The sequence below is a fragment of the Gymnodraco acuticeps genome, unplaced genomic scaffold (genome assembly GCF_902827175.1).
Source record: "Gymnodraco acuticeps unplaced genomic scaffold, fGymAcu1.1, whole genome shotgun sequence".
Classification (NCBI taxonomy): Eukaryota; Metazoa; Chordata; class Actinopteri; order Perciformes; family Bathydraconidae; genus Gymnodraco; species Gymnodraco acuticeps.
The window spans coordinates 365,612-437,700 of record NW_022991300.1 but is presented as its reverse complement, the minus strand read 5'-3'; the positions used below and the strand labels follow the sequence as shown (position 1 = coordinate 437,700).

Below are 72,089 nucleotides of genomic sequence, written 5' to 3'. Positions count from 1 at the left end.
ACATGTGTCCCCTCTTCTCCATGTCTCTTCTACATCAACATGTGTCCCCTCTTCTTCATGTCTCTTCTACATCAACATGTGTCCCCCTCTTCTTCATGTCTCTTCTACATCAACATGTGTCCCCTCTTCTCCATGTCTCTTCTACATCAACATGTGTCCCCTCTTCTTCATGTCTCTTCTACATCAACATGTGTCCCCTCTTCTTCATGTCTCTTCTACATCAACATGTGTCTCCTCTTCTTCATGTCTCTTCTCCATCAACATGTGTCCCCTCTTCTCCATGTCTCTTCTACATCAACATGTGTCCCCTCTTCTCCATGTCTCTTCTACATCAACATGTGTCCCCTCTTCTTCACGTCTCTTCTACATCAACATGTGTCCCCTCTTCTTCACGTCTCTTCTACATCAACATGTGTCCCCTCTTCTTCATGTCTCTTCTACATCAACATGTGTCCCCTCTTCTTCATGTCTCTTCTACATCAACATGTGTCCCCTCTTCTTCATGTCTCTTCTACATCAACATGTGTCCCCTCTTCTTCATGTCTCTTCTACATCAACATGTGTCCCCTCTTCTTCATGTCTCTCTACATCAACATGTGTCCCCTCTTCTCCATGTCTCTTCTACATCAACATGTGTCCCCTCTTCTCCATGTCTCTTTCTACATCAACATGTGTCCCCTCTTCTCCATGTCTCTTTTACATCAACATGTGTCCCCTCTTCTCCATGTCTCTTCTACATCAACATGTGTCCCTCTTCTCCATGTCTCATCAACATGTGTCCCCTCTTCTTCATGTCTCTTCTACATCAACATGTGTCCCCTCTTCTTCATGTCTCTTCTACATCAACATGTGTCCCCTCTTCTTCATGTCTCTTCTACATCAACATGTGTCCCCTCTTCTTCATGTCTCCTCTACATCAACATGTGTCCCCTCTTCTTCATGTCTCTTCTACATCAACATGTGTCCCCTCTTCTTCATGTCTCTTCTACATCAACACGTGTCCCCTCTTCTTCAGTGTCTCTTCTACATCAACATGTGTCCCCTCTTCTTCCATGTCTCTTCTACATCAACATGTGTCCCCCTCTTCTCTCCATGTCTCTTCTACATCAACATGTGTCCCCTCTTCTCCAGTGTCTCTTCTACATCAACACTGTGTCCCCTCTTCTTCGTGTCTCTTCTACATCAACATGTGTCCCCTCTTCTTCATGTCTCTTCTACATCAACATGTGTCCCCTCTTCTTCATGTCTCTTCTATATCAACATGTGTCCCCTCTTCTTCATGTCTCTTCTACATCAACATGTGTCCCCTCTTCTTCATGTCTCTTCTACATCAACATGTGTCCCCTCTTCCTTCATGTCTCTTCTACATCAACATGTGTCCCCTCTTCTTCATGTCTCTTCTACATCAACATGTGTCCCCTCTTCTTCATGTCTCTTCTACATCAACATGTGTCCCCTCTTCTTCATGTCTCTTCTACATCAACATGTGTCCCCTCTTCTTCATGTCTCTTCTACATCAACATGTGTCCCCTCTTCTTCATGTCTCTTCTACATCAACATGTGTCCCCTCTTCTTCATGTCTCTTCTACATCAACATGTGTCCCCTCTTCTTCATGTCTCTTCTACATCAACATGTGTCCCCTCTTCTTCATGTCTCTTCTACATCAACATGTGTCCCCTCTTCTTCATGTCTCTTCTACATCAACATGTGTCCCCTCTTCTTCATGTCTCTTCTACATCAACATGTGTCCCCTCTTCTTCATGTCTCTTCTACATCAACATGTGTCCCCTCTTCTTCATGTCTCTTCTACATCAACATGTGTCCCCTCTGTGGAAAGAGACTCTGAAAGTTTCAGGAACAAAGATTCTCTCTCTTTTTGATCCATTTCTATAAAAACCTGTCTGAAAATGAGCTGATCAGATTTTGGCCACTTGATGATGTCATAACGATGTTTTGTCTTGTGTCACCATTAGCCAATCAGCAACCAAGGTAACCCCCCCCCCCCATATCACCTGAATCTCCTCCTAGAGCACCATTGAGTTCTTTGTAACCAAATGTCTCTCAGAGGGGCGTGGGGAGGGGCTCCTTATTTTCATCTAAAGTAACAGACTTTCAGCACTTTGGAAACAGGGCTGAAACAGAGGGGATTATGGGTAATGCTGCAATGATCTGTTTGGTGTTTCAGCCAATCAGAGACAGGTTCTGGATATATCTGAGACCTGTGATATATTGATGAAGAACAGTATAATAGGGGACCTTCAATGCATAACACTTATTTACAAAACATGTCTCTATAAACACACCATCCCGAAAAGGAGCAGGGAGAAAGAATCTTATATTACCTGCCCCTTTCTCTGTCCCATCATAACAGTATCTAGGAAAATAAGAGAAGCGTAATTCCCACTTGACAGTTAACGGAAAGAAACAAAACAAAAAAAACAACACCAAAACATCACATGAACAAGATATAAAACTATCTTCCACTCAAAGCTGGTTATAGCATTTCTTAGAGGCCTGAAAGTAAACCTTGTGAATCGTAGAGTCTGGAGGAAGTGACCGCTGTGAGGCAGGATGGAGCAGCAGCATCAGAGGCACATCTTTCTTAGATCAGTCTAAATCAACAGGAAACCGGCAAAAAAAAGTAGGAATACAGGAAATAAATCAGGGTTCCTCACAGTCTGAGAGGAGGACAACATGTTCTTACCTGGAACACTTTGCACAGAACAGAAGGGTGTTGTGTTAGGTCAAAGCTATGGAGGGTAAAATCGTCCACTTTGTCCAAGTTGGACTTTTCTGCATAAAAAACTGCATGTTATAAACTTCGATTTAAAATACAATTATGTGTCACTATATATTTGGTATTGGCCATTAACATCAAGAGTTAAAAAATGCAGGGGTCCTCTTTCAAACTTTAATTAGGGTCTAATTAGTGTAAATGTAACAATTTTAAAGTTGTACTATAATTGTTCCATGTTTATTTGAAGCACCTTAAGATTTCCCTACAACTTTAAAGTGTGCTGCCTCAGTGATGAACCAGGCCATTGTGCAAGGCAAGTTTATTTATATAGCACTTTTCAACACAAGGCAATTCAAAGTGCTTTACAAAAAACGAAAGAGATTAAGAAAATGGCATTTAAAATCAGTCATTAAAAAGAAAAGCTAATAAAATAAACATTAAAAGAAAAAATACATGGATAAAAGTTACAGTGCAGTTTAAGATGTGAATAGTTCAATTAAAAGCAGCGGCAAAAAGAAAAGTCTTTAGTCTGGATTTAAAAGTAGTCAGAGTTGCAGCGGACCTGCAGGTTTCAACCCATAGATCCACTCTGTTGTGATGAGCCTCACATAAAGACTGTATTCATCCAGAGCTGAAAGAAGCTGTGTGTGAACATGACTCTGATGTTAAAAGCAGCTCAGAGTTTCTGGCCGGACGGACTCAGATCTTCTTCTCCTCCGGGGAGTCTTCGTCTGCCAGTAGCTTCAAACTGCAGCTCGTAAAGAAAGATATGTCTCATTTATCATCCACTCAAGATTCATACCCACAGCCTGACGCACAGGACACTGAAACACCTCTTTTGTTCCCATGAAAACTCACAAAGTCACCAAAGAACCTGTGAGAACAAGGAGGTTTTATATCGACATGGAGGACGTCTGAACTATGAAATATCACACGGCTGATTCTTTAAATCTGAGGCCGTTTGTCATGGCTGACGGTTATGGAAAAGCCTCAATATTTGTATAGCAACCGAAACAAAGTGTTTTATATGTATTGGCTCTTTGTCACTCGTTCCCTCAGCCTGCAAGTCTGCGAACATCGACCTGGTGCTTCTGATCGACGGCTCTAAAAGCGTCCGGCCACAAAACTTCGAGCTGGTCAAAAAGTTTGTTAACCAGGTGAGACATCTTCATACTTTCATACAAACAACGAACGTCTTTTCTTGTCAGTTTGTATACGGTGGTACGGGGATAATGTATTTGTGTAGGCCGACCAAGAAGTTAGCATCATAAGGGCTTCCTCCATAAAAGCCAGTGGGATTTATTCATGTGATTTTGGATTATTCGTCAAACAAACGTTTATGATACTTACACGTTTTGTTCAGCAGGACAATCTCCACGTATTAACACCACTTTATGATTTAAATGCAATCACTAGTCCGGCTAAAATGGAACTACCTATCAGGTCCCATGCCTTACACATCACAACCGCTAAGCTAAAGGTGGCTTAAAGGTGACCTATCATGCAAAATGCACTTTTGTACGTCTTGTATACATGAATATGTGTCCCCGGTGTTCCAGGGAACTCACCAAGTGTCAGAAAACACAACCCTCTCTATTTTCCTCCATACCCAAATCTCTTAAAAAGGGGCTGCAACGGATCTGATACAGACTGATACAGATTTTAACACTTCTATGACGTCACAGAAGTGGCGCTACGGCTATTGGGCCAACTCCACCAATCAGGAGGAGACAGCCACGGACATTGCCGTTCGAAAGCGCTGGAGACGCTGTAGTACATATGCCAGGCCTGTAGATGGTGCTGTTCTCACAGAATCAGCCCATGCAAAGACCGTTTTAAATTGAGCGAAATGAGGAATGGCTAAAATGCATGATCTGTTTGGTATTTAAAAAAAAAAAAAGTATAAATATGCCTTATATAGGTATGGTCCTACACTTTATTATTCAAATATAGCATGATAGGTCCACTTTAAATTACTATACTTCAAATATATCTTATATATCTATTGTATCATTTGTTCTGTATTTATCGGTTCGACTATTCATTATGGGAGGGGCATTTAAAGTAGTTTATGAGTTATCTGATATAATTGCAACAGAGTTTTCATGTACCCATAAGAAAAATAATCAGATCCGAAATGAAAGCTGAGGTTAATGATGAAACTATCTGTATGATAGGCAAGTTTAACGTTACAGATGTAACAATGGAGGATCAATAACAGAGTGTCTGTGCTGCAGGTGGTGGACTCTCTGGACGTCTCGGCTCACGGCACCAGAGTGGGTTTCGTCCAGTACTCCAGTCGGGTCCGGACTGAGTTCCCTCTCAACATGTACCACACCGCCGCCGAGATCAAAGCCGCCGTCATGAAGGTAGAGTTATTCAACTGTGTGTTTAAATAGTTTAAGACCAGATGCCAGAGAACATGCAGAACTCCATTCAGCCTTCAGTTAACGAGGAGAGGCTCAAAGAAACTCTGAGAGAAGTGTGTGTTGAGGACGTACCAAGTGTGTGTTGAGGACGTACCAAGTGTGTGTTGAGGACGTACACAGTGTGTGTTGCGGACGTACAAAGTGTGTGTTGAGGACGTACCAAGTGTGTGTTGAGGACGTACCAAGTGTGTGTTGCGGACGTACAAAGTGTGTGTTGAGGACGTACAAAGTGTGTGTTGAGGACGTACCAAGTGTGTGTTGCGGACGTACACAGTGTGTGTTGCGGACGTACCAAGTGTGTGTTGAGGACGTACAAAGTGTGTGTTGAGGACGTACCAAGTGTGTATTGTGGACGTACCAAGTGTGTGTTGCGGACATACAAAGTGTGTGTTGAGGACGTACCAAGTGTGTGTTGTGGATGTACAATGTGTGTGTTGCGGACGTACAAAGTGTGTGTTGAGGACGTACCAAGTGTGTGTTGCGGACGTACAAAGTGTGTGTTGAGGACGTACCAAGTGTGTGTTGTGGATGTACAATGTGTGTGTTGCGGACGTACAAAGTGTGTGTTGAGGACGTACCAAGTGTGTGTTGCGGACGTACCAAGTGTGTGTTGCGGACGTACAAAGTGTGTGTTGCGGACGTACACAGTGTGTGTTTGCGGATGTACAAAGTGTGTGTTGTGGACTTACAAAGTGTGTGTTGGGGACGTACAAAGTGTGTGTTGAGGACGTACCAAGTGTGTGTTGCGGACGTACAAAGTGTGTGTTGCGGACGTACAAAGTGTGTGTTGAGGACGTACAAAGTGTGTGTTGTGGACTTACAAAGTGTGTGTTGGGGACGTACAAAGTGTGTGTTGAGGACGTACCAAGTGTGTGTTGCGGACGTACAAAGTGTGTGTTGCGGACGTACAAAGTGTGTGTTGAGGACGTACCAAGTGTGTGTTGCGGACGTACCAAGTGTGTGTTGCGGACGTACCAAGTGTGTGTTGAGGACGTACCAAGTGTGTGTTGCAGACGTACAATGTGTGTGTTGCGGACGTGCATAGTGTATTAAATGTGAAAGCGCCCCCTACAGGAGGCACCGTCTTTGTGAAAATATAAGACAGTGTCATTTCAAGGAGTTTTACTGGTAAATACAATCTGGTAGAAATGTCTTAATCCCTACGACAAGTACATGAAGAAGTCATACACAGACTTTTAATGAAGGGGCGTCCAACAGGGACATGATCTCAGCCCATTTTCATTTTATAAATATAACACATTTAGACAAGAAGGCAATTCAAGTGCTTTACAAAAAGCATTACAAATATTAAGACATAAAAAGCTAATATAATAAAAGGCAAGGTAAGATAGAAAAAATGTTATTACTAGCTGCATAGAAGAAAATGTAAATAATAGGCATCAGTATGTATATCTAAATTAAAATGAAAGCTGTATAGAAGAACATGAGACAATATAAAATATAAGAGTAATATGTGTTAGATAGAATAAAAGCCAGCACTAAGGACTTGTTTACCTCCTTCAGGTGGACTACATGGAGAAAGGCACGATGACGGGCCTCGCTCTGAAACACATGCTAGAGAACAGTTTCTCTGAGTCTGAAGGAGCTCGTCCGTTAGACAGAAACATCCCGAGGATCGGACTCGTGTTCACGGACGGACGCTCGCAGGACGACATCACTGAGTTCGCCAAGAAGGCCAAAGAAGCCGGTGAGAGTTGGTTGTCATCCTAACCATTCGTTTATTGATTACTTAAAGGTCACCTATTGTGCAAAATCCACTTCCTCATGTCTCTTCTACATCAACATGTGTCCCCTCTTCTTCATGTCTCTTCTACATCAACATGTGTCTCCTCTTCTTCATGTCTCTTCTACATCAACATGTGTCCCCTCTTCTTCATGTCTCTTCTACATCAACATGTGTCCCCTCTTCTTCATGTCTCTTCTACATCAACATGTGTCCCCTCTTCTTCATGTCTCTTCTACATCAACATGCGTCCCCCTCTTCTTCATGTCTCTTCTACATCAACATGTGTCCCCTCTTCTTCATGTCTCTTCTACATCAACATGTGTCCCCTCTTCTTCATGTCTCTTCTACATCAACATGTGTCCCCTCTTCTTCATGTCTCTTCTACATCAACATGCGTCCCCTCTTCTTCATGTCTCTTCTACATCAACATGTGTCCCCCTCTTCTTCATGTCTCTTCTACATCAACATGCGTCCCCTCTTCTTCATGTCTCTTCTACATCAACATGTGTCCCCTCTTCTTCATGTCTCTTCTACAACAACATGTGTCCCCTCTTCTTCACGTCTCTTCTACATCAACATGTGTCCCCTCTTCTTCATGTCTCTTCTACATCAACATGTGTCCCCTCTTCTTCATGTCTCTTCTACATCAACATGTGTCCCCTCTTCTTCATGTCTCTTCTACATCAACATGTGTCCCCTCTTCTTCATGTCTCTTCTACATCAACATGTGTCCCCTCTTCTTCATGTCTCTTCTACATCAACATGTGTCCCCTTTTCTTCATCAACATGTGTCCCCTCTTCTTCATGTCTCTTCTACATCAACATGTGTCCCCTCTTCTTCATGTCTCTTCTACATCAACATGTGTCCCCTCTTCTTCATGTCTCTTCTACATCAACATGTGTCCCCTCTTCTTCACGTCTCTTCTACATCAACATGTGTCCCCTCTTCTTCATGTCTCTTCTACATCAACATGTGTCCCCTCTTCTTCATGTCTCTTCTACATCAACATGTGTCCCCTCTTCTTCATGTCTCTTCTACATCAACATGTGTCCCCTCTTCTTCATGTCTCTTCTACATCAACATGTGTCCCCTCTTCTTCACGTCTCTTCTACATCAACATGTGTCCCCTCTTCTTCATGTGTCTTCTACATCAACATGTGTCCCCTCTTCTTCATGTCTCTTCTACATCAACATGTGTCCCCTCTTCTTCATGTCTCTTCTTCATCAACATGTGTCCCCTCTTCTTCATGTCTCTTCTACATCAACATGTGTCCCCTCTTCTTCATGTCTCTTCTACATCAACATGTGTCCCCTCTTCCTCATGTCTCTTCTACATCAACATGTGTCCCCTCTTCTTCATGTGTCTTCTACATCAACATGTGTCCCCTCTTCTTCATGTCTCTTCTACATCAACATGTGTCCCCTCTTCTTCATGTCTCTTCTACATCAACATGTGTCCCCTCTGTGGAAAGAGACTCTGAAAGTTTCAGGAACAAAGATTCTCTCTCTTTTTGATCCATTTCTATAAAAACCTGTCTGAAAATGAGCTGATCAGATTTTGGCCACTTTATGATGTCATAACGATGTGTTGTCTTGTGTAACCATTAGCCAATCACCAACCAAGGTAACGCCCCCCCCCCCCCTCCCCCCCCCCCTCCCCCACCTGATCACCTGAATCTCCTCCTAGAGCACCATTGAGTTCTTTGTAACTAAATCTCTCTCAGAGGGGCGTGGGGAGGGGCTCCTTATTTTCATCTAAAGTAACAGACAGAGAATCAGCACTTTGGAAACAGGGCTGAAACAGAGGGGATTATGGGTAATGCTGCAATGATCTGGTGTTTGGAGCCAAACACTTCAAAGACAGGTTCTGTATATATCTGAGAGCTATAATATATTGATGAAAAACAGTATAATAGGGGACCTTTAAATACAAAAAGACTATACATTTGTGATTAAACTATAGACCAAAAATCAGAATCAGTTTGTGGTGTTTTTTATGTGCCGCAAATAAAGACACAGACAGAAGAATACATAGCAACAAAAAAACTATACATTTTTGTAATCTAATGCATTTTTACAATAAAAACTAACATTTCTGTGATTTTTATTTTGCCCTGACTGGAGTCCGGTTGGTTTTTATTTGCATCTGTTACTTTAAAACCTGTAACACTTAAAGTTATTGTTCAAAACGACTATTTTAGCTTTATTTAACTTTTTACAATATTACTGATTTGAGTGTTTTTAATCATTGTTGTCTCATGCAGATTGTTACTGATACTAGTGATACTGTTTATAAAACCATTTCCTAATCGAACAGACAAAACAATATATTTGTTCATGATATATAAACTCACCGTGATACAAAACGACATGTCCCCTAGTTTAACGATTCACTGCTAAAGTTTATTTCAAAGGTACAGTCCTATTCAAGGTCCTGCACATTAAATTACATTGTGTGTGTGTGTGTGTGTGTGTGTGTGTGTGTGTGTGTGTGTGTGTGTGTGTGTGTGTGTGTGTGTGTGTGTGTGTGTGTGTGTGTGTGTGTGGTGTGTGTGTGTGTGTGTGTGGTGTGTGTGTGTGTGTGTGTGTGTGTGTGTGTGTGTGTGTGTGTGTGTGTGTGTGTGTGTGTGTGTGTGTGTGTGTGTGTGTGTGTGTGTGTGTGTGTGTGTGTGTGCACAGGTATCACCATGTACGCGGTGGGCGTTGGTAAAGCGGTGGAAGACGAGCTGCGTGAAATCGCGTCTGAACCGACGGAGAAACATTTCTACTACACGACCGATTTCTCCGCCATCAGCACCATCGCAGAGAACCTCAAACTCAACATCTGCCCAGGTTAGAAGATCTGGGTGTTTCTGACACCTTGAGTACAACATGCAGGATAACAACAACTTAGAGGAGCTGAAACACACAATACTAGGGAGGAGTTTCCAGGGTTCATTTCCACTTTATTGCAGCTTCATGAGTTTTGTGTTAAACTAGAAAAAAAGCCCCCAAAAAGTTCTTTATTGTCCTAAAAAGATAATATTGTGGAATGGAAAATCACTAAATTCAAGTATAATAATTCACTTTTGTGCACGGCAAATAGATATCGTTTATTTTCCTTAAATATATTAAGGCTATTGAATTGAATAGATAAGGATATTTGTTATTGTGATACAAAAGTATTTCATTATTAGGATTTATTGAATTGCTTTGATGCGTAAAATAACAGAAATGTATTATTCTTAGTTTAATATGATCATTGAACTTTGTTTTTTTAACGTTAAATGATGTATAACATTATTTTACTTAATTAAAATGTCATAAATAAAGTAAAAGACACAAATGTTAAAATAGTTATATGATTTTGTCCATCATAAAGTACAAAGTAGAGGATGAGAGTCGCGTGTCGCTGTAATGATTTCCTGGTGTGTGGCTCCCTCTGCTGACTGAAATATGTAACTGCCGGAAACAATATATAAATACTGTTTATATGTATGAAATAAAATAATGCAATCATTCATTAAATAACAATGTGTCACGTATTAATAGCTAGAATAAATAACATGTGTAATATATATCTGATTTAAATCAAACCTCCATAAAATACATTAAAACTCAAATAAAAATATGTACAATATATAAGAATCAAATGACTAAGTGTGTGTGTGTGTGTGTGTGTATGTGTGTGTGTGTGTGTGTGTGTGTGTGTGTGTGGTGTGTGTGTGTGTGTGTGTGTGTGTGTGTGTGTGTGTGTGTGTGTGTGTGTGTGTGTGTGTGTGGTGTGTGTGTGTGTGTGTGTGTGTAGCGGAGAGTCAGGGGGAGATCGAGGTGAAGGACCCCTGTGCCTGTGAGAGTCTGGTGGAGTTCCAGCAGGCGACCATGAGCAGCCTGGAGCAGCTCACTCAGAAACATATCCTTTAAAACTACCGGATAAAACATCTCCATAGAAACACCTGGAGAACAAAACACAAGTGAATCTGATTAAAATTAACCCTGCATGGAAGTGATTTTTACAAAAAATATTTATTTCAGTTTTCACGCTGGCTTATATATATATTTTTAACACACACACACACACACACACACACACACACACACACACACACACACACACACACACACACACACACACACACACACACACACACACACACACACACACACACACACACACACACACACACACACACACACACACACACATAGTTATACACACAGTATACAGGAAGGTGCACACATGCATATCATTGTAATACCCACACACTTATACACACTATACAGAATACAGGTAGAATACACATGCATCTGGAGAGGGCCAGGGAGCAGTGAAGGGTTCGGTGCCTTGCTCAAGGGCTTTCTCCAGCTCTCAGTCAACACTGTATTTGTTTTGGTCCGATCGGGACTCAAACCGGCGACCCTTCAGTCCCAAGTCCAACAGACTGAGCCACTGCTGCGCCCCCTATATTTATATAAAATCTCGCATCCAGATTTTAGTCAAATTTGGTGAAAAAAACTCCCCTTATTTTTTCATCTGACAAAAGTCTAGTGAATTACTAAATGTTACCACAAAGTTATTGGATTATTTTATATTTGTTGCTGCTTAAGAATAATGCAAATATACCATATATATGGTGTTATACTTTATCGGCTTATTTCATTAAACAGATAGGCTTTGTTCAGAATATAAACTCATGTTTTTATATTCATTATAAACGAATCGCAACAGAAAACCAAGAAGAAGAAAAGAGACTTCTTGCATATTTTCCAGGATTGATCAGGTAAAGCCCTGTCACACCGTGCCGAAATGGACACCCGATGGACACACGATAAAGGAAATGTTCAAATTCGGCTGTGATCGTAGCAACATCGGGCCATTCGTGAGCGGCAACTTCGTAAGGCATCGTGAGGGCATCTTGTCAAATCGTGTCATCTTCGTGTTATCATCGGGCATTCACCCTCACTCTGATCGGGGCGAATGCCCGATGGCACCGATGATAACAAGATGCCCTCACGATGGCCTTACGAAGGGCAAAATTGACACACGAATTCAACACGAAAATGAACCTTCGCAAGGTCCTTCGGCAATTTTTTGGCATGTCAAAGATTTTGCCACTGCTCACAAAGTTGCTGCCGGAGCCTGAGAAACTCCACCGGCGGTCATACGATGGCTTAAGATGCCCTCACGAATGGCCCGATGTTGCTACGATCACAGCCGAATTTGAACATTTCCTTTATCGTGTGTCCATCTGGTTGTTTTATTGCACAACAAAATCATGCAAACATATTATGTAAATAACCCAATTTGTGTTCTATGAAACTAAAAAGGATATAATATATTGTTTTGAAGGCGAGTTGACAGGAAGTTGTTGTTGTTATGGAAACAACATTACGGAGAAAACGTAATATTTTCTACATATAAAGACGGATAAAGTAAAGAACAAAGTCTGAAGATATCAGTACAGTATCATAGTACTGTAACATAATTGTTTTTGGTACTTTCGTTGCAGTTGACAGGGCCTTTAATGATGCACATTGTGCTCCATGTGATTATGTTTCCCTAACCCTCTGTCCACTGTCCGCCATGACGGCCCGTCTGGAGCAGCTAGAGAACCAGCTGCTCTCCAAGAAGTGATCTCATCTTCATCACCCAGAGAGAACAGGAGAATAACAGCGTGAAGAGGAGGTAGAGGAGGAAGAGGAGGAAGAGGAGGAGCTCTTTACATCAATGGACAAAACCAAAGGGCCTTTTCTCTCAAAGCCTCTGTGGCCTTCAGCGCTCTTCACGAGGAAGACGTCTGTCTGAAAGCTTGTGATATAGAATCATATTTCTGTTATGTAAATGAACTCATTTGTACGTCTTAAAATACAACAACTCATCCACTCTAAAGCTACAGCTGTGAAACACAAGAGATTACACCTCCAAGGAATCCCGAGACATCTGTTCACCTGTGTGTGTGTTCCTACATTTAGGATAATAAAGTTCGATTTTTGTTCGATTTGGATACAGCACTAGTCCATTTTGAAATTTGCAATTTCCAAGAAAATGTTGATTAATTGTGCAGCCCTAATGGCCTCTAACACACACACACACACACACACACACACACACACACACACACACACACACACACACACACACACACACACACACACACACACACACACACACACACACACACACATACCATGTATACATCACTTCAGGGGACATTACATTGACTTACATGCATTTTCTGGAGACTTATCCTAACCTTAACCATAACCAACATATGCCTAACCCTAACCCTTAACCTAACCCTTAACCTTACCCTTAACCTAACCAAGTCTTCACCCTAAAATTAATGATTCCCCTCATGGGGACCTCCAATTTGTCCCCATAAGGGAGGCGAGTCCCCACACGTGACTGTGTAAACAGATTTAGGTCCCCACAAGTATAGTAATGCTAGTCCTCACACACACACACACACACACACACACCACACACACACACACACACACACACACACACACACACACAGGGATAGTAATGCTGGCTGTCTTTGTTACTCAATGTACTGTAGAGAGTAGAAATAAGCACAAAGTAATATCACACACACACACACAGACACACACACACACACACACACACACACACACACACACACACACACACACACACACACACTTCATCTGTTACTGTGTATACTTGATCTGTTTTGTACGCTTTGTTAAATATGTTGTATTTATAGCAGTTCTTCGACCACAGTATAGCAAATGTAGGTAAAAAAAGTTGTTACCACTCCCAATATTTAAATTGGCCACTTTTATACAAAATCACGACTTGTTTTCCCATATAACCTCACTTTGATCGCAGGTCTAAAGGGAAGAAATTAGAAGTATCACTAAAGCTGTTAAAATGTGATGAAATGGATATAACAGAAATCAGTGTTTACTCAAAATAAATACTGCTTTTATTTTTGAAAATCCACTTTTTTCTGCACTCTGCAATTTCTAGATGTTGTCTTCGAGTGCCCTAAACATATCTGAGTATTATCCATCATTACAAAAGTGGTTCTTGTACATTTTTCTATCTTCTCTTTGACCCTAATGTTCATTATATCTGTCTTCATCTCACCAAGGGGCCTCACAGGGTACTGTCTGTAAATGACTAACATAAATAAATACAAAAAAGACCACCATAAATGTATACCCCTATATATTTGAATGCTTGTATGTTTTTGTATATTTTCTTATAGCTTTACAATTTTTGTATTTTTCTGATGAATCTGTATTACGGCAATAAAAGAGTGAACCGTTTCCTTCGGAGTCATGTGTCGTTGTTTTGGGAAAAGGAGGTGTTCTTCATTTTGGATTTAAAGTTTTAGAAATTCATTTAAAGCTTCAGTCAGGACCCGAGTATAGAACAAGGTTTTATTTTCTGTTTTCAGGCAAAACAAGGCCAAAAAAATAGGATCTGAGAACAAGGTCCCCTATTATAATGTTTTTCATCAATATATTATAGCTCTCAGATACAGAACATGTCTCTGAAGTGTTTGGCTCCAAACACCAAAAAGATCATTGGAGCATTACCCATAATCCCCTCTGTTTCAGCCCTGTTTCCAAAGTGCTGATTCTCTGAGAGAGATTTGGTAAACAAGAACACAAGGGTAGTATTTTTTTTTGTTTATCTGCACCTAATCTTCAGTATTTCGTTCAAACTTGAGATGAAGGACTTACTGTATAGTAATAGAACAGACAATACAAAATAAAAGGAAACTGTCCAACATGCATGATTTATTTTCTTAAAGAGTCCTCTCCTGCTGATGTTCAGGTGTATATCAGTATGTAGTGTCTCTACTTTAAAGAGTCCTCTCCTGCTGATGTTCAGGTGTATATCAGTATGTAGTGTCTCTACTTTAAAGAGTCCTCTCCTGCTGATGTTCAGGTGTATATCAGTATGTAGTGTCTCTACTTTAAAGAGTCCTCTCCTGCTGATGTGCAGGTGTATATCAGTATGTAGTGTCTCTACTTTAAAGAGTCCTCTCCTGCTGATGTTTAGGTGTATATCAGTATTTAGTGTCTCTACTTTAAAGAGTCCTCTCCTGCTGATGTTCAGGTGTACATCAGTATGTAGTGTCTCTGCTTTAAAGAGTCCTCTCCTGCTGATGTTCAGGTGTATATCAGTATGTAGTGTCTCTACTTTAAAGAGTTCTCTCCTGCTGATGTTCAGGTGTATATCAATATGTAGTGTCTCTACTTTAAAGAGTCCTCTCCTGCTGATGTTTAGGTGTATATCAGTATGTAGTGTCTCTACTTTAAAGAGTCCTCTCCTGCTGGTGTTCAGGTGTATATCAGTATGTAGTGTCTCTACTTTAAAGAGTCCTCTCCTGCTGATGTTCAGGTGTATATCAGTATGTAGTGTTTCTACTTTAAAGAGTCCTCTCCTGCTGATGTTCAGGTGTATATCAGTATGTGGTGTCTCTACTTTAAAGAGTCCTCTCCTGCTGATGTTCAGGTGTATATCAGTATGTAGTGTCTCTACTTTAAAGAGTCCTCTCCTGCTGATGTTCAGGTGTATATCAGTATGTAGTGTCTCTACTTTAAAGAGTCCTCTCCTGCTGATGTTCAGGTGTATATCAGTATGTAGTGTCTCTACTTTAAAGAGTCCTCTCCTGCTGATGTTCAGGTGTATATCAGTATGTAGTGTCTCTACTTTAAAGAGTCCTCTCCTGCTGATGTTCAGGTGTATATCAGTATGTAGTGTCTCTACTTTAAAGAGTCCTCTCCTGCTGATGTTCAGGTGTATATCAGTATGTAGTGTCTCTACTTTAAAGAGTTCTCTCCTGCTGATGTTCAGGTGTATATCAGTATGTGGTGTCTCTACTTTAAAGAGTCCTCTCCTGCTGATGTTCAGGTGTATATCAGTATGTAGTGTCTCTACTTTAAAGAGTCCTCTCCTGCTGATGTTCAGGTGTATATCAGTATGTAGTGTCTCTACTTTAAAGAGTCCTCTCCTGCTGATGTTCAGGTGTATATCAGTATGTAGTGTCTCTACTTTAAAGAGTCCTCTCCTGCTGATGTTCAGGTGTATATCAGTATGTAGTGTCTCTACTTTAAAGAGTTCTCTCCTGCTGATGTTCAGGTTTATATCAGTATGTAGTGTCTCTACTTTAAAGAGTCCTCTCCTGCTGATGTTCAGGTTTATATCAGTATGTAGTGTCTCTACTTTAAAGAGTCCTCTCCTGCTGATGTTCAGGTGTATATCAGTATGTAGTGTCTCTACTTTAAAGAGTCCTCTCCTGCTGATGTTCAGGTGTATATCAGTATGTACTGTCTCTACTTTAAAGAGTCCTCTCCTGCTGATGTTCAGGTGTATATCAGTATGTAGTGTCTCTACTTTAAAGAGTCCTCTGCTGCTGATGTTCAGGTGTATATCAGTATGTACTGTCTCTACTTTAAAGAGTCCTCTCCTGCTGATGTTCAGGTGTATATCAGTATGTAGTGTCTCTACATGTCTCCATGCTTTAATGTTCAAAAAGCTCTTTATTGTTCTCATACTGTCTATGCTGCAGCACCTCTTTTCACCCTCTGTCTGAAACCAGAGTCCAGTCTGCTCTGATTGGTTAGCTGGCCGGCTCTGTTGTGATTGGTCAAACGCTTAGAGATGTCCCGCCCCTTAGCCTGTCATGTACAATGTGTTGGATTGCTAGCCAAACGAAGCGTGAGTGTTACAGAGTGATGTCACCATGTTCCTGAAGTAAACAAAGGAGTTCAATGGAGGTGTTTCAGCAAGGGGGGGAGAAACACCGTCTGGAGGGAACAAAGCCTTTTCAGACCATTTACATGCGCTAAAAGAAAACCTATATAACACTCTACACACCTACACCTTCTTTAATTCAAGACCAAATAACAACTCTTGTTGTTTTACTTATGTCATTAGCTATCTACGTTTCATTTTTCTGGTATTACCTCATTTTGTGTTTGAGGTAAAGAACATGACTAAATAAATGCAGCTGGCTTTTATTATTTGCTCTTTATCGTTGTCTTGTAATATATGCCAAACAAATCCTCAACACAACTGTGATGGAAGCTTCTGAAGCAATGGCGACTCAGAGAGACACGAGGAGAGCAGGAACTTTGATGGCAAACACTGATGGTTTATTTGGAGCTTGCTGCAGATCTCGACCCCAGACGCATGCGTTTAGCCAGTTCTGAGGGAATAATCAACATCGTGCATAAAAGGATAAAGCACTATAACATCTCTATCAGCTGACGCCAACAGGCAGGAATCGGTTTGAAACTTACAAATGATATTCCAATTACTTGTATAGACTCTCCTTGCACTATTTCTATTGTATTGTATTTGTATTTACTTGCACTATTGTATCTGTTTTATTGTCGGAGGAGCCTGTGACCTCAGATTTGTATATATATATATATATATATATATATATATCTACACTGTAGCTATGTACACATGACAATAAAAGCCTTGAAACTTGAATCTAGGGAGACAAACCACTGAGAGCACAGCCCAAGGTTGAGGCCTGTGACAATGAGGGGAGTACAAACTGATAAACTGGGTCAAAGTTATGGGCCTAGGAAAATATTTCCCCAACAACAACAACAACAACCACCACAAAACAAAGTATAATATGTAATACAGATAAGTTGTGTTGTGATCAACATTCTGCTGAGAAGCTAAAGGTCTCCGTCAGTAATGAAGCTGGTCCCTGAGGATCTGCTCTTTCAAAGAACGCCTCAGGGAATCAGCTGTTCCTCTCAGAGTTCACCTTCACACAAACAAGCCTGCCTGAAGCCCTCTGAGATCAGACTGCAGTCATCAGGGAACTCGTCTAATGCCACATGGAGCTGTGAGGAATTATCTACTTTAAAGTGTGACGTAAGAAAAGTTTAGTGGAAGTGTTTTGAGTCATCTGTTTTAATCGAGATCAAAGTTCCAGATGCTCTATTTTTAAATAAAACAACATGAAAACAATCCTAAATTAAGTTAATAAGTGTTGCCTACTACACAATAAAAAACTATGAAATGTGTAAAAATAGGTATATCGTTTATTAAAGTTAATTGTGATATTACAACTTCATTTTGTAAATACCCCCACACAACCTTGTCCTTTGACAGCGGTTGCGTAATTGCGATTATTGAGTACAAATGTGGAGTATTTCACAGTTTATACAGCGAAGTGTAGTACTATTATACATTATAGTTTAGTATATATTAACCTCTTTTTCAAACACGGACCTTCCAGTGACATAAAGTCATTATGAAAAGTAGAAGGAAATATTGTATCTCCTGTATTAGTGATGTTTGTTACTTAATGGAGAATATTAGACGAGATACTAAAAATACTTAATTGTGCTTACATCCCACTTATAAACCCATCTCAGTGAACCACTCAATTACTCTGGGATACTGTTTTGAAAAGATCCAACATTTAAAATAAAGAGCTTTTTGAAAATTAAAGCATGGAGACATGTCCCAGTAGAGACACTACATACTGATATACACCTGAACATCAGCAGGAGAGGACTCTTTAAAGTAGAGACACTACATACTGATATACACCTGAACATCAGCAGGAGAGGACTCTTTAAAGTAGAGACACTTCATACTGATATACACCTGAACATCAGCAGGAGAGGACTCTTTAAAGTAGAGACACTACATACTGATATACACCTGAACATCAGCAGGGGAGGACTCTTTAAAGTAGAGACACTACATACTGATATACACCTGAACATCAGCAGGAGAGGACTCTTTAAAGTAGAGACACTACATACTGATATACACCTGAAGATCAGCAGGAGAGGACTCTTTAAAGTAGAGACACTACATACTGATATACACCTGAAGATCAGCAGGAGAGAACTCTTTAAAGTAGAGACAATACATACTGATATACACCTGAAGATCAGCAGGAGAGGACTCTTTAAAGTAGAGACACTACATACTGATATACACCTGAACATCAGCAGGAGAGGACTCTTTAAAGTAGAGACACTACATACTGATATACACCTGAACATCAGCAGGAGAGGACTCTTTAAAGTAGAGACACTACATACTGATATACACCTGAAGATCAGCAGGAGAGAACTCTTTAAAGTAGAGACAATACATACTGATATACACCTGAAGATCAGCAGGAGAGGACTCTTTAAAGTAGAGACACTACATACTGATATACACCTGAACATCAGCAGGAGAGGACTCTTTAAAGTAGAGACACTACATACTGATATACACCTGAACATCAGCAGGAGAGGACTCTTTAAAGTAGAGACACTACATACTGATATACACCTGAACATCAGCAGGAGAAGACTCTTTAAAGTAGAGACACTACATACTGATATACACCTGAACATCAGCAGGAGAGGACTCTTTAAAGTAGACACACTACATACTGATATACACCTGAACATCAGCAGGAGAGGACTCTTTAAAGTAGAGACACTACATACTGATATACACCTGAACATCAGCAGGAGAAGACTCTTTAAAGTAGAGACACTACATACTGATATACACCTGGACATCAGCAGGAGAGGACTCTTTAAAGTAGAGACACTACATACTGATATACACCTGAACATCAGCAGGAGAGGACTCTTTAAAGTAGAGACACTACATACTGATATACACCTGAACATCAGCAGGAGAGGACTCTTTAAAGTAGAGACACTACATACTGATATACACCTGAACATCAGCAGCAGAGGACTCTTTAAAGTAGAGACACTGCATACTGATATACACCTGAACATCAGCAGGAGAGGACTCTTTAAAGTAGAGACACTACATACTGATATACACCTGAACATCAGCAGGAGAGGACTCTTTAAAGTAGAGACACTACATACTGATATACACCTGAACATCAGCAGGAGAGGACTCTTTAAAGTAGAGACACTACATACTGATATACACCTGAACATCAGCAGGAGAGGACTCTTTAAAGTAGAGACACTACATACTGATATACACCTGAACATCAGCAGCAGAGGACTCTTTAAAGTAGAGACACTGCATACTGATATACACCTGAACATCAGCAGGAGAGGACTCTTTAAAGTAGAGACACTACATACTGATATACACCTGAACATCAGCAGGAGAGGACTCTTTAAAGTAGAGACACTACATACTGATATACACCTGAACATCAGCAGGAGAGGACTCTTTAAAGTAGAGACACTACATACTGATATACACCTGAACATCAGCAGGAGAGGACTCTTTAAAGTAGAGACACAACATACTGATATACACCTGAACATCAGCAGGAGAGGACTCTTTAAAGTAGAGACACTACATACTGATATACACCTGAACATCAGCAGGAGAGGACTCTTTAAAGTAGAGACACTACATACTGATATACACCTGAACATCAGCAGGAGAGGACTCTTTAAAGTAGAGACACTACATACTGATATACACCTGAACATCAGCAGGAGAGGACTCTTTAAAGTAGAGACACTACATACTGATATACACCTGAACATCAGCAGGAGAGGACTCTTTAAAATAGAGACACTACATACTGATATACACCTGAACATCAGCAGGAGAGGACTCTTTAAAGTAGAGACACTACATACTGATATACACCTGAACATCAGCAGGAGAGGACTCTTTAAAGTAGAGACACTACATACTGATATACACCTGGAAATGTTCATTGTAGGGCCGCTTTAAAGCAAAAACTTTGAGCGATCTTAGACTTATAAAACTACCTTACCCCTGCTTTTTTCGACCCCTCCTCACCATGATGATGACCGAGGGGTTTCCCTCGTTAAGGAAATTAAGACATTTCCCATGAATTGTTGATAAATTATCAGATTATTTAGTTTTTGTTTGAGTCTTTCTGACCGTTTAAAAACATTTTTTGTATCTGTTTTCCTGTCGGGATGACACAAAGAGACCTTGGTGATTTCTGGAAAAAACAAGAAGTATTTTTTTTCCATGGAAACCAACAGACATTTCTGTATGAACCTGAAGATGCAGAATATTGCTCCTTTGGAAAATAAACTTTTCATGTGGTGTGATGAACACACTTTACAGGAAAGTTTAAATCATGACAAACAAACGTTCTGCTTCTGTTAATTAGCTTCGCAGTAAACAAGTCAGGCGTGGAAAACAAAAATATATCGTTGTTATGGATCACCGGTGGATAAAGGGCATGTTTGTCCACAGAGAATACCTTTTTTGTTTTTGACTATCCTTGTTAAGGTCAGAGAACTTAATCACTGCTTTCCATAGAGGATGCTGCAACTTGTTTTTAAGTTACTCAAAAGGCCAATCTTCTTTAGATCAGAAACACTCTCAGAAGACGTGGCTAATAGCTCCCTCTGATGCATAACGAGCTGTTTGACCTTTAAAGTTACACCCATTACACAGAGGAGCTGAGCAAATGTCAGCAGGACCCAGAAGTCTTCCTGTGGAGAAGTTCACAGGAAGTTTACTCACAGTTCTGCTCAACAGGAGAAGTGACAAAAGAAAGAAGAACAAAGTAAAAAGTTCAAGAAGACACTGAGGGATTTAGAAACTAAATATGTCAACGTAGGGTATTCTTTCCAGAAGCATAATCAGCATCTCTCTGTTGGACAACATGGCCGCATTTCTTTCATTTTGAGGAACAAGCTGAAGCTGTAATATATGTAAACACAGATAAAAGGAAAATATCAAATATGGAAGCACATTTCTGCCAAAGTGATGAAGAAATAATGTATACCAGAACAGATATACATTTTCTCAAAATACTAACTCAAATATCTTGGAGGAATTAGTTAGTATCTGAACATATTGAGAATCGTTCTCAAAACATTCATAAATCATGATTTTGTACGATTATATATTATATTACTGTCGATACGCTATCTGGCCTTACCCAGACGTATGATCTTAAACCTCCAAAATGAACCACGCAGCAAAACTACAAAACAATTACAAAAACACAAACCAACCTCAAATGAAATGACTCAGAGAAAATTACTAGTGATATTTTCTGCCATCACTTACACTGTGTACACTTAAGCAGGGTGTGAATAGCATTTTCTCACATTGCTGCTGTAAATGTACTCATATAGCGCTTTATCCAGTCTTTACAACCACTTAAAGTGCTTGACATACTACGAGTGATTCACCCATTCACACCTAACTCACACACACACACACACACACACACACACACACACACACACACACACACACACACCACACACACACACACACACACACACACACACACACACACACACACACACACACACACACACACACACACACACACACACACACACACACACACACACACACACACACACACACACACACACACACACACACACACACACAGTTGGCCATCAGGAGCAACTCCGGGTTCAGTGTTTTGCCCAAGGATAGAATGGACTAGATTCACTAGAATGACATTATTGTTATCGACACTGGGCTGATGTTCGGCCTGCAAACATTATCAAAGCTGTGTCAAAATGTTAAGCTAACATTAACTTACATTCCCAAAAGTCTGCGCTAAATTATATTAGTAATGATAAACATATTTGTTAGCTGTGTAAACATCCAACTTTAGCCAAATAAAATAATAGTGCGTTGGACTACGCACCTTAAGGATACAAAAAGTGTGTAATAATTAATATAATCGGCGCTATCTTTGCTGATAGAACATCTTTGACTGAAGTGATGGAGAACAAACTGTACCCAGAATGCAGTTTGATGGTGTTACACTTAATAGAGCCCCCTCCCCGGGAAGTGAGTCAGCATTTTAGCACTTCCTGCTCCCTCGTCTGGAACTCAATGTTTTTCTAACTTAGTTTTTGGTTAGGTGACCGTAAATAAGATCTGTGGTTAACACAAGCTGAAGAGATTTTCACATTTTGTTATACAACGTAAAATATGTCAGCAAATGTCAGCAATGGTGAATGTCTGAAGCCTCTATCTGCCATAAAAGCAGCACTTAAAGTGGACCTATTGCTATATTTGAAACATATATTGTAGGGCCATACCTATACCAAACAGATCACCCATTGTAGCCATGCCTCATACTACTCAGACCCCTCTGTTGCAGCCCTGTTAGAGAAACGCGGATCGTGGGTCCTTAGTTTGAAAAAGAAAGAAAGAAGAGGAGGCGGAGCTAATGCCTGATCAGAATTCTATCGGAGATAAAGCTAAATTCTGTTGTGATAAAACGTCATCCTGTTCTAAACCACATCAAGGATTATTTCTGAAACAGTATGGAGCTCAAATGCTTTTTCTCTCGCGGGTTTATCACAAGGTAAGTTCTTTTTTTTATTTTCTGCTTTTTAAACACATGTGCTCTCCAGTACAGGTTAGCTCTGAGTGTTAGCGAGGCTTGCTAATGTAAACAAAGACGTCCAAAACACGTCAGGCATTGTTTCTGATAGCAACTCTCTGTGGGTCCGCTGCCGATTTGACGTCAGTTCGGATGGAATCTGTATCCGCTCGTTGTACACCCGTTTTTAAAAGATTTGGGTACGGAGGAAAAGAGAGGGTTTTGTTTTCTGACGCTGCGTGAGTTCCCCGACACACCGGGGACACATATTGATGTATAAAAGACATCACAAAGTGCATTTTCTGTGGTAGGTCCCCTTTAAACAAGTGTGTAAAAGAGACGACTAAACGCCATCAGGCCGAACATTAGCCTTTAGCTTGGCGATGGTGACGGGAAGTCATGTGACTGGTTTGCAGTTCCTTTATAGCTTAACGTTAGCTTTTTACTTCTGGAGATTGCATTGACTCTTCCACTCAATCATTATAAACGTGGTGTTAATGTGTGGAGATTATCCTGCTCAACAAAACGTGTAAGTATCATAAAAGTTTGTTTACCACAGAGACTATTTTCTCAGATATTCTAAATCCAATGGAAAAATCCCATTGACTTTTTGTCCGGGGAGCTCTTAATAAGAAGAATCCATTTTATTTATAAGTGCACTTTTCATTTGAGTAAACACAACTCAAAGTGCTACAGAGTAAAATGGTTGAAACAAAACAACAAAAACTAATTAAACAACACAATAGCATGGCAACACGTGGGGTTTTAACGATCTAGTAAAAGGCTGATCTAAAAAAATATGCGTTCTTAGGCCTTTTTTAGAAGCACAGTTCTTGTGATGCTTACTTCCTGGTCTACAGAAATACGTCCTTACGGCGCCGCTCCATTTGAAGCACATCTAATAAATAAGACCTGCAGATCTCAAGAGCTTGCAGTCGAAGTCCAGACAGAGACTCTCTCCATTTTAGTAAGATATCAGGCTTTTTGTACAGAGATTCATACTTTTACGTTCATTTTTGAAAGTTTTTATATACTTTTATTGGATGCACTCAATATCCAAACATGCATTGACACTCTGTCCGTTGATGATTGCAAACCAAACTACATTTAAAGTCTTAAAGACAACAACGCTGGTGTCCCGAGGTAAGTCTTCTGCATGCATTACACATGTAGTAATGAAACAACAGAGATGTTAAGCTGTTTCAAAGTGAAGTATTGTTTCTCTGAACTGTGTAGTACTTATGTATCATTATGAAATACAAACTGTATGGTCATATGAAGGATGTGCATTGTTGTCCATGTCGACATACGGACAGAATACTTGTGAGTATTACTGCACAGGCGAGTTTGTGGTGCTTTGTACGGTATGTTTAATATCACTTTTTTCTATTGCAGGACATTTTACACTTTAATTTATGTTCTCAAAACTGCCTGAACACAAATCTAAGTCTGCTCGAAGAAGCAATAATAAGATAGATAAAACATTTGCAAAACATGACAATAGTTTTACCCGAATCATTGATAGCAAACAAATGCAACTATGATCAAATGCTGATTACAAATGCAGGTATCAACACGATGCTATACTTTTACGTTCTCAATCAGCTTGCTTTTTTGACACTTTTAAAAAGAAATAAGACCACATAATGAGTCAATGTATTTCTGGCCCTTCTTGTTAATTAAATGCATTCACTTTAAATGTATTAACCAATATATAGGTATGTTATCTTCCAGGTTTACACCCTGATCCTCAGCTGATACTGTTTGACGGAAATGAATGCTCTTCTCACGTTTTTGTAGCAAAAGTATTTTTTTTGAATATTTATAATTCATCCAGATATAGAAGAAGAATATAAAACACAACTGTGTGGGCAGTTCATATCAACCCACCTTTTATTGCCCCACATTGTATTGTTTGTATTTGAAGTGATGTTCGAATGGAGTATAATAGTGATGTATGTCTTAACTTAAAACAACAGTCTTAGGAATTATACTTTTTTGTTGGGAACTTCTGCTCTTTAATCTGAGGACTGGTAGATAGGTAGATAGGTAGGTAGGTAGGTAGATAGATAGATAGGTAGGTAGATAGATAGATAGGTAGGTAGGTAGGTAGATAGATAGATAGGTAGGTAGATAGATAGATAGATAGATAGATGGGTAGATAGATAGATAGATTGATAGGTAGATAGATAGATGGGTAGATTGATAGGTAGGTAGGTAGGTAGGTAGGTAGACAGATAGATGGATAGATAGATAGATAGATAGGTAGATAGATAGATAGATTGATAGGTAGATAGATAGATTGATAGGTAGATAGATAGATAGATAAATAGATAGATAGGTACTATATTGATCCCAATTTGGGAAATGTTTGCGTTGCAGAAGCATAAAGAGACAAGGCAATGTACATACAGTAAGAGATATGTAGAAATGTAGATTCACGAGAGTCGGTACAAGCTATTGATGCAATTTCTTGAATTTACTGTCAATATTTACAATGCCTTTCCTCTGTTAGAGCTTTATCTCTGTGGAGATGAGCGTGTCCTCTGCCAATGGGACCATGGTCATTCAGTATCGAGACTCCTTCTCTAAAGCTGTGGCCAAGAATGTGATCGTGGTGGTGATCGGGATCTCCATCAACTACATCAATGTGGGTCTCATTCACACCTTCTGCAAACACCAGGTGAGACTTTGACTACAGGAACACAGTATTATTATTTGTTGTATTGTCTTTATTTATTGTTTGTTCCCACACATAACACAATAATAGGAGAACATACAGAGTACAAATGCAGGTGCTATATAACAGATACATACAAAAAAGATGAAAACACAATTATGACAAAACAACAATGATAATAACATAAAAAGACCATTACAGTAACAGCAATGACAAGAATACACCAACATACACACTGACATAAGACAGAAACAGAACATCCCTAAGACCAGTCAGGAAAACAGTATTAATGGAAGAGGAGGGAGAAGTACTCAGGTCTTGTACTTGAGTAAAAGTACAAGTACTCAGGTCTTGCACTTTAGTAAAAGTAGAAGTACTCAGGTCTTGTGCTTGAGTTAAAGTAGAAGTACTCAGATCTTGTACTTGAGTAAAAGTACAAGTACTCAGGTCTTGCACTTTAGTAAAAGTAGAAGTACTCAGGTCTTGTGCTTGAGTAAAAGTAGAAGTACTCAGATCTTGTACTTGAGTAAAAGTAGAAGTACTCAGATCTTGTTCTTGAGTAGAAGTAGAAGTACTCAGATCTTGTCCTTGAGTAAAAGTAGAAGTACTCAGATCTGTTACTTGAGTAAAAGTAGAAGTACTCAGATCTTGTGCTTGAGTAAAAGTAGAAGTACTCAGATCTTGTACTTGAGTAAAAGTAGAAGTACTCAGGTCTTGTACTTGAGTAAAAGTAGAAGTACTCAGGTCTTGTACTTGAGTAAAAGTAGAAGTACTCAGGTCTTGTACTTGAGTAAAAGTAGAAGTACTCAGGTCTTGTACTTGAGTAAAAGTAGAAGTACTCAGATCTTGTACTTAGTAAAAGTAGAAGTACTCAGATCTTGTACTTGAGTAAAAGTAGAAGTACTCAGATATTGTACTTGAGTAAAAGTAGAAGTACTCAGATCTTGTACTTGAGTAAAAGTAGAAGTACTCAGATCTGAGTACTTCTACTTTTACTCAAGTACAAGATCTGAGTCAGATCTTGTACTTGAGTAAAAGTAGAAGTACCAGAGTGTAGGAATACTCTGTTACAGTAAAAGTCCTGTATTCAAAATGTTCCTCAAGTGAAAGTAGAAAAGTATTATCTTCAAAATATAGTGAAAGTAGCGACAGTAAAAGTAGTCGTTGTGCAGATTGGTCCATTTCAGAATAATATATATGATATGTTTTATAATGATTGATCATGAAAGTGTTCTCAAAGCTGGTGAAGGTGCAGCTAGTTTGAATGACTTTGTATACTGCAGGGTAGCTTGTGAATTTACTCCAGGTGGAAATAAAGTCTGATTTAACACTTGATTATATTTCACATCATTCATCCACATCTGCAATCTTAGTTACTTCCGACATCTCGCCACATGTAACATTTTATTTTTAGATCTAACCAAAAGTGATGTTGGTATTCATGTTAATTGAATTATGGGCCCAATGCATAAACTGTGTATTGATTGGCACGGTGGATGAAGATCGTTTTTTTAGCTAGCACAATTCATCGTAGGAATACACTGATTAACACATTCAAAAACAGGCTAAATGTGATCCAAGGTTGAACTTTCCTTACTGTAAAGTCCTTGAAACCTCAATGTCAAATTGATGCTTCTGTACTAACATTTTAATTGTAGAAACAGATTAGCCTTCCTTAGGGGAATACATGACTACATAGTTAGTGTTCGGGGCAATATCAGCAGAGGGGCGTACTAAAGTATATTTAGAAGAAAGATTTAATTCAAATTTAAAGTCACCTATTATGCAAAATCCTCTTCTTCATGTCTCTTCTACATCAACATGTGTCCCCTCTTCTTCATGTCTCTTCTACATCAACATGTGTCCCCTCTTCTTCATGTCTCTTCTACATCAACATGTGTCCCCTCTTCTTCATGTCTCTTCTACATCAACATGTGTCCCCTCTTCTTCATGTCTCTTCTACATCAACATGTGTCCCCTCTTCTTCATGTCTCTTCTACATCAACATGTGTCCCCTCTTCTCCATGTCTCTTCTATATCAACATGTGTCCCCTCTTCTCCATGTCTCTTCTACATCAACATGTGTCCCCTCTTCTTCATGTCTCTTCTACATCAACATGTGTCCCCTCTTCTTCATGTCTCTTCTACATCAACATGTGTCCCCTCTTCTTCATGTCTCTTCTACATCAACATGTGTCCCCTCTTCTTCATGTCTCTTCTACATCAACATGTGTCCCCTCTTCTCCATGTCTCTTCTACATCAACATGTGTCCCCTCTTCTTCATGTCTCTTCTACATCAACATGTGTCCCCTCTTCTTCATGTCTCTTCTACATCAACATGTGTCCCCTCTTCTTCATGTCTCTTCTACATCAACATGTGTCCCCTCTGTGGAAAGAGACTCTGAAAGTCTCAGGAAAAAAGATTCTCTCTCTTTTTGATCCATTTCTATAAAAACCTGTCTGAAAATGAGCTGATCAGATTTTGGCCACTTTATGATGTCATAACGATGTTTTGTCTTGTGTAACCATTAGCCAATCAGCAACCAAGGTAACCCCCCCCCCCCCCCCCCCCCCTTATCACCTGAATCTCCTCCTAGAGCACCATTGTGTTCTTTGTAACCAAATGTCTCTCAGAGGGGCGTGGGGAGGGGCTCCTTATTTTCATCTAAAGTAACAGACAGAGAATCAGCACTTTTGAAACAGGGCTGAAACAGAGGGGATTATGGGTAATGCTGCAATGATCTGTTTGGTGTTTCAGCCAATCAGAGACAGGCTCTGTATTTATCTGAGACCTATAACATATTGATGAAAAACAGTATAATAGGGGACCTTTGAAATAAATAGTACTCAGCCGACCTATAACTATTAACCAACCGTCTTTGCTCTTATTCCCCACCTGTCAGATCTTCTACACGAATCCTCGGTACGTCCTCTTCATTCACCTGGTGATCAACGACATGATCCAAGTGACTCTTTCCCTTTGCATGTTCATCATCAGCTACACCATCTACAAAATAAACGCCTCTGTCTGCTGCACCTTCATCCTGATGGCTCTCATCATGACTGAAAACACGCCTCTGAATCTGGCCTGCATGGCAATTGAATGTTACATCGCCATTTGTTTCCCTCTACGCCACGCACATATCTGTACCATCAAGAGAACGCTGATCCTGATTGGTCTGATCTGGACGACCACCATGTTGTCTTGTCTCCCTGACCTCTTCATCACTTTGGCCACAGTGCCACTGGACTTCTTTCAGTCAAAGATCTTCTGCCTCAGAAAAACTACCTTCCCAAATCCCATCATCTTGGAGAAGAGAAATATAACCTATATTGTGTATCTGATTGTGGTTTGGTTTGTTATCTTTTTCACCTATTTTAAAATCCTGTCCACTGCTAAAACAGCTAGCAGTAATGCTAAAAAGGCCAAAAACACAATCATTCTGCATGGGTTTCAGGTGCTGCTTTGTATAACAAACTATATATCCCCCCAGTTTCAAGATTCCCTGATACAAAGGTTCCCTGAAAATATTACAGACAGCCTTTTTGCTTTCTATATTGTTCTTATGATCATGCCAAGAGCAATTAGTCCAATAGTCTATGGCATACGAGACACGTCCTTTAGGAAGTACCTGAAAACGTATCTGCTGTGTAAGAGCCCACAGTAAGCATTGGGATTTCCAACCTGAATGCTTTACATGGAAATCCTAAATCCTAAGTCTTTACACGTGAAAGATGTCCCCATTGAGGCTAATCAAGATGCATTAAAACACGAGTTACAGTCTGGTAATAAGTCCCACTGTTTGTAAAGACTTTCTTAGCGATGGCAGCAGGGGCAGATCTAGACAAATATTCATGGGGTGGCAAGAGGGTGGTAGGAGATTTTGAGGGGTGGCATCCCCTGGCAGAAGTATATGCTGATTCAATCGCAGTCAAATCAATCAATGTTAACTTGGAAAGCCACAATATTGATATTTTAACTCAATAACATTAGGTGACATTATTGTGGCACATCAGTAAAGCCTTTAATATAAATATATAAGGTGGCAGACATCATTTAATGCATTTTAACTGAACAATAACAAATAAAAGACCAGCAGGGGTACCAAATATATGCAGACTGCTGCAATAAGTACATTAATTAACTGTCTCATTGATGTTTGTCTGAATTAATATGATAATATTAACAATCATATTATTCCTATCAGCTGTCAATCACTGAGTTAATGATGAATGTTCCTCAAGATGCTTGCTCACCCTCCTTCAAATTTGAATGACTATCATATATCAAAATACATAATAATCAAAAGAACAGTTCAGCGCCCCACGACTACTGCAAACAGTTACAACCTTGACTTTACATCAGAAAGAACAAACATTAAAGAAGTGACTAACTGCATCAGTTAGGGTTAAACAACGTGTATTCAGCTAAAACATCGCTGCAGTTATGATCCAGTGGAAAGCCCTTACCTACTGGCCTAGTTACATCCTTTGTGCCTGTAGCCATCAGGCTGCACAACAAGGGGTCAACAATGTTACTGGACATCAATACACACTGTTTCCATACATCCATGCAAATATTTGTAATACGTATGATCCAATATGTATATATGTTCATTTTCATTCATTTCTTACTTCATAGTTTATATGACCCAATGTGTAGCTATATATGCTCTTTTGTATTCATTTCTTATTTCATAGTTTTTCATCATTTTTATCTTTGATTTTATTAATCTGTGTGAATCTGTTGCTGTTTGAACTACTGAATTTCCCCACAGGGATTAATAAAGCTCCATCTTATCTTAAATCAAAGTGGTTACTTTCTGTTGGCTGGGCAGTGTCGTTTTACACCGTCTTATTTGACTTTCTCAGGACTTAAAACTGTTTTTTGGGGGCAGACCCCCTCAAAGAAAATAAATATATACACACATACTGGTCATCATCTTAACTGTGTGTTATGGTCATCTGTGAGCAGAGCATCAAGTTGACATGTCTATTACAGCTGAATGCGGCGATTACCTTGTTGTTCAGCAAAACGCCTCACAAACTGATCAAGATCCAAAGCTTTAGTGCGTTTTGATTCAATGCTGAGTACATCCACACTTGACAGTCTCTTCTCTGTCATAGTAGGCCGCAAATACCTCATTCCTTCCATCTACTTGGGTCCGAATCGGTCCGAATGCTTCTCGTTTTGCGCCGTCCCCCGTTCAAATGAAATCGCCGCCAATCATATTTTTCCACGCTCGCGCAAGGGCCGGGGGAGGGGTCACAAGACTCGAGTCTTGTGCTGCATTCACTTGCACTCGGACATTAGAGATTTTCTCTCGTCATAGATGTCCGATGAGCCACAACTTTTATTTCAAAACAAAGCTGCCAACTGGGGTGGCAAGGCTATTTTTTAGGGTGGCAGCTGCTACCCCATGCCACCCCGGTAGATCCGCCCCTGGATGGCAGCCATGTTATTTGTTCATTCTTGCTCATATATTCTCACCATAACGTTGTCAAATATGATCATATTTCTTGGGAGCACAATGCATATCTTTTGCAGTTGTTGGGCTCCCAGGATTTAACAAATAATATTGAGAACAAAAATAGTGTTCTCAACGCTTCCTGGTTTGAAAGTCTTAGAAAAAAGCACATTTCTTAAGATGTGACAATGACAACGCTGGTAGCATGTCTGTTAAGGCTAAGTTCCTTACTTGTCCTTGCTGTCTACCTTCAGCTGTACTAAATAATAAAGGTAAAACATTTAAATCAATCATTCGAATATTGTCTCCTAAACAGTAGGTCCAAACTGCTTTGTTCTTTACTTCGGAAGCTTAAGTGAAAATAGAAGCTGGATTAGAGTCATTACACTTTTTCTTAAATACCACCAGAGATGACAAAAGTACACACATCCTGTACTCAAGTAGAAGTACAGATACTCGTGTTTAAAAATACTCTGGTAAAAGTAGAAGTACTGACTAAACGTCTTTACTCAAGTCAAAGTAAAGAGGGCTTTGAAATGTACTTCAGTAGAAAGTACCCATAGCTAGCAGCTGCTTTAAAGAGTACCTGACCTCCCTTTATATAATAGAACAATAATGTCATTGTTAGCTAATGAATGTTTCCATGCTGAACAACGGCAACATGACAACGTTTCCATTGGTCCCTCTTCTTTAGAGAAGACCAGGAAATGATGGATACACGGATCGTGTTCAAATCAATAGGCACGCAATGACTCTAAAGAATAATGATCACGCATCAAACACACATTCAGACTAAAGCAACCAGCTGTTTGGAAAATGAGAGAAGTAGAAAGTACAAGTATTTGAGTTCAACATGTAAGAAGTAGAAAGTACAGGTATTTGAGTTCAACATGTGAGAAGTAGAAAGTACAGGTATTTGAGTTCAACATGTGAGAAGTAGAAAGTACAGGTATTTGAGTTCAACATGTGAGAAGTAGAAAGTACAGGTATTAGTGTTCAACATGTAAGAAGTAGAAAGTACAGGTATTTGTGTTCAACATGTAAGAAGTAGAAAGTACAGGTATTTGAGTTCAACATGTGAGAAGTAGAAAGTACAGGTATTTGAGTTCAACATGTGAGAAGTAGAAAGTACAGGTATTTGTGTTCAACATGTAAGAAGTAGAAAGTACAGGTATTTGAGTTCAACATGTAAGAAGTAGAAAGTACAGGTATTTGAGTTCAACATGTGAGAAGTAGAAAGTACAGGTATTTGGGTTCAACATGTGAGAAGTAGAAAGTACAGGTATTTGAGTTCAACATGTAAGAAGTAGAAAGTACAGGTATTTGTGTTCAACATGTAAGAAGTAGAAAGTACAGGTATTTGTGTTCAACATGTAAGAAGTAGAAAGTACAGGTATTTTGAGTTCAACATGTAAGAAGTAGAAAGTACAGGTATTTGTGTTCAACATGTAAGAAGTAGAAAGTACAGGTATTTGAGTTCAACATGTAAGAAGTAGAAAGTACAGGTATTTGTGTTCAACATGTAAGAAGTAGAAAGTACAGGTATGTGTGTTCAAAATGTAAGAAGTAGAAAGTACAGGTATTTGTGTTCTAAATGTAAGAAGTAGAAAGTACAGGTATTTGTGTTCAACATGTAAGAAGTAGAAAGTACAGGTATTTGAGTTCAACATGTAAGAAGTAGAAAGTACAGGTATTTGTGTTCAACATGTAAGAAGTAGAAAGTACAGGTATGTGTGTTCAAAATGTAAGAAGTAGAAAGTACAGGTATTTGGGTTCAACATGTAAGAAGTAGAAAGTACAGGTATTAGTGTTCAACATGTAAGAAGTAGAAAGTACAGGTATTTGTGTTAGAAATGTAAGAAGTAGAAAGTACAGGTATTTGGGTTCAACATGTAAGAAGTAGAAAGTACAGGTATTTGTGTTCAAACAGTGTAAGAAGTAGAAAAGTATCAGGTTGTGTGTTCAACATGTAAGAAGTAGAAAGTACAGGTAGTTGAGTTCAACATGTAGAAAAGTAGATTACAGGTATTTGTAGTTCAACATGTAAGAAGTAGAAAGTACAGGTATTGTGGTTAGACATGTAAGAAGTAGAAAGTACAGGTATTTGGGTTCAACATGTAAGAAGTAGAAAGTACAGGTATTTGAGTTTCAGACATGGTATGTAAGAAGTAGAAAGTAAGGTATTTGGAGTTCAACATGTAGAAGTAGAAAGTACAGGTATTTGGTTCAACATGTAAGAAGTAGAAAGTACAGGTATTTGTAGGTTCAACATGTAAGAAGTAGAAAGTACAGGTATTTGGAGTTTCAACATGTAAGAAGTAGAAAGTACAGGTATTTGTATTCAACATGTAAGATAAGAGTAGGAAAAGTACAGGTATTGGGTTCACATGTGAGAAGTAGAAAGTACAGGTATTTGTGTTAGAAATGTAAGAAGTAGAAAGTACAGGTATTTGAGTTCAACATGTGAGAAGTAGAAAGTACAGGTATTTGGGTTCAACATGTAAGAAGTAGAAAGTACAGGTATGTGTGTTCAACATGTGAGAAGTAGAAAGTACAGGTATTGTGTTTCAACATGTAAGAAGTAGAAAGTACAGGTATTTGGGTTTCAAACATGTGAGAAGTAGAAAGTACAGGTATTTGGGTTCAACATGTGAGAAGTAGAAAGTACAGGTATTTGGGTTCAACATGTGAGAAGTAGAAAGTACAGGTATTTGGGTTCAACATGTGAGAAGTAGAAAGTACAGGTATTTGAGTTCAACATGTAAGAAGTAGAAATAGGTATTTGGGTTCAACATGTAAGAAGTAGAAAGTACAGGTATTTGGGTTCAACATGTAAGAAGTAGAAAGTACAGGTATTTGAGTTCAACATGTGAGAAGTAGAAAGTACAGGTATTTGGGTTCAACATGTAAGAAGTAGAAAGTACAGGTATTTGAGTTCAACATGTAAGAAGTAGAAAGTACAGGTATTTGAGTTCAACATGTAAGAAGTAGAAAGTACAGGTATTTGTATTCAACATGTAAGAAGTAGAAAGTACAGGTATTTGTGTTCAACATGTAAGAAGTAGAAAGTACAGGTATTAGTATTCAACATGTAAGAAGTAGAAAGTACAGGTATTTGTATTCAACATGTAAGAAGTAGAAATTACAGGTATTTGTAAAAAGTCGTCAGAAAAATAAGTAGTGGAGTAAAGTACTGATACCAGAAAAATGTACTTAAGTACAGTACCAAAGTATTTGTACTCCACTACTTCCCAACTCTGAATACCACATACACATTTGGATAGTAAAGTGATTGTGAAGTCCAATTTAGACCTACAGACTACACCGTAGCTGGCAGTGAAATCGTAGCAGTTTGTTTAATTAGCAGTTTAACAAAAAATTACGTCATCTCCAAAATACGCCCCAAATACAAGGCAACATATAAAGTTTGAGATTTCCAGTTGCCATATTGTTGGTGTCCAGCTCTACAAGCATCACCTCAGGTTAGTGCCAGCTGCCTTTCATTCTCTTTTCACAGCTGTATTCAGAATACAAACGTGTAGCTTCACTTAAACAAACATGATTTTAACGTCTTTATCACTTGTTTAGGGTTGTTCATTGTGAAGCTTATACAAACTGAATCATTGATGGTTTGAAAGACATCATATTTCAGCTTATCCTAGAAACATTCATTATAAATAATAGGTAATGTAATAGAGCAGTGATACTAAACGTTTTATGATTCAATGAAAACAAATTAATGGGACTTTTTGTGGCACATCTCATGTCGATGAGGCGACAGAATGCATGTTTTCATGATTGAAAGAGAGAAGAAGGGGTTTATGTTTATGAATCTTTCCAATTAATGCTTGATTGTATGATTTTAGAGGTTTCAGCTATGGCTATTAATGTTGTATCAACTCATTCACATTTAAATGAAGCATTTATAAGTGAAATGTACAATTAGTTGCAGTAAATAAATGTTTTGTCCTGTCATATAGTATCAGTCTTTGTGCCAAGTTATTTGAGTTAATAAGTAAATCAATCAGATGATTGGAAAGGAACTGGTCCTTTTATTGATAATTAATGTACTGGTCATAGCCTCTTGGATTTTATACTCATCTTTAACATAATAATTGTATATAGTTTTTAAAGTGTACAGACTGTGAACAATTCCTCATCATTATAATTTACTGTGTATACATTTCATTGCTTGCAATTACAAGAGTTATATTTGATTTTTGATGTTGACGTTGATAAATTAGAACCTTTTTCTCCCTGTCGTTGTTATTGAGTGGCTTTATTCAGGGTTATTTGTGAGAAAAAAACATAATTTCTGAATGTCCATTCGTGTCTGGTTGCTTCATACATGGTTAAATAAATAATAAATGCATATCTGTCATGACTTTAGTGTTCACACCAGATTAAAGTATGTTTTCCAAGTTTCTGACGTAGAAGTATAAATGAATAATGACTGAAAAACTACATTTTCATGGGCTTCAAGAACTAGACATACATATTATAAATGTATTTATAATGCATTGTATTAATAACAATTTATAATAAGAGTAACATTGGAACCCTAAGGGCTTAAAAGTAGGTTAGGAAGTGTATATTTGGTATTACTGTTGTGCCTTTTTACGTATACCTCTTATTAACAATGTGTACATACTGTATAGTATGCTGTATAGTTTTATTTGTATTCTTTGGGACCATGATAAACATAATTTCAGTCTCCCTCTCTGTGTCACACACGCAGAGGATTAACAATAATGATGACTGACTTTCATACAAATGCTTTTCATTTACCATTTTTGATAGGATTTGTGTTTTTGATTTCCTGCTTTTCAATCTTAAAATGTTCATATTTACTATAACATGCTTTGGTGTTGCAAATATCAGTAATCGGCCTCCTTGACTGAGAGCTGTTATCAGTTCAGGCTATAAGAAAACAATAGCAGCCAATCCTTACTATAAATCTCTCCTTATTTTTTATTTACTAAATGTGTTCTTTTCTTTTCAGTTTCAAGAAATGAACGCGTCATCTGCCAACGTCACGGTGGTTCTTCAGTATCGAGATCCGTTCTCTAAAGCTGTGGCCAAGAATTTGATTGTTGTGGTGATCGGGATCTCCATCAACTACATCAATGCCAGCCTCATTCACACCTTCTGCAAACACCAGGTGGAGTTTCCTTTGACATTTAGCCATTAATAATGAATTTAAAAGAAGTTATTAGCAACTCTATAGGAAGCTGTCGACTAATGCATTCATTTTAAGCACACGTTGGGTGATCAAGAGATATTTCGGTAAAACTTTAGATTAAGGTACACATATTCACCATCAACTAGTTGTTCATTAACATAGAGTCAAACTACCAGCTTATTGGTTATGAACTAGACTTCACTTTAAAGGGGACCTATCATGCAAAATGCACTTTGTGATGTCTTTTATACATACATATGTGTCCCTGGTGTGTCGGGGAACTCACGCAGCGTCAGAAAATAAAACCCTCTCTCTTTTCCTCCGTACCCAAATCTTTCAAAAATGGGGTTACAACGAGCGGATACAGATTTTCTGCAGATATAACGTCAAATCGGCAGCGGACCCACAGAGAGTTGCTGTCAGAAACAATGACTGACGTGTTTTGGACGTAATCTCGTCTTTGTTTATATTAGCAAGCCTCGCTAATACTCAGAGCTAAGCTTTACTGTAGAGCACGTGGTTAAAAAGCAGGACATAAAAAAGGAACTCACCTTGTGATAAACCTGCAAGAGAAAAAGCATTTGAGCTCCATGCTGTTTCAGAAATAATCCTTGATGTGGTTTAAACAGGATGGCGTTTTATCACAGCAGAATGTAACTTTATCTCCGGTAGAATTCTGATCAGGCATTAGCTCCGCCTCCTCTTCTTTAATTTTTTCAAGCTAAGGACCAAATATCCGCGTTTCTCTAACAGGGCTGCAATAGAGGGGTATGAGCAGTATGAGGCATGGCTACAATGGGTGATCTGTTTGGTATTTTAAGCAAAAAAACCTCACAGACATGTTTTGCATAGTTATGGCCCGACAATATATTTTTCCAATATAGCATAATAGGTCCACATTAAAATAGGGAACATATTCTGAGTTAGAAATACCACATTTTGAGTTATTTTGACACAATTAACACTTATAGTTTCATGTCTTGTTACATAAGAATAGACCATATTTGTTAGGTGTTATTATGAGAAAATGCCTTATTAGGCCCATATTGAGCATATTAAGACTCAAACACAACAACGTCCTTACTTACAACAAATAAGCACTAATTAGAGGGTTATTAAGGACACACTCTTAACTAATGGCCTAGTACTTGTAGAATATGGTCATGTAGAATAAGGCATTAATACATGTTTTATAATGACTAAACCATGGAAAAGGACTTTCGGGCAGCACCAAAGTTGTTCTGGAAAACTGTCCGACACCTCAGGAGGGGGAAGCAGGGAGCCATCCAAGCTGTGTACGTTAAGGATGGGACGCTGTTGACCTCAACTTATGGAGTGTTAGGGCGTTGGAAGGAACACTTTGAGGAACTCCTGAACCCGACAACTCCGCCCTCTATGGTAGAGGCAGAGCTGGAGTATGACGGGGGATCAACACCAATCTCCCGGGGGGAGGTCACTGAGGTCGTCAAACAACTCCACAGTGGCAAAGCCCCGGGGGTGGATGAGATCCGCCCAGAAATGCTGAAAGCTGCATTAAATATTACATATCTGCCGTAGTTCTCTATTTATAGAGCCCTGATGAGAAGACTTCTAGACACACAGGAAGAACTGCCGCCAAAACTGAAAACGTGACGTGGATCATAAATATATCAGCAATTAAACAACATCTTACATTTCTTTTCACACAATACGTCTCCTTGCAGTATCAACACTAATTCTGCTGACTTTTATATTTGATCCAATTGGTAGATAGTCTGTATTTACGCCATAACGGTGCACAGCTGGTATAAAGGAACACCTAGTGGTTAAAGCATGTTATTGAATTTCATTATTTGTATTATTAGATATTAATAGGATCCCTATAAAGTATATTCATTACTCGTTATTTTCTACTAATAGTTCATTAAAGACTGTATATAATGACTATTTTGCACATCCCTTTCAAGATTTTCTAAGGTTTATTGACATATCATATTATACACAACTACAGTGTAGTTATGCAATGAATAAAAAACTTGGGTCGCAGGTTCCTCAACAGTGCATTACAAGACATCCATCAATAAGACAAGATATGTAATATTTAATGCAGCCGCACCGTGTATTACAATGCCGTTATGTGATGACTTTCAAAGAGAAAAGCAAGCACACTCGGAATAAAGTATTATTTTATTTTTAAAATTTCACATCACATAAACACAATTTCCCAAGGTGCATTGCAGCTAAACCATCCAATCACAGACCTGAGGACCTTGCCTACGTCTGTTTCCGGTATTTGTTTATGACGATGTGAGATGTGAGACTGGGTTGGAGGGGGAAAATAACGTATATGCCACAATTTTAGATGCAGATTTTGTTAAACTAATATGTTTTCGCTGTGGACCAACACTATACATTGACGGGGAATGGGGTAGCAATAAAGATAACACCATTAAACAGTTACACAACATAACAGAAATAATATCGATAGCGGCGTCCCTAGCAACCACCTTGGTAACAATGAAAACGTTGTGTGGACACATTACATTACATTACATTGCATTTAGCTGACGCTTTTATCCAAAGCGACTTACAATAAGTGCGTTCGACCAACAAAATACAACTACACAATTTCCTGAAGTAATCTTCGTAATAACTAGAAAACCAAAGATCATGTACTGCACACATAATCTGAAATAACAACTCATATTTCTCGCATCAAATGACATCAAAACGCATTTTAATGGCCAAACTAACCTTAAAATAGGCATTTTCCACCCAGAATAAAACGAAGGTCGGCCATGTTTTTTATTTCTGCAGGGAGAAATTTGAAGATCACGTGACATAGACGCCAGCCATTGGAAATGAATGGTGAAAAAAAACGTAGGGATCCTACAATTTCAGAGGCGTTTTTGTAGAAATACTACGTCCCAAGTTGTGGACCAACATAGTTATTACACGTTTAGATGTGAGACTGGGTTGGATATGGAGGGGCAGGGATGAAGAAATGTATGGATTAAGAAAGGGAAAGAGGGATGAGTGTAAAAGGAATGTAACATCCACAGAAGATGAAATCCTCAAAAGAGATTTTTACGCCAACTAGCTGTCAGGGTATGCCGAATATATAGTGTTTAGAATCCCCCGTTTCACTTTAAAGGATATTTACCTGCTTTAATTGTAAAGCTGACCCTCAGACTTCCATGTTTTCAAACCTTGTCTTCCATTTTGCTTTTCTTCCCACCCTCCAGATCTTCTACACGAATCCACGCTATATCCTTTTCATTCAACTGGTGGTTAACGACATGATCCATATGACATTGGCCCTTTGCATGTTCATCGTCAGCTACACCATCTACAGGATCAATGTCTCCATCTGCTGTATGTGTGTCCTGATTCTTGTCATCACGACTGAAAACACGCCTCTGAATCTGGCCTGCATGGCGATTGAATGCTTCATCGCCATTTGTTTCCCACTACGCCACGTTCAGATCTGTACCATCAAGAGAACTCTGATTCTGATTGGTTTGATCTGGACGACCACCATGTTGTCTTCTCTCCCTGATCTCTTCATCACTTTGGCCACAGTGCCACTGGACTTCTTTCATTCAAAGGTTTTCTGCCTCAGGAAAATTGTTTTCGCAAATCCCATCATCTTGGAGAAGAGAGATATCACATATATATTGTTGCTTGTTATAGTTTGGACTACTGTCTTTTACGCTTACTTCCGAATTCTCTCCACTGCTCAAACAGCTAGCGAAGATGCTAAAAAAGCCAGAAACACAGTCCTGCTTCATGGGTTTCAGCTGCTTCTCTGCATGTTGGCATATGTAGCCCCGCAGCTTCTAGATGTTCTGATGCAAAGGTTTCCTCAGAACTCTACGGACATCCTCTTTGCTTATTATATTGTTGTTCAGGTCCTGCCACGATCGATCAGTCCGATTATCTACGGTATACGAGACAGGACTTTCAGGGGGTACCTGAAAAAGCACCTGTGTTGGACAGTTAGCAATAAGTAGCCCCTTTTTAGACTTCATTTATACACTAAAGGTCAAGTAGAAGTAGTGACTAAACTTCTTTACTCAAGTAAAAGTAAAGAAGTATGGGCTTCGAAATGTACTTAAAGGGGACCTATCATGCTATATTTGAAAAATATATTGTAGGGCCATTTTTTTACAAAACATGTCGGTGAAGTTTTGTTTTCAAAATACCAAACAGATCACCCATTGTAGCCATGCCTCATACTGCTCAAACCCCTCTTTTGCAGCCCTGTTAGAGAAACGCGGATCTTGGGTCCTTAGCTTGAAAAAAAAAGAGAAGAGGAGGCGGAGCTAATGCCTGATCAGAATTCTACCGGAGATAAAGCTAAATTCTGTTGTGTTAAAACGCCATCCTGTTTAAACCACGTCAAGGATTATTTCTGAAATAGTATGGAGCTCAAAAGCTTTTTCTCTTGCAGGTTTATCACATTTGTATTTCCTGCTTTTTAAACACATGTGCTCTCCAGCACAGGTTAGCTCTGAGTGTTAGCGAGGCTTGCTAATGTAAACAAAGACAAGATTACGTCCAAAACACGTCAGGCATTGTTTCTGATAGCAACTTTCTGTGGGTCCGCCCCCGCTATGACGTCACAGCAGATGGAAATCTGTATCAGCTCCGTTGTATCCCCGTTTTTAGAGATTTGGGTACGGAGGAAAAGAGAGAGGGTTGTATTTTCTGACACTGTGTGAGTTCCCTGACACACCAGGGACACATATTCATGTATAAAAGACGTACACAAGTGCATTTTGCATGATAGGTCCCCTTTAAGTAAAAAGTACCCATAACTACCAGCTGTTTTAAAGAGTACCTGACCTCCCTTTATATTAATAGAACAATAATGTCATTGTTAGCTAATGAATGTTTCCATGCTGAACAACGGCAACATGACAACGTTTCCATTGGTCCCTCTTCTTTAGAGAAGACCAGGAAATGATGGATACACGGATCGTGTTCAAATCAATAGGCACGCAATAACTCTAAAGAATAATGATCACGCATCAAACACACATTCAGACTAAAGGAACCAGCTGTTTGGAAAATGTAGTAGAAAGTAGAAAGTACAAGTATTTGAGTTCAACATGTGAGAAGTAGAAAGTACAGGTATTTGAGTACAAGTATTTGAGTTCAACATGTGAGAAGTAGAAAGTACAGGTATTTGAGTTCAACATGTAAGAAGTAAAAGTAACAAGTCGTCAGAAAAATAAGTAGTGGAGTAAAGTACTGATACCAGACAAATTTACTTAAGTACAGTACCAAAGTATTTGTACTCCACTACTTCCCACATCTGAATACCACATACACATTTGGATAGTAAAGTGATTGTGAAGTCCAATTTAGACCAACAGACTACACCGTAGCTGGCAGTGAAATCGTAGCAGTTTGTTTAATTAGCAGTTTAACAAAAAATACGTCATCTCCAAAATACGCCCCAAATACAAGGCAACATATAAAGTTTGAGATTTCCAGTTGCCATATTGTTGGTGTCCAGCTCTACAAGCATCACCTCAGGTTAGTGCCAGCTGCCTTTCATTCTCTTTTCACAGCTGTATTCAGAATACAAACGTGTAGCTTCACTTAAACAAACATGATTTTAACGTCTTTTTCACTTGTTTAGGGTTGTTCATTGTGAAGCTTATACAAACTGAATCATTGATGGTTTGAAAGACATCATATTTCAGCTTATCCTAGAAACATTCATTATAAATAATAGGTAATGTAATAGAGCAGTGATACTAAACGTTTTATGATTCAATGAAAACAAATTAATGGGACTTTTTGTGGCACATCTCATGTCGACGAGGCGACAGAATGCATGTTTTCATGATTGAAAGAGAGAAGAAGGGGTTTATGTTTATGAATCTTTCCAATTAATGCTTGATTGTATGATTTTAGAGGTTTCAGCTATGGCTATTAATGTTGTATCAACTCATTCACATTTAAATGAAGCAATTATAAGTGAAATGTACAATTAGTTGCAGTAAATACATGTTTTGTCCTGTCATATAGTATCAGTCTTTGTGCCAAGTTATTTTAGTTAATAAGTAAATCAATCAGAAGATTGGAAAGGAACTGGTCCTTTTATTGATAATTAATGTACTGCTCCTAGCCTATTGGATTTTGTACTCATCTTCAACATTTGTAAAGGTTTTTAAAGTGTACATACTGTGACAAATTCCTCATTATTATACTTTCATGTTTATACATTTCAATGCTTGCAACAAGAGTTATATTTAATGTTTGTATATTTATTTTTTGACGTTGATAAATTAGAATCTTTTTCTCCCTGTCGTTATTATTGACTGGCTTTATTCAGGATTATTTGTGAGAAAAAGTAGCTCCCAACAACATCAGTTCTGAATGTCCATTATTGTCTGGTTGCTTCATACATACATTAAATACATTCTAAATAACTATCTGTCATCACTTTAGTGTTCACACCAGATTCAAGTATTTTATCCAAGCTTCTGGCGTAGAAGTATAAATGAATAATGATTAGAAAACGACATTATGATTTGCTTCGAGAACTAGACATAAATAGTATAAATGTATTTATATTGCACTATATTATAACAAAGAGAACCTTGGAACCCTCTAAGGGCTTAAAACTAGGTTTAGAAGTTTATATTTTGTATTACTGTTGTGCATTTTTATGTATCCCTCTTAATAAGTGTTTATTTTATATACGTGTATATACAGTATATACACATACTGTATATTTTTATTTTTAATATTTGGGACGGTGAGCAACAGCATTTCGATCTCCCTGTCTGTATCACTCACGTAGAGGATAGACAATAAAAGTGACTTTGATACAAATGCTAACCATTTACAATATTTTGTATGGTTTGTGTTTATTTTTATTGTATTTTTCAAATTTTTCACTCTTAAAAGTAAATCTTTACTATAACATGCTTAGGTGTTCCAAATATCAGTAATCTGCCTCCTTGACTGAGAGGTGTTATCAGTACAGGCAATATGTTGAGATGGCAAAAGTACACACATCCTTTACTCAAGTAGAAGTACAGATATGCTTAAAAATACTCTGGTAAAAGTAGAAGTACTGACTAAACTTCTTTACTCAAGTAAAAGTAAAGAAGTTTGGGCTTTGAAATGTACTTCAGTAAAAAGTACCCATAACTAGCAGCTGTTTTAAAGAGTACCTGACCTCCCTTTATATTAATAGATCAATAATGTCATTATTACGCATCCGACCTGGAAAACTTTGCAGCAAATCTTATTTGTTACAGTGTACCGTGCACCAGGTCCTTATTCAGAATTATTATCAGAATTCTCTGAGTTTTTATCAACTTTGGTTCTTAAAACAGATAAAGTAATTATCGTAGGTGACTTTAATATTCATGTTGACGATGATAAAAAATAGCCTTACTGTTGCATTTAACTCTATATTAGATTCTGTTGGTTTCTGTCAGAGTGTAAATAAACCAACCCACTGCTATAATCACACTCTCGACCTTGCTATAGCCAAATGTAAGGAAGAGATTCCACCAATACTTAACTCGATAGCATGTCTGCATGTAGGGGAGGAAACTTATACAAAATGTACACCACCCCAAATTGATCATGTTGTTGATAGTGCTACAGATGCGCTGCGAATAAAATTAGACTCTGTTGCTCCTTTGAAAAAGAAGAAAATAAAACAACATAGATTAGCTCCATGGCATAATGCCGAAACCCGCAAAATAAAGCAAAAGTCGAGACAACTTGAAAGGATATGGCGTTCTAATAAACTTGAAGAATCTCGTTTAATTTGGCATATTACTCTCAATGAATATAAGAAAGCACTGCGTAAAGCGAGAGCAGCCTACTACTCTTCATTAATAGATGAGAATAAGAATAATGCAAGATTTCTTTTCAGCACTGTAGCCAGGCTGACAGAGAGCCACAGCTCGATTGAGCCTTCTATTCCCATAGCACTCAGTAGTAATGATTTTATGTGCTTTTTTAACGATAAAATTGTTACTCTTAGAAACAAAATTAATGACCTCTTGCCTTTGACCAGTATAGTGTTATCAACAGCTCCCGGAAACGTAAGTTCTAATATTGCACTAGATAGTAAACTAGAATGCTTCTCAGCCATAAACCTTGAACAATTAAATTAAATGATTCTCTCTTCTAAACCATCAACGTGTATGTTAGACCCGATTCCAACTAAGCTGTTGAAGGAAGTTTTTCCATTAATTAGCACTTCTTTATTAAATATTATGAATATGTCTTTATTATCAGGCTATGTTCCACAATCATTCAAAGTAGCAGTGATAAAACCGCTTCTTAAAAAGCACAACCTCGATCCAGAGGTTTTAGCCAACTATAGACCTATTTCCAATCTTCCGTTCCTCTCAAAAATTCTTGAGAAAGCGGTCGCAAAACAGTTGTGTGATTACTTAAAAAACAATGATTTATTTGAAGATTTTCAGTCTGGCTTTAGAACACATCATAGCACAGAGACAGCTCTGGTTAAAGTCACAAATTACATTCTAATAGCCTCAGACAAGGGACTTGTCTCTATTCTTGTCTTGCTCGATCTCAGTGCTGCATTTGATACTATCGACCATGATATCCTATTGCAAAGACTAGAGCACTTAGTTGGCATACAGGGAACTGCTTTAGGCTGGTTTAGGTCCTATCTATCTGAACGCTCTCAGTTTGTACGTGGTAACGATTAATCTTCCACGCAAACCAAAGTTAGCCATGGAGTGCCACAGGGCTCAGTGCTCGGACCTATTTTGTTCACATTATATATGCTTCCGTTAGGCAATATTATAAGGAATCATTCTGTAAACTTTCATTGTTATACGGATGATACTCAACTATATTTATCAATCAAGCCTGATGAAATTAATCATCTAAATAAAATTCAAGACTGCCTTAAGGACTTAAAAACGTGGATGACCTTAAACTTTTTGATGTTAAACACGACCAAAAGTTATTGTACTTGGCCCGACTAATCTACGAAACAAATTATCTAAAGATATACTAACTATGGATGGCATTAATTTGGCCTCCAGTGAGACTGTAAGGAATCTTGGTGTTATATTTGATCAGGATTTATCCTTTAACGCCCACATAAAATCAATTTCAAGGACCGCCTACTTCCATCTACGTAACATTGCAAAAATCAGGCATATCTTGCCTCAAAACGATGCAGAGAAACTAGTCCATGCATTTGTTACTTCAAGGCTGGATTATTGTAACTCTTTATTATCAGGGTGTACCAAGAAGTCAGTCAAGTCGCTTCAGCTGATTCAAAATGCTGCAGCTCGTGTACTAACCAGAGTTAGGAAAAGGGACCACATTACTCCTGTTCTGGCTGCCTTACACTGGCTCCCTATAGAACACAGGATATAATTTAAAATTCTTCTTCTCGCCTACAAAGCCCTTAATGGGCAGGCGCCATCTTAACTTAAAGAACTCATTATACCCTACTGTCCTACTAGGGCTTTGCGTTCCAAGAATGCAGGGTTGTTGGTTGTTCCTAGAGTCTCTAAAAGTACAATGGGAGCCAGAGCCTTTTCTTATCAAGCTCCACATTTGTGGAATCAGCTTCCAGTTTGTGTTCGGGCGGCAGACACCCTATCCGTTTTTAAGAGTGCGCTTAAGACCTTCCTTTTTGATAAAGCTTATAGTTAGGGCTGATTAGATTCAGCCCCTAGTTTTGCTGATATAGGCTTAGTTTGTCGGGGGACATCTTACTTCTTCCTTCTCTCTGTCTCTACCTGTGTACTCTCATGTTCCGATTAACCCAGCTTCCCCAAATGTCTTTGTTTTTGGTGTCTATATACGCCGGGATCCGGAGACATGGATGATCCTGCGGTCCTGTGTCCTGGATCGCAAGCCCTGGATCTTGAGTCGTGGCAGTGGTCCTGGATCATAGGCCCTGGATGGATATCCTCGTGGATTCATCTTCCTATTATACACACATGCATTTCCAAACATTTGGACTACCTATGTTGCAAATGTATTATCTTTTCAATTTACACACGGCATCTATTGCACGTCTGTCCGTCCTGGGAGAGGGATCCCTCCTCTGTTGCTCTCCCTGAGGTTTCTCCCATGTTCCCTTTAAACTATGGGTTTTCTTCGGAAGTTTTTCCTTGTACGATGTGAGGGTCTAAGGACAGAGGGTATCGTATTGTCATACTGATATTCTGTACACACTGTGAAGACCACTGAGACAAATGTAACATTTGTGATATTGGGCTATATAAATAAACATTGATTGATTGATTGATTAGCTAATGAATGTTTCCATGCTGAACAACGGCAACATGACAACTTTTACATTGGTCGCTCTTCTTTAGAGAAGACCAGGAAATGATGGATACACGGATCGTGTTCAAATCAATAGGCACGCAATGACTCTAAAGAATAATGATCACGCCATCAGACACACATTCAGACTAAAGGAACCAGCTGTTTGGAAAATGTGAGAAGTAGAAAGTACAGGTATTTGAGTTCAACATGTAAGAAGTAGAAAGTACAGGTATTTGAGTTCAACATGTAAGAAGTAGAAAGTACAGGTATTTGAGTTCAACATGTAAGAAGTAGAAAGTACAGGTATTTGTGTTCAACATGTAAGAAGTAGAAAGTACAGGTATTTGAGTTCAACATGTAAGAAGTAGAAAGTACAGGTATTTGAGTTCAACATGTAAGAAGTAGAAAGTACAGGTATTTGAGTTCAACATGTAAGAAGTAGAAAGTACAGGTATTTGAGTTCAACATGTAAGAAGTAGAAAGTACAGGTATTTGTGTTCAACATGTAAGAAGTAAAAGTAAAAAGTCGTCAGAAAAATAGGAGGGGAGTAAAGTACTGATACCAGAAAAATGTACTTAAGTACAGTAACAAATTATTTGTACTCCACTACTTCCCACTTCTGGCTATAAGAAAACCACAGCAGCCTATCCTTACTGTAAATCTCTCCTTATTTTTTATTTACCAAATGTGTTCTTTTCTTTTCAGTTTCAAGAAATGAACGCGTCATCTGCCAACGTCACGGTGGTTCTTCAGTATCGAGATCCCTTCTCTAAAGCTGTGGCCAAGAATTTGATTGTTGTGATGATCGGGATCTCCATCAACTACATCAATGCCAGCCTCATTCACACCTTCTGCAAACACCAGGTGGAGTTTCCTTTGACATTTAGCCATTAATAATAAATTTAAAGGAAGTTATTAGCAACTCTATAGGAAGCTGTCGACTAATGCATTCATTTTAAGCACACGTTGGTTGATCAAGAGATATTTCGGTAACACTTTAGATTAAGGTACACATATTCACCATCAACTAGTTGTTCATTAACATAGAGTCAAACTACTAGCTTATTGGTTATGAACTAGACTTCACTTTAAAATAGGGAACATATTCTGAGTTAGAAATACCTAATTTTTTGTTGTTTTGACACAATCAACACTTATAGTTTCATGTCTTGCTACATAAGAATAGACCATATTTGTTAGGTGTTATTATGAGAGAATGCCTTATTAAGCCCATGTTGAGCATATTAAGACCCAAACTCAAACACAACAACGTCCTTACTTACAATAAATAAGCACCCATTAGAGGGTTATTAAGGACAAAAACTCTTATCTAATGGCCTAATACTGGTAGAATATGGTCATGTAGAATAAGGCATTAATACGTGTTTTATAATGACTAATAAAGAGCCAATATACTGCTAATATTCATGTAAATTAACAACTAGTTGATGGTGAATATGTGTACCTTAAAATCAAGTGTTACCGATATTTCGTACTGTAGGCACGTTCTTTTTGTATCGTAATATTTTAGGTGACCATTGCACAATTTGTAGTTTACATGCAGCATGCAACCTGAATCAGTTGCTAAGACAAGTTAATTCATTTTAAGCACACATTGGTTTGATCAAGAGATATGTTCTTACTGTAGCTCTACTGTTTGCAGCAGCCTTAAAATAATAAACTGGCATTCCTTTTTTCTTAATTCATTTGGCTTAACGTCACTTTTAATTAAGCAGGTTTCTTTTTGTATCGTAAAGTGACCATTGCACAATTTGTACTTTACATGCAACCTGTATCAGTATGTACAGTATAATCTCTTGGCCATTTTATTGTCTATTTTTCCATTGATGTATCTAGCTAGCTAGCAAGTGACATCCCCACAAGATGTCATCCTCAAAAGAGACTTTTATGCCAACTAGCTGTCAGGGGTATGCCAAATATTTCTAAATGACATACAGTGGTCTGATTGCAGTATTTGATATGCAATGCAGGTAGTTTTCAAATGAAAATGAAGAACTGGAAAATGATGTGTTTGGAATTCCCCATTTCACTTTTAAGTATATTTACCTGCATTCATTGTAAATGACTTCCATGTTTTTCAAACCTTGTCTTCCATTTTGCTTTTCTTCCCACCCTACAGATCTTCTACATGAATCCACGCTATATCCTCTTCATTCACCTGGTGGTCAACGACATGATCCAAGTGACTCTTTCCCTTTGCATGTTCATCATCAGCTACACCATCTACAAAATAAACGCCTCTGTCTGCTGCACCTTCATCCTGATGGCTCTCATCATGACTGAAAACACGCCTCTGAATCTGGCCTGCATGGCAATTGAATGTTACGTCGCCATTTGTTTCCCTCTACGCCACGCACATATCTGTACCATCAAGAGAACGCTGATCCTGATTGGTCTGATCTGGACGACCACCATGTTGTCTTGTCTCCCTGACCTCTTCATCACTTTGGCCACAGTGCCACTGGACTTCTTTCATTCAAAGATCTTCTGCCTCAGAAAAACTGCCTTCCCAAATCCCATCATCTTGGAGAAGAGAGATATCACATATATATTGTTGCTTGTTATAGTTTGGACTACTGTCTTTTACGCTTACTTCCGAATTCTCTCCACTGCTCAAACAGCTAGCGAACATGCTAAAAAAGCCAGGAACACAGTCCTGCTTCATGGGTTTCAGCTGCTTCTCTGCATGTTGGCATATGTAGCCCCGCAGCTTCGAGATGTTCTGATGCAAAGGTTTCCTCAGAACTCTACGGACATCCTCTTTGCTTATTATATTGTTATCCAGGTCCTGCCACGATCGATCAGTCCGATTATCTACGGTATACGAGACAAGGCTTTCAGGGGGTACCTGAAAAAGCACCTGTGTTGGACAGTTAGCAATAAGTAGCCCCTTTTGTAGACTTAAAGGTCACCTATTATGCAAAATCCACTTCTTCATGTCTCTTCTTCATCACCATGTGTCCCCTCTTCTTCATGTCTCTTCTACATCAACATGTGTCCCCTCTTCTTCATGTCTCTTCTACATCAACATGTGTCCCCTCTTCTTCATATCTCTTCTACATCAACATGTGTCCCCTCTTCTTCATGTCTCTTCTACATCAACATGTGTCCCCTCTTCTTCATGTCTCTTCTACATCAACATGTGTCCCCTCTTCTTCATGTCTCTTCTCCATCAACATGTGTCCCCTCTTCTTCATGTCTCTTCTCCATCAACATGTGTCCCCTCTTCTTCATGTCTCTTCTACATCAACATGTGTCCCCTCTTCTTCATGTCTCTTCTCCATCAACATGTGTCCCCTCTTCTTCATGTCTCTTCTCCATCAACATGTGTCCCCTCTTCTTCATGTCTCTTCTACATCAACATGTGTCCCCTCTTCTTCATGTCTCTTCTCCATCAACATGTGTCCCCTCTTCTTCATGTCTCTTCTACATCAACATGTGTCCCCTCTTCTCATGTCTCTTCTACATCAACACGTGTCCCCTCTTCTTCATGTCTCTTCTCCATCAACATGTGTCCCCTCTTCTTCATGTCTCTTCTACATCAACATGTGTCCCCTCTTCTTCATGTCTCTTCTACATCAACATGTGTCCCCTCTTCTTCATGTCTCTTCTCCATCAACATGTGTCCCCTCTTCTTCATGTCTCTTCTACATCAACATGTGTCCCCTCTTCTTCATGTCTCTTCTACATCAACACGTGTCCCCTCTTCTTCATGTCTCTTCTCCATCAACATGTGTCCCCTCTTCTTCATGTCTCTTCTCCATCAACATGTGTCCCCTCTTCTTCATGTCTCTTCTCCATCAACATGTGTCCCCTCTTCTTCATGTCTCTTCTCCATCAACATGTGTCCCCATCTTCTTCATGTCCTCTTCTACATCAACATGTGTCCCCTCTTCTTCATGTCTCTTCTACATCAACACGTGTCCCCTCTTCTTCATGTCTCTTCTCCATCCAAATGTGTCCCCTCGTCTTCATGTTCTCTCTACATCAACATGTGTCCCCTCTTCTTCATGTCTCTTTCTCCATCAACATGTGTCCCCTCTTCTCATGTCTCTTCTCCATCAACATGTGTCCCCTCTTCTTCATGTCTCTTCTACATCAACATGTGTCCCCTCTTCTTCATGTCTCTTCTCCATCAACATGTGTCCCGTCTGTTCTTCAATGTCCTCTTCTCATCAACATGTGTCCCCTCTTCTTCATGTCTCTTCTCCATCAACATGTGTCCCCTCTCTCATGTCTCTTCTCATCACAGTGTCCCTCTTCTTCATGTCTCTTCTACATCAACATGTGTCCCCTCTTCTTCATGTCTCTTCTCCATCAACATGTGTCCCCTCTTCTCCATGTCTCTTCTACATCAACATGTGTCCCCTCTTCCTCATGTCTCTTCTACATCAACATGTGTCCCCTCTGTGTAAAGAGACTGAACGTTTCAGGAACAAAGATTCTCTCTCTTTTTGATCCATTTCTATAAAAACCTGTCTGAAAATGAGCTGATCAGATTTTGGCCACTTTATGATGTCACAATGATTTTTTGGCTTGTGTAACCATTAGCCAATCACCAACCAAGGTAACTGTCACAATCTTATGAAGGACTCAAATGCAGCACTCGAGAAACCCAGGAGTATTGGTAATGTACTTTATTGGTAATAATACCAGAGCAGAGGGATACCAGCAGAACAGTGTGATGTACAAATACTTAGTTTCTGTACTTAAATAAATGTTTCTGGTATCTCCACTACTTATTCTTCTGACGACCCTCTTTTACTTTGACTTCTTACATTTTGAACACAAATACCTATTTTTCATGTCTCTTCTACATCAACATGTGTCCCCTCTTCTTCATGTCTCTTCTACATCAACATGTGTCCCCTCTTCTTCATGTCTTTTACATCAACATGTGTCTCCTCTTCTTCATGTCTCTTCTACATCAACATGTGTCTCCTCTTCTTCATGTCTCTTCTACATCAACATGTGTCTCCTCTTCTTCATGTCTCTTCTACATCAACATGTGTCCCCTCTTCTTCATGTCTGTTCTACATCAACATGTGTCTCCTCTTCTTCATGTCTCTTCTACATCAACATGTGTCCCCTCTTCTTCATGTCTCTTCTTCATCAACATGTGTCTCCTCTCTTCTTCATGTTCCTCTTCATGTCTTCTACATCAACATGTGTCCCCTCTTCTTCATGTCTCTTCTACAGTCTATCATAACATGTGTCCCCTCTTCTTCATGTCTCTTCTACATCAACATGTGTCCCCTCTTCTTCATGTCTCTTCTACATCAACATGTGTCCCCTCTTCTTCATGTCTCTTCTACATCAACATGTGTCCCCTCTTCTTCATGTCTCTTCTACATCAACATGTGTCCCCTCTTCTTCATGTCTCTTCTCCATCAACATGTGTCCCCTCTTCTTCATGTCTCTTCTCCATCAACATGTGTCCCTCTTCTTCATGTCTCTTCTACATCAACATGTGTCCCCTTCTTCTTCATGTCTCTCAAAAATGTCCTCTTCTTCATGTCTCTTCTCCATCAACATGTGTCCCTAGGAGGAGTTTGTCAAAATGTGCTTAAAATGCATGAAAAACGCAACTTTTGAAAATTGCCAACTTTCTGGGGAGTGGGGCTAATGGAAGCCAAATAGAAATATGTCCACAATTCTATGAGGAATGTCTGTGCCAAGATTCGTGAAGATCGGAGAAACTATATGTGACTACCACACAATAGGGGGTGCTACTGAGCGATTATTTTGTTTACATTGTCGAAAAGGTCGTGGGCTGTGATGTGTGTCCCAAGTTTTGCGTCCGATGCTCATTTTAGCACATCGCAATAAAAAAATACATATAGGCCACGCCCAAATTCGTCATTCGTTGCAATACTTTAAATCTGAATTCATACTCACCCCCAGAGTATGTCTAAAATAAAAAACAAATATTTCGTCCATCCATTCTTGAGTTATAAATGTGTGGTGTTTTTGGCGCCCCCAGTAGTCCAAAATGAAAATGCTTTGGTGTGCCTATTCCCCAAGACAGACTGAACCTATCCACCAAAATATGTGATATTTGGATACACTGTTGATGAGTTATGAGCATTTATTTCTAAGCCCTGCCTTTTTGCGAATACGTTTTGATTAATGGTGGCCATATTTATCTACTGAACATGCTCATTTCCTAGGGTAATGTGTGTTACCCTCCACCGATGCTGTATACCGCGTTTGGTGTTGATAAACAAAAAATTGCATTTTAAGTTAATATTTCACTGTATTTAACATTATCCTGGGACCCAGCCCATTGAAAATGTCCACTGTATTGGACATTTTGTTAACATGCATCTCCTTTTACTCTTTTGAGCTACTCTATCAATCCCTGATGTACTGTACAGAGGACATCCTGGTCTTTCCAGTGATATGTCATTGGTTAAAATTGCATGCTGGGAAGTTCCTCTTTCTTTTCATCCAAAATGGCTGGCATACCAAAAACTAAATGTTATAGAAGCAGGAGGAGAAGTCAAATATTGTTGAATAATTGTAATTTTTAACATGAAAATCATATATGTTCTTGTTTATTAACATGTGAGGAACTATATAATTAGTTCTGAAAGCAATTAAATAATTCAAGATTTCAAATAACAGCTCTTTTATGAATGTCCATTCTAGTGGACGTCAGGACCGTCTTCATGGACTTAATGGCTCAATATTGTTGCAGGAGACGGAACTGAAGCAGACATTTTCTGTACCAGATAGTTCAGGGAGATTCAGATTTTGAGCTCTCAGATGATGAGAGAGATGAGGCTTTCACACCTGGGATAGAAGAGGGTCAAGAAGAAGGGGGGAAAGATGCAGGAGGCTCCATGAGCGCACAGATACAGACAGAGAGACAGATAGGGACGAGCTGGAAAGACATGGCCCTCTGTGGGCCAAGAGTAGCACGTATGTCTTATTGTTGTTTTTATTTTAAGTGGAGCCATGATGAGAGTTGCCTCAGGAATGCAAGCTTTTTTTCTATGAGCAGGTCAAATGGAGACCACATCCATAAAACTAGTCAAGATGACCCTACAGCCCGTGCCGACTGGAGTCAATGAGGTACTTTTCCCAGTACATTGACTACAAAGTATTTGAAGATCTAGTAAGATTCCAATATGTTTGCATGACATTAGTTATTTATATTTTGCTGTCACTTAATTATAAGTTTAATACATTTAAGTCAAGCTAAGGTACATGTGATGGTAGCTACTAAGTGCTCTGATGCCTCCTCCAAACAGCATTATTTATAACCAGACTGTATCATTAAAACTATAAGTACCAGTTATAGATCCTTGACTTTAGACAAACAATTCAAAAGACAAAATCAACTAAATGTATTTAACACCAATCTTTATGTGAATGTGCCTCTTAACCTGAGATATTAGTTATACAGTAATAGTATTGACAATCTAAAAAAACTGAGCAACTCAACAGTTAACTTTATATTTCTTATTGTCTAAAACATTTATTATTTTCATTTCCCCAATCTCATATTCAGTGTGGACGGATTGAGACAGCATGGTGTCCAGAGAGCTGCAGAGACTTCAGGGAGAAACCTCCGTGTGATGGACGTCCTGTCTGTTGGTTTGTCGAGGACTGAGGGTCTTTCCTCTGCGAGGAGGACCAGGGCTGATGCAGGAGCCCATGCTGGGCAAAGCTGATACCAACTGCACAGGCCTAGTCTGTCACTTTATTTGACTAAATGTGTTTTGTTTTTGCACAAAAACAATTTATTAGGGGAAAAAAGCCTATATAAAGAGGTACAGTACAGCGCTCCACCATCAGTGTCTGATTTATTAAAACAACAACATTGTAACTGAGTAACGCTTAAATGCTACATTTCAAATGTTTACAATCCATCACTAAATTCATGGCAAACCAATTTTAACATTATGCAATAACGCTAAGACGACATTAGTTGCATTGAACTGATCTTTTTAATAAGTTGTACAATTTAGTGAAACATGGGCTTGTGCTTCACTGAGGAGCTTTGTCATTCTGACAGGGAGGCAAACTGCAGTTATTACACTTCACGTTTTGAAATATGTGTAACTCTGTTAATATAAAACCCACACTGCTAAAACTCCGTTCATTTGAATATTTATTTATTTATTTTGGGGCGTGGGGAAAGAAGAGAGAAAAATATATGAGCATTTTATGAGCATGGGATTTTGACCCCTCATATAAACATATGCATAATGCTGCGCTATACTTTGCGGCCACAAGCCGTTGCCAAGCAACGCTTATTGTTTAGGTCCTTTGATAAGCAGGCAGTCTTATAATTAACTAGAACTAGCTAGATCTGATAGATTTGGACATAAACGCAAGTGAAGTCTAACCGGACGCGAGAGAGAGGTCAGAGATCAGATCAGCTGCTACTGACGGAGAACACGCAGCTCTTCCGGATCACAGCTCCGCCCGCTGTGACGGACCTATCACACTTAGCTAGTTTATCTGGAACTAGCTAAACTAGTTATAAGGAATATATTTATTCTTTACTGTCGGGTCATTTATTACAGGTTCAGCGAGCTGCACGAGACTGACGGGCTTTCAGGAGAGGGAGAGGAAAAGAGAGCACCCCGTTTATTTTTCCCATTTTATTATCCAGAATTACTGTAAACTTTTGAATAAAGTAGTTACTATTAGTAGTTTGTTTAAATGCATTACTTATGTTGTATTTTTTCATTGACATAAAATAAATCTCACGTACCCCCTGCAGTACTCCAACGTACCCCTGGGGGTCCGCGTACCCCCATTTGAGAACCACTGGACTAGGCTATTCATTGTTCTTACATGCAGGCATTAAGTTACACGTTCACGTTCTACAGCCACAATTAGTCGGTTTCACAAGTGTAATGAAAATCAAATAAATAGTAAGCATTGGTGTTACCAATGCTTACTATTTATTTGATACCGATTTGGTAATACAATTAATAAAAACAACAAGGTTTGGGTTCGTTCTTCAGATGACTGTGACGTTAACGTGTAAGTTCAATAATGAACTCCAGCTCAACCAACCATATTGTAATATCTAAGTAATCATCTTGAAATATGACATTAATAATTGTAATATACACACATCTTATTGTGAGGTTGATTTCACATACACTACTCCACTCTTCAGCACTACTTTGACGTTAGCTCGTCTACATAATCGAGCATAGCGAATTTAAATTAACCTTAGTGATGCATACAGTTCTACCGAATAAAATCTCTAACTTACAAAGATGACCTTATTTTACCAACCTCAAACAGAAGCCGTTTGTTCTACAGTATTATCCCACTTAATGCTTAACACTCTATTATGCTTTAACTTGGAGGCTACGATTAGCATCGTTAGCACAGATGTAGCTACCACTCGCTTACATGCTAACCCAAGCCTTAACATTCATTACGTAGCTGATTAAAATCATAAACACATATAAAGTACTCAAATTTCACTTACCGCATTCATGCACCGTCTGTTTTAACCGCAGAGCGAGTCACAATAGTCCGATATAAGCATGAAGAATAGTCAACAAGGCACCAGCACAACAAACACGGCGGAGTCAAGTTATGTTTCCCGGATGAGCTGAGCAGGCAGAGTCCCTGTAGCATCACGGAGCTGCTAGCAGAGAGACAGGAAGCTAACATCAGCAGTCACTGGACAGAGCTGTCACTCAATGTGACCACGCCCTAATTTATGCATATCTCCCCCCCCCCCCCCCCACAGTTGTCATGAAGGGGGAATCTAACTATACAGAGAATATGTTTTTTTAACAACAATGTAAACATGTTTATTTCTGCTGTAAAGTTGGGCATTTTAACATGGGGTTCTATGGAAATGGCTCCCTTCTGAAGACTGCTCCTACTGGCCACTAGATGAACTGCAGTTTGAGGCACTTCCTTATAGGCTTCCCGGCTCTGCCCCAGAGTTTGCCGCTTGATTCACACTCATCAAAGTTGATTTTTTGGGAAATGTCCCAGGTTGTGGTGGAATTGTAAATTCCGCTTAAAAAGGTTTCTAACGGAGTGAAATAACCCGGAAGTTTCTAAGCGGCAGCCCTGATAAGAGCTATTTTGATTATAGATCAGGGGTGTCCAAACTACGGCCCGGGGGCCAAATGCGGACCATTTTGAATCGGCCCTCAGCAAATTCAAAAAGTATAATGACTTAATTATAATAAACTTCTGCTTGTCTTATATTGTACTTCTTAAATATATATGTTCAAATATATTATATTCATGTGTTAATAAGTTAATATGTTCAAATAAATTCAGTCAATTCAAGTTGAAAACATGTTCTAAACTTGTAAGAACATGTTTCTAAGATGATACGAAAAAACCCAATAACAAATTAACATAACAACCTTGAAATATACCCTTCATATTTCCAAACATTATAAGCAATCTGAAGCTTCTGTTTTAAGGAATGAGCTGTCAACACAATAAATGAAACCCTGAGCTGTGAGTTGTTTTTCTCTAACACCCTCTGGAGAGCTGTGATGTACAGTAGGCTGTTTTTATCTTAAAGCATTTTCAAGTATCAATAATAGTTGACCTACAATGGATAGATTTTTCCAACTTATAACTGAACTTACAAGGGAATATACCTCTAGTGAGCGGCCTCGCCCTTCGTATATTTTTCTGTATGTGGCCCTCCCCTGATCTAGATGATAGAAATGGAAACTTCCTTTAGAATCACCTTTAGCTTAGGAAACACTGGACCTTCCTTTACGAAAGAAAAATAAATGTTTTCCCACAATACCTTGCGGCCGCAACATTTACCGTGACACAACATAATACAACTGATCGTGACCGGGAAATGCAGATCATGTAGGTTACGGACACTTATTCAGCATTTTACGACTTATACCTGCAAGAATACCCTCCTGAGTAATGTGTGGATGGGTTTGGATCACCCCATAAAGTCAGAGGTTTCCTTGCTGCTGTCATTGTCTAGATGCACTGGTTAAGGTAAGCAACACAACTCTCTGGTCTATAGTTTGTTGTTTTATAATTATTTTCATAGTTTTTTCATGTTTCTATGTAAGTTTGTTTTGCTTGCTTATATTCATTGTTTATTGTAAAGTGCCTTTAAGTTGTTAGAAAAATAAATATACTGTGTAACTTTGTATGTATTATTATCATTATATTGTTATTTGGTAGGCAATATTTGATTCTGCATCAGCTCCTCAGTTAAACCCTGATAATGATCTGTCTTTTCATTCACCTCATGTTTCTTTACTTTTAATGTTAAACTTATAACATTATCTCAGAGTCACCGGCTCTGTTGTTTATGCATCATATGGATTAGACTGTATGTCTACAGGTTGTTTGTCCTGCAACAAATGCAATTGTTTTGTTTCTGTTTCCCATATTTAAAATCCTCTCATCCCCAATGTTGATTTAAACATTAGGACATTTATTTTCACAGCAAACTAAAGTTAATTTTAAAGCTACTGTGGATGCTGGTTATTATTATTTTATGATTTTCCCAAATCATTTTTTTCCAATAACCAACTTTCCACTTCAATGGATTAAAGTAAATTGCGGCAACATATTGATATATTTTAGATGAATGCTTTGCTTTTAGGCCTGCGTTTGTTCTTCTGTCCCTGCTGCTGTTATCAGAGTATATTTATAATTAATCCTCACATTAACTACAGAGTAATGCAAGATGTCAATGTGTATGCTTGGTATTATGCGAACGGTGGTTCTTTGATTCATCATTCCCCCAATTGAAATATTTATTATTGTGTATTTTCTCCGTATATCAACTACAGCAATATGATCAGGGCTATCTTAAACAACTACTTGTAAATCAAAAGACGTTGTTGAGAATGATTTCACCGTCAGACAAGATCCATGTGCACTATTGTTAAGGTAAATGTTTTTCAAGCTTCCTTTTTTACGTTTGAATATATTAATTGCAGGCTTGATCTCCCAAATGCATTTTATGATATCCTCTTATATGATTTTCTTATATTTAACTTGGCAATTAGGCAAGATTTCCATTGAACTTATTGTCATAATCTACAAGGTCAATGTTCTTCAACTTTAGAGCCTGAAATGTATCAGACTCAAATATGTCTTGCTAGGTTTTAAGACATGTTATCTTGAACCCTATGGGTAGTTTGTTTGATGTTTACTTATATTTAACTTTCTCATAAAGCTTAGTATTTTATGCACTTTATGATGGAGCTAAATCTGGGCCAAAAGTTTTGATAATTCGGAAAAATGTAATGAATTTGATCCTCAACTTTGAAGAATAATACAATGCATTCATACTAAAAATAAGTATTTGAATAGTTTACCCAGGTTGAACTTAATTATCTACAGTTATATTGTGGTATTCTATAACTATTGTAGGGAAAGCATATAATTAATATCTACTTCATATTATGTTTTCCTTTTCTTTTTCAAAAGATGAACCTGTCATCTGTCACTGTGACAGCGGTTGGTCGAACTCCAGATTCTTTAATTAAAGCTGTGGCCAAGAATCTGATTGTTGTGATTCTCGGGATCTCCATCAACTTCATCAACACAGGCCTCATTCACACCTTCAGAAAACACCAGGTCTGATATTCCCTTAAAGCTCCCCTATTATACTGCTTTTCAAAAATAATAAATTGTAGGTCTCAGATATATACAAAGCATGTCTCTGAAATGTTTGGCTCAGCCCTGTTTCCAAAGTGCTGATTCTCTGTCTGTTACTTCAGATGGAAATAAGGAGCCCCTCCCCACGCCCCTCTGAGAGATATTAGGTTACAAAGAAATCAATGGTGCTCTAGGAGGAGATTCAGGTGATAAGGGGGGGGGGGGGGGGGGGGGGGGGGTTACCTTGGTTGTTGATTGGCTAATGGTTACACAAACCAAAAAACCGTTATGACATCATAAAGTGGCCAAAATCTGAACAGCTCATTTTCAGACAGGTTTTTATAGAAATGGATCAAAAAGAGAGAGAATCTTTGTTCCTGAAACTTTCAGAGTCTCTTTCCACAGAGGGGACACATGTTGATGTAGAAGAGACATGAAGAAGAGGGGACACATGTTGATGTAGAAGAGACATGAAGAAGAGGGGACACATGTTGATGTAGAAGAGACATGAAGAAGAGGGGACACATGTTGATGTAGAAGAGACATGAAGAAGAGGGGACACATGTTGATGTAGAAGAGACATGAAGAAGAGGGGACACATGTTGATGTAGAAGAGACATGAAGAAGAGGGGACACATGTTGATGTAGAAGAGACATGAAGAAGAGGGGACACATGTTGATGTAGAAGAGACATGAAGAAGAGGGGACACATGTTTGATGTAGAAGAGACATGAAGAAGAGGAGACACATGTTGATGTAGAAGAGACATGAAGAAAGAGGGGACACATGTTGATGTAGAAGAGACATGAAGAAGAGGGGACACATGTTGATGTAGAAGAGACATGGAGAAGAGGGGACACATGTTGATGTAGAAGAGACATGAAGAAGAGGGGACACATGTTGATGTAGAAGAGGACATGAAGAAGAGAAGAGAGGGACACATGTGATGTAGAAGGACATGAAGAAGAGGGGACACATGTTGATGTAGAAGAGACATGAAGAAGAGGGACACATGTTGATGTAGAAGAGACATGTAGAAGAGGAGACACATGTTGATGTAGAAGAGACATGAAGAAGAGGGGACACATGTTGATGTAGAAGAGACATGAAGAAGAGGGGACACATGTTGATGTAGAAGAGACATGAAGAAGAGGGGACACATGTTGAAGAAGAGGGGACACATGTTGATGTAGAAGAGACATGAAGAAGAGGGGACACATGTTGATGTAGAAGAGACATGGAGAAGAGGGGACACATGTTGATGTAGAAGAGACATGAAGAAGAGGGGACACATGTTGATGTAGAAGAGACATGAAGAAGAGGGGACACATGTTGATGTAGAAGAGAGAAGAAGAAGAGGGGACACATGTTGATGTAGAAGAGACATGAAGAAGAGGGGACACATGTTGATGTAGAAGAGACATTGAAGAAGAGGGGACACATGTTGATGTAGAAGAGACATGAAGAAGAGGGGACACATGTTGATGTAGAAGAGACATGAAGAAGAGGGGACACATGTTGATGTAGAAGAGACATGGAGAAGAGGGGACACATGTTGATGTAGAAGAGACATGAAGAAGAGGGGACACATGTTGATGTAGAAGAGACATGAAAAAGAGGGGACACATGTTGATGTAGAAGAGACATGAAGAAGAGGGGACACATGTTGATGTAGAAGAGACATGAAGAAGAGGGGACACATGTTGATGTAGAAGAGACATGAAGAAGAGGAGACACATGTTGATGTAGAAGAGACATGAAGAAGAGGGGACACATGTTGATGTAGAAGAGACATGAAGAAGAGGGGACACATGTTGATGTAGAAGAGACATGGAGAAGAGGGGACACATGTTGATGTAGAAGAGACATGAAGAAGAGGGGACACATGTTGATGTAGAGGAGACATGAAGAAGAGGGGACACATGTTGATGTAGAAAATACATTGATTTTGCACAATAGGTGACCTTTAAACTATTTAGGAAATTCATATTTAAATCATCAGCTCCACATGAACCATAGACGTTAATATTCAATAACACATTAATTAACATTAATTGTTAGCGGTGATTCTTAACTTACAGAAAAGGGATAAAGTTGACCTAGCATGTCTTTAATCTAAAGTGTTCAATGCTTGATGTTTGTAGTGTTGCATTTCTTCATAAAGACACATTTTTCAAGCTTTGAGACCCCATTTACAGCTTGCATTGGGAATATTCTGTATGTTAGGAATCGTGGAAAAAGGTAGGACCCAAATGCAGACAACAAAAAGGTAAAGGTTATAAACAGAAGCAAGCTTTATTTAAAAGCTGAAAAAACACAAAAACATAACATGAAAAACACAGGTAGCACAAACACAGAAAACTGACCGTGAGCAACAAGGAGGGAGACAGGAGAAGAAGCAAGAAGCGTGAGGGAGGACAAACAAACAATGAACCGACAGGGGAACACAAGAATAGACAAGACTAAATACAGGGAGGGGTAACCACGAGACAAGAAACAGCCGGGCAGGGGAGGCAGAAACACAAGGGCAACAGGTGAACACAATTAGACAACCAGACACACCAGGGAAACTAACGACAGGATAACAAGACACAGGTGGGAACAGAACAGCAAAATAACACCCAAAATAAGACAGACTAAACTAAAAACGTGACATAACATTAGGATTGTGACACTGTACTTGGATATCATATTATGATTAGGTGAATTGTATGTTGATAAAGTTGTAAATACATGCATAAACATTGAATAAGTCATCTGAACATCTTGGAAGATCTCAGTACATTTTTCTATGAGGGGCCGTACAGGCCGTAATTCATACTGGTCCTCTCACGCACATACATTCTCCTTTTACATACATATATTTCCACTCTTACATACATACATTCTCCTTTTACATACATATATTTTACTATATTACTTCTAGAGAAGAATGTATGTATATGTGAAGACAATATATGTATGCAAGTGAAGAATGTATGTAGGCCTATGTGTGAAGACAATATATGTATGTGAGAGAGAAAGTATAGTGGAAACGGAAGGAGTATGGTTGAAACGGAAGGCAGGTCATTCTTGCTCTGTGATTGGCTCAGAAGGTCGAGCGGGGCGGGCTCATGTTCAGAACTTCTGATTCAAATCAACATGATGGAGGGAGAGGGTTAGGGTTAGATGACTCCGTGTATCTACGGACCACTTGTTTTTCTTTATTAAACAAGTAAACGGAAGAGTGTCTGCGAGGCGTTTTTGCTTTTTGTTTTTTACCTTACTAAATGGTCTAATGGTCATTGTAGCGAGGGGGGGGGGCGATACTCGCGGAAGTGATTTCAAAACAAAAGCACTCGTTTGCTTGGAACGTTGAACATAATTATAAACAAGGGGAAACAAGGTGAATTTAGCGATCACAACGAAAACGGCCAAGACACACATTGAGCCCAGAAAATGAATGTTATTAAGGCTGTAAATATAATAAGCCTGTGTCTAAAATGGACAACATTGTTAGGAGATTTAAACTATAGCCTACAGAGAGCCGTTTTTTCAAATCAGTAGCGCTTCATATTTTACAAATATTTTTTACTGAAAGTTCTTAATAAAACTGACACTGTTGGACTCGAGGGGAGAAGAATAAATGGACAACATTGTTAGGAGATTTAAACTATAGCCTACAGAGAGCCGTTTTTTCAAATCAGTAGCTCTTCATTTTCTTTTTACAAATATATTTTACCACAAGTTCTTCATAAATCTGACACTGTTGGACTCGGTACTAGTTTGACTGCTACTAACAATACATTTAAGTACTTTTACTGTGTACTTTGTGAGAAATACTCTGTCAAAGTCCCCTCCATATAGCACATAATATAATGCATCAGTCCGTCCCAGGCGGGAGTTTATAAACCAAAGAGTAACCGCCCTTACGGCACGCTCTGATAAGTAAAGCGAACGCACCCGCAAGGACACCTGGCCAGGGATGTGACAGTTTCAGGGGTTGACAAAATGTTCCTTAAAACCCCTAATGCTTGCTGCAATGTACGCGATTCATCTCCCTCCATCATGTTATGTTGATTTGAAATCAGAAGTTCTGAACATGAGCCCGCCCCACTCGACCTTCTGAGCCAATCACAGAGCAAGAATGACCTGCCTTCCGTTTCAACCATACTCCTTCCGTTTCCACTATACTTTCTCTCTCACATACATACATTCTTCTCTCACATACATATATTGTCTTCACACATACATACATTCTTCACTTGCATACATATATTGTCTTCACACATACATACATTCTTCTCTTGCATACATATATTCTCTTCAGACATGCATATTATAAAATATATGTATGTAAAAGGAGAATGTTTGTATGTAAGAGTGAAAATATATGTATGTAAAAGGAGAATGTATGTGCGTGAGAGGACCAGTATGATTTATAGCCTGTACGGCCCCTCATATTGTTCTGGTATCATAACTTTACTCCACTACTTATTTTTATGACGACTTTTTACTTTGACTTCTTACATGTTGAACTCAAATACCTGTACTTTCTACTTCTTACATGTTGAACTCAAATACCTGTACTTTCTACTTCTTACATGTTGAACACAAATACCTGTACTTTCTACTTCTTACATGTTGAACTCAAATACCTGTACTTTCTACTTCTTACATTTTGAACACAAATACCTGTACTTTCTACTTCTCACATGTTGAACTCAAATACCTGTACTTTCTACTTCTTACATTTTGAACACAAATACATGTACTTTCTACTTCTTACATATTGAACCCAAATACCTGTACTTTCTACTTCTTACATATTGAACCCAAATACCTGTACTTTCTACTTCTTACATTTTGAACACAAATACCTGTACTTTCTACTTCTTACATTTTGAACACAAATACATGTACTTTCTACTTCTTACATATTGAACCCAAATACCTGTACTTTCTACTTCTTACATGTTGAACCCAAATACCTGTACTTTCTACTTCTTACATATTGAACCCAAATACCTGTACTTTCTACTTCTTACATGTTGAACCCAAATACCTGTACTTTCTACTTCTTACATATTGAACTCAAATACCTGTACTTTCTACTTCTTACATGTTGAACACTAATACCTGTACTTTCTACTTCTTACATATTGAACCCAAATACCTGTACTTTCTACTTCTTACATGTTGAACACTAATACCTGTACTTTCTACTTCTTACATTTTGAACCCAAATACCTGTACTTTCTACTTCTTACATGTTGAACCCAAATACCTGTACTTTCTACTTCTTACATGTTGAACTCAAATACCTGTACTTTCTACTTCTTACATGTTGAACCCAAATACCTGTACTTTCTACTTCTTACATGTTGAACCCAAATACCTGTACTTTTTACTTCTTACATGTTGAACCCAAATACCTGTACTTTCTACTTCTTACATGTTGAACACTAATACCTGTACTTTCTACTTCTTACATGTTGAACTCAAATACCTGAACTTTCTACTTCTTACATGTTGAACTCAAATACCTGAACTTTCTACTTCTTACATGTTGAACTCAAATACCTGAACTTTCTACTTCTTACATGTTGAACACAAATACCTGTACTTTCTACTTCTTACATGTTGAACTCAAATACCTGTACTTTATACTTCTCACATGTTGAACACAAATACCTGTACTTTCTACTTCTCACATGTTGAACTCAAATACCTGTACTTTCTACTTCTTACATGTTGAACTCAAATACCTGAACTTTCTACTTCTTACATGTTGAACTCAAATACCTGTACTTTCTACTTCTTACATGTTGAACTCAAATACCTGTACTTTCTACTTCTTACATGTTGAACTCAAATACCTGTACTTTCTACTTCTTACATGTTGAACACAAATACCTATACTTTTACTTCTTACATGTTGAACTCAAATACCTGTACTTTCTACTTCTTACATGTTGAACTCAAATACCTGTACTTTCTACTTCTCTCATTTCCCAAACAGCTGGTTCCTTTAGTCTGAATGTGTGTTTGATGCGTGATCATTATTCTTTAGAGTCATTGCGTGCCTATTGATTTGAACACGATCCGTGTATCCATCATTTCCTGGTCTTCTCTAAAGAAGAGGGACCAATGGAAACGTTGTCATGTTGCCGTTGTTCAGCATGGAAACATTCATTAGCTAACAATGACATTATTGTTCTATTAATATAAAGGGAGGTCAGGTACTCTTTCAAACAGCTGCTAGTTATGGGTACTTTTTACTGAAGTACATTTCAAAGCCCTCTTTACTTTGACTTGAGTAAAGAAGCTTAGTCAGTACTTCTACTTTTACCAGAGCATTTTTAAACACGAGTATCTGTACTTCTACTCGAGTAAAGGTTGTGTGTACTTTTGCCATCTCTGGTTATTGTTAAGAACTCAGGCACTTAGGAAGTAGGACCGAATTGCACGACCCGGGAGACAGAGGTAAAGTATTGGTAAGATACTTTATTATTCCAAAAAACAGGCAAGAGGAACAAAAAAAGTCACTATTGAATCTCTAGCTGAGATGACAAAAATAAGAACAAAATGAAAATCGCTCACGTGGTGAGGAACAAAACTTTACAATAGCTAAAAGAGAGCAAAGATCTGAACATGACAAGACAAAAACGAACTGACACTGAACACTGGGAGACAGGGGAATTTAAACACAGGGTAACAAGACACAGGTGGGAACAATCAGGGGCGGGGCTGACACTGATGAGCACAGGAGACACAGAAGGGGTGACAGGTGAAAACAATCAGGACATTAGACACACCAGGGAAACTGACAGACAGGAAAACACGGGGAGAAAGACCAGACAATACACAGGGAGGAAAACATGACAAGGAGAAAAGCAAAACACCCACTACCAGACACACAAACTAAAAACCGTGACACAACAAAATAATCGTGACAGTTATAAACTAGATCACATGTCATTAATGATGTTAAATGTTTCCTCTCCTTTCATTCAACCCAGATCTTCTACATGACTCCACGATATATCCTTTTTATTCACTTGGTGATCAACGATATGATCCAGATCACGTTGACCCAGGGGCGGACTGGGGGGGAAAAGTGGCCCGGGGATTAATTGACAGACAGGCCCACTTAATGCGCGGCATGTATCGGCCGGCCGGCGACGAAAGTATGTTACTTAACAAAAAACCCTATGCATTTTATGTTATTTTGGACCATTATTCATATAGTCATCACATTACCTGAGCCCTTGAGTTGCCTAAGCAAAATAGTTACAGCATATATTTAGTGATTTTAATGTTAACAGATCATTGATGCAATAACATTTGGACCCAATTTTCCTGACTTGACGCATGGAATAAAACATGGGGGTAGGAAGCATCCTCAATGTGGGTGAGACAATTTGACAGGGGGTGTGGGCAGGTGGTGGACCTCACCTCCTCTAGGGGGGTCCGGGGGCAAGCTCCCCCGGGAAGATTCGTTTTAAAATGTTGAAGTTAAATGCATCAATCTGCTGCACTTTGAGAGCAACATTAGGGACTAAAGCTATGGATACATCTCTCAACACCAATATGAAACAGAACTGTAAACAGATTTACTTTTTCTTTCAACATTTATTTGAACAGCAAGTGGAGGCAAAAGTGACTGCACCCAGAACAATAAACCTGCTAGCTAACTAGCCTAAACTCAGTAACAGAATGTGGGTTCTGAATCAACGTTCTTCTCCACAGCCGTGCGACCTCTGAGTCAGACGTCACTTCCCCCTTTTCTATCCTACGGGTGCAGCCACTCCCCCTGAACCCCGTTCCCCTCCCCTCCCCTATGCAAGCCCCTCCCTCTGAACCCAGGGCTCGCTACAATACTGTATACTGTATACACATACACAAAAAAAAAAAACACTAGAGGGCAGGGCAACATACTTATAAACAATAAGCCTTGTCAATACTTCCCTCTCTACCCTTTTGGGTCTATAAGTGAGCTCATCCATGTGTTGCTTTTAAAAGGAGGAGGCTGGGTTGAAGTGGTTGATTTTGACATTGGGAGCAAGGTTGTAGAAGTCAGTCCCCTCTGGAAAAAATAGGGTGGTCTATGGGTGAGAAACATATATGCATGTTATTTACACATTATCGAAGAGATACTGACATCCACCTGAAGCCTTCATTAGAACAAATGTCATGTTTTTAATGTTGTTTAATAGTCTGCAATAATCACTAATTTATTAGTGTCAAGATTGGGAAGTCACATAGTAATAAATGTAAATGTATTACTACATATTACCTCACTGAATTAGTAGTTTCTGCAGCAGCTCACTTTTCTCTGCAACACCATCTATAATTTGGTCACTATCCAGCATCTTCAAAACATCTGGTTGAGTAGCCATGAGCATAAAGGACTCCAGGTTCTGTTGAGAGAGCGAGCTCCTGAGCCTGTTTTTGATTAATTTTAGTGTTGAAAAGCTTCGCTCGCATGCTACCTGTGTGACAGACAGGGTAAGCAGGAACCTGTATGCAAGGCCAATGATGTGGTATGCATCTGTCAGGAGATTGTACTGCTTAAGGATACGGTAGCAACACAATGGGCAGTCCTTGCAAGATGAGCACTTTTTATATACCATCTCCGCTTCATCTTCAGCATCCTCTGGCCCAGCCTCTGTTGTCTTGGTTGTGTATTCCTCAAATACAGATGTCTTCAACCTATTCCACTGTCCTGCCAGACTGATGAGCTCACTCTGTAATTTGGCCACCGTTGCTCTGTCATCAAATGGCAGCAAGCACTTGCTTAATTCTTGGAGTGCTGCCTCTGGGAAACCACCAGCATAAGATGTTACCTGGTTGAATCTTTTTGGGGCCAGAAGTGCCAAATCAGCATACAAAGTGCCATTTTTGAGGAAGCGCTGGTGCATGCTTCCTGTGACTGTGTCCATGATTTGATTATGGACATCAATCTTGTATGATGTTTCAGCATCAGTCACAGCCTCATCCTTGGACATCTCTCCAGGCATGGTTTTCTTCTTTCTACCCCGTTTCTGTGGCAGAGCGGCCTCAACCTCCAGCTCAGTCTCCTCACTCTGCTCCTCTGTTTGATTGTTGGCCCACTGGACGAATGTGGCGGCCGCCGTCTTGACTTTCTCGAAGTCTCTGGTCATATCTTTCAGCTGTGTTTCTGCAGCCACACTCATCCGATGAGCTGTCAGGATGTCCATTCCACTTTTCTGAAGGTATTTTGAGACTGGTGAGGTGACCTGGAAAATTCTCAGGAAGATCTGAGCTGTAAGTATTGTTTCATACCTCAGAAGCTGGGTGATGTATCCACGTGCATTGACCCGTGCAGTGGCGTTGATGGTCTGTCCATGTTGAATGGCGGAGAGGGTATGAAGGACATCAACATACAGGGCATTATCTGGCTTTCCAAAAGAGCCAAATACCTTAGTCACAGCAACGTCTTTGGACCACCAGCGTATCTCTCCAATCGGGGCGAGACGTCTGTGTCTTGGGTCTTTGCTCTCCTTCTCCCAGATGTTCATCCTCTGGTAGGACTCTCTGATGAAGACAGCGATGTTGTTCAACAGGGAAAAAAGTGACCCACTTGCCAATACACATTGTGTTGTGTCTGCCAGGACGAGGTTCAGGACGTGTGCGTAGCACCATACATGGACATGGGTGGGGGACATTTTGGCGAGCAGTGCAGAGAAGCCTTTATATTGGCCTTGCATATTGGAGGCCCCATCGGTGGAATTTCCAATACACTGCCTCACATCCAGTTTCATGGTCTCCAGTACTTCATGCACAACAAGTTGTGCAAAGTACTGCCCAGTGAATGCCTCACATTTAATCACAGCAACAAGTCGCTCATGAACAATGTCTGTCACATATCGTATGACAACAGAGCACTGATCTTGGGCTGTGATGTCCTGTGTGGTGTCAATCTGGACAGAATACATGCCAGATTCCCGGACTTCAGTGGCGATGGTGGCCTTCATTAGGCGTTGGATGGTGGTGATGATGTAGTTGATGGTTGTTTTGGATAGGAGAGTGACAAGGGAACCTCTACCTTGTCTTAAACCAGACTGGTGTATTTGCTTGCTCTTTTCTGTACAGAGAGTGAGGTGTTCCTTGAGACACACATCATATTTTCCCAGCAAAACAATCATCTCTAAAAAGTTACCATGATCAATGGTGTCATCATCTTGTGTATATAATGCCTCCGCCTGCGTGCCACTGTAGCTCAAACCACTTTGACCAATGAGCTTCAACACATCTTTGATGCGCTCCAACACTTGACGCTTCCTCTCTGTGACGTGACATCTGAGGTCCCATGAGAAGGTCCTGAATTGTGTTTTTTGAGAATCTGAGGAAATATGCCTCAGCGCAACCTCTGTGAGCATGGCTCTGCTCATGCTCCTCGACTCTCTGATGTATGTGTGTGAAGTTGGTCATGCCAGTGATGAAGGAGTTGCTATCTCTAGGATTAGCAAAAGCCATACAAAGGGAGCAGAAGAGTACTTCTCTGGCTTCACTGTATGATAGCTATTTCCTGTTTGTGCCGTCTTTGCAAAAAAAAGCCCTCTGCACTACAGCCTTGTCTGCCTTCTGCTGGGGGTGAAAACGGAAGAATAGGTCTAATGTGCCTGACATCGGCCTGGTGAAATAATCAACTGGGGTGGCACTGACATCCTGGCCTTGACTAACTCTGTCAGTGTCAGCAGCAGGATCATCTTCAGCCTACATAAATGATTAGTATTGATTAGTATGTTACGTTATTATGTTACCACCATGTTATTATTATGTATGTAAACCAAGTAAAGTCTTAAAGACAGTAACAGGCTAATTTCCACCAGACAGTAACTTTAGTTGCAGGTTGACAAATAATGGACCCTTTATTATTTGTAGTATTAATAAGGTAACCTAACGTCTAAGCTAATCAAACAAAAGACAGTATAAGCAATCATCGTAGTCTCATTGATTCACCAGCCCAAGTCAAGTGGCTATAATGTTCAAATAGATTACCGTTGTCAATGAGGGAAGCAAATCTACCAGCAGCTTGCATATTTCACCAGAATTTGGTCAGTGAATGGTGTTAATTTTACCCTGTCCCTGTGAACACACAATGTACTGTAGGCAATAGCCTAGCTAGCTAGAAATAGGCTAGCTAGCTAATATTACCTCATCTGCTACATTAAAATGCAAGCTAGCATTAGCCAAATGAGGATTTTCACTTTCAGCATCAATCATAACATTAACTTACCATCATATCACTGCTGGTACTGGGCTCTAGATGCCGCTGTACTGTGTCAGTTTCATTGCTTGACTCACTGCCACTGGGAATGGCCGCTGTGTCGGCTAACGTTACATCAGCTTCTCCGGTGGTGGTTGTACTACAACTACAACCAGCTGCAGGACCAAACGAAAAGTCTGTAATTTTTTTTGATTTTTCTGAACCTTCCTCAAGTGCTTTCATTTTTTTATCCCTAAGTTTTTGTGCACCTCCTTTACGCTTTGGAGCTTGTTTATCCATCAGTAACTCACTCCTGATCTTTCACTGCGCAGTGACAGCTGCTACGGGCCTGATGGGGAGTGGCCGGCCCGGAACACTTACAAATGTGGGCACTTACAAATGTGGGCCGGTAGGATTTAGTTAAGCAAAAAAAAAAAGGGAGTGGCCGGTATACTCACAAATATGGGCCGGTAGGATTTAGGCAAAAAAAAAAAAAAAAAAAAATATATATATATATTTTTTAATTTATTTATTGTTTTGGCCCTCCGGCCCATGCACTGCACCGGCCCACCGGGGAAACTCCCGGTATTCCCGATGGCCAGTCCGCCCCTGCGTTGACCCTCCTGCTTTTCGTTATCAGCTACACCATCCACAGGATCAATGTCTCCATCTGCTCCATTATCCTCATGTTTGCTATTTTCACCGATTTTAACACGCCTCTGAATCTGGCCTGCATGGCGCTGGAATGCTTCATCGCCATTTGTTTCCCACTACGCCACGCACATATCTGTACCATCAAGAGAACTCTGATTCTGATTGGTCTGATCTGGACGACCACCATGTTGTCTTGTCTCCCTGACCTCTTCATCACTTTGGCCACAGTGCCACTGGACTTCTTTCATTCAAAGGTTTTCTGCCTCAGGGAAAATGTTTTCGCAAATCCCATCATCTTGGAGAAGAGAGATATCACATATATATTGTTGCTTGTTACAGTTTGGACTACTGTCTTTTACGCTTACTTCCAAATTCTCTCCACTGCTCAAACAGCTAGCGAAGATGCTAAAAAAGCCAGGAACACAGTCCTGCTCCATGGGTTTCAGCTGCTTCTCTGCATGCTAACATATGTAGCCCCGCAGCTTCGAGATGTTCTGATGCAAAGGTTTCCTCAGAACTCCACAGACATCCTCTTTGCTTATTATATTCTTATCCAGGTCCTGCCACGATCGATCAGTCCGATTATCTACGGTCTACGAGACAAGGCTTTCAGAAAGTACCTCAAGAAGCATTTATCGTGTTGAGTCGGCAGAAAACATTCTCTTTCCAACAAAGGAAGAAGAAAGTTTGTGCAACTCCAAGCTTCCTTGCAACATAATTATTGTCCCTTTAATGGTAAATAAATAAACACCATCATTTACTGAGATTGA

The 72,089-nt window shown here is 39.2% G+C and overlaps 4 protein-coding genes across 17 annotated transcripts in view; all 4 read left to right on the top strand.

Moving 5' to 3' along the window:
* matn4 (matrilin 4) overlaps nt 1–13,069 on the top strand; it is a 47,309-nt gene extending 34,240 nt beyond the window's left edge. For all 12 annotated transcript variants that reach the window (XM_034240210.1, XM_034240208.1, XM_034240212.1 and 9 more), the window contains 6 exons: nt 3,798–3,895; nt 4,976–5,107; nt 6,692–6,875; nt 9,595–9,747; nt 10,703–10,807; nt 12,471–13,069. In XM_034240210.1, the coding sequence (XP_034096101.1) occupies nt 3,798–3,895; nt 4,976–5,107; nt 6,692–6,875; nt 9,595–9,747; nt 10,703–10,807; nt 12,471–12,529 (731 nt within the window). In that variant the 3' untranslated portion in view covers nt 12,530–13,069. The remainder of the gene's footprint in view (nt 1–3,797; nt 3,896–4,975; nt 5,108–6,691; nt 6,876–9,594; nt 9,748–10,702; nt 10,808–12,470) is intronic.
* Nucleotides 13,070–23,034: 9,965 nt separating this feature from the next.
* On the top strand, nt 23,035–29,893 carry LOC117562382 (odorant receptor 131-2-like). Of its 3 annotated transcripts, none has more exons than XM_034240213.1 (3): nt 23,035–23,195; nt 25,729–25,896; nt 28,798–29,893. In XM_034240213.1, the coding sequence occupies exons 1-3, from the start codon at nt 23,058–23,060 to the stop codon at nt 29,560–29,562; spliced, it is 1,071 nt and encodes a 356-aa protein (XP_034096104.1). In that variant the 5' UTR covers nt 23,035–23,057; the 3' UTR covers nt 29,563–29,893. The 3 variants fall into 3 exon arrangements, with proteins under 3 accessions (XP_034096104.1, XP_034096106.1, XP_034096105.1); XM_034240215.1 differs by lacking the exon at nt 23,035–23,195 and adding an exon at nt 23,427–23,742 and having other exon boundaries at nt 28,798–29,892; XM_034240214.1 differs by lacking the exon at nt 23,035–23,195 and adding an exon at nt 23,427–24,356 and having other exon boundaries at nt 28,798–29,891.
* Nucleotides 29,894–47,546: 17,653 nt separating this feature from the next.
* LOC117562398 (odorant receptor 131-2-like) lies at nt 47,547–49,811 on the top strand. The gene is made up of 2 exons (XM_034240232.1): nt 47,547–47,696; nt 48,973–49,811. Exons 1-2 carry the CDS (start codon nt 47,547–47,549, stop codon nt 49,738–49,740), a joined length of 918 nt encoding a protein of 305 aa, XP_034096123.1. The 3' UTR covers nt 49,741–49,811.
* A 9,468-nt stretch (nt 49,812–59,279) lies between these two features.
* LOC117562375 (odorant receptor 131-2-like) lies at nt 59,280–71,963 on the top strand. Its single transcript, XM_034240192.1, has 3 exons — nt 59,280–59,429; nt 66,452–66,518; nt 71,278–71,963. The coding sequence occupies exons 1-3, from the start codon at nt 59,280–59,282 to the stop codon at nt 71,961–71,963; spliced, it is 903 nt and encodes a 300-aa protein (XP_034096083.1).
* The last annotated feature ends 126 nt before the right edge of the window (nt 71,964–72,089 follow it).

Coding starts and splice junctions, on each gene's coding strand:
- LOC117562382 (XM_034240213.1), top strand. CDS start 23,058: ATGCCTGATCAGAATTCTATCGGAGATAAAGCTAAATTCTGTTGTGAT. Junction 23,196..25,728: donor TCTCGCGGGTTTATCACAAG/GTAAGTTCTTTT, acceptor TTCCTCTGTTAG/AGCTTTATCTCTGTGGAGAT. Junction 25,897..28,797: donor ACACCTTCTGCAAACACCAG/GTGAGACTTTGA, acceptor CCCACCTGTCAG/ATCTTCTACACGAATCCTCG.
- LOC117562398 (XM_034240232.1), top strand. CDS start 47,547: ATGAACGCGTCATCTGCCAACGTCACGGTGGTTCTTCAGTATCGAGAT. Junction 47,697..48,972: donor ACACCTTCTGCAAACACCAG/GTGGAGTTTCCT, acceptor CCCACCCTACAG/ATCTTCTACATGAATCCACG.
- LOC117562375 (XM_034240192.1), top strand. CDS start 59,280: ATGAACCTGTCATCTGTCACTGTGACAGCGGTTGGTCGAACTCCAGAT. Junction 59,430..66,451: donor ACACCTTCAGAAAACACCAG/GTCTGATATTCC, acceptor CATTCAACCCAG/ATCTTCTACATGACTCCACG. Junction 66,519..71,277: donor CAACGATATGATCCAGATCA/CGTTGACCCAGG, acceptor AGTCCGCCCCTG/CGTTGACCCTCCTGCTTTTC.